This window comes from Papaver somniferum, chromosome 1 (genome assembly GCF_003573695.1).
Source record: "Papaver somniferum cultivar HN1 chromosome 1, ASM357369v1, whole genome shotgun sequence".
NCBI lineage: Eukaryota > Viridiplantae > Streptophyta > Magnoliopsida > Ranunculales > Papaveraceae > Papaver > Papaver somniferum.
The window spans coordinates 201721388-201793476 of NC_039358.1; the positions used below are offsets into that span (position 1 = coordinate 201721388).

At 37.1% G+C, this 72089-nt stretch overlaps 5 protein-coding genes across 6 annotated transcripts; 3 read left to right on the top strand and 2 right to left on the bottom strand.

Annotated features, from left to right (window-relative positions):
• Nucleotides 1–10322: 10322 nt before the first annotated feature.
• LOC113358140 lies at nucleotides 10323–10904 on the bottom strand. Its single transcript, XM_026601670.1, has one exon. It carries the CDS (start codon nucleotides 10902–10904, stop codon nucleotides 10323–10325), a length of 582 nt encoding a protein of 193 aa, XP_026457455.1.
• A 3428-nt stretch (nucleotides 10905–14332) lies between these two features.
• Nucleotides 14333–17262, top strand: LOC113312303 (E3 ubiquitin-protein ligase WAV3-like). The gene has a single exon (XM_026561069.1). It carries the CDS (start codon nucleotides 14630–14632, stop codon nucleotides 17060–17062), a length of 2433 nt encoding a protein of 810 aa, XP_026416854.1. The 5' UTR covers nucleotides 14333–14629; the 3' UTR covers nucleotides 17063–17262.
• A 3411-nt stretch (nucleotides 17263–20673) lies between these two features.
• On the bottom strand, nucleotides 20674–24344 carry LOC113335322 (tRNA-dihydrouridine(20) synthase [NAD(P)+]-like). Its single transcript, XM_026581413.1, has 9 exons — nucleotides 24195–24344; nucleotides 23950–24055; nucleotides 23719–23857; nucleotides 23451–23559; nucleotides 23212–23348; nucleotides 21895–22031; nucleotides 21654–21760; nucleotides 21420–21547; nucleotides 20674–21222 (listed from the first exon to the last, which is right to left on the bottom strand). The coding sequence occupies exons 1-9, from the start codon at nucleotides 24237–24239 to the stop codon at nucleotides 21201–21203; spliced, it is 930 nt and encodes a 309-aa protein (XP_026437198.1). The 5' UTR covers nucleotides 24240–24344; the 3' UTR covers nucleotides 20674–21200.
• A 4212-nt stretch (nucleotides 24345–28556) lies between these two features.
• On the top strand, nucleotides 28557–31779 carry LOC113312309 (phosphoenolpyruvate carboxykinase (ATP)-like). Its single transcript, XM_026561077.1, has 9 exons — nucleotides 28557–28875; nucleotides 29082–29272; nucleotides 29384–29537; nucleotides 29622–29807; nucleotides 29976–30274; nucleotides 30364–30537; nucleotides 30628–31042; nucleotides 31141–31309; nucleotides 31417–31779. The coding sequence occupies exons 1-9, from the start codon at nucleotides 28664–28666 to the stop codon at nucleotides 31558–31560; spliced, it is 1944 nt and encodes a 647-aa protein (XP_026416862.1). The 5' UTR covers nucleotides 28557–28663; the 3' UTR covers nucleotides 31561–31779.
• Nucleotides 31780–42348: 10569 nt separating this feature from the next.
• Nucleotides 42349–45072, top strand: LOC113312316 (pentatricopeptide repeat-containing protein At4g18840-like). Of its 2 annotated transcripts, XR_003341654.1 has the most exons (2): nucleotides 42349–44066; nucleotides 44831–45072. XR_003341654.1 is itself a non-coding variant. In XM_026561082.1 (1 exon), the coding sequence occupies exon 1, from the start codon at nucleotides 42403–42405 to the stop codon at nucleotides 44011–44013; it is 1611 nt and encodes a 536-aa protein (XP_026416867.1). In that variant the 5' UTR covers nucleotides 42349–42402; the 3' UTR covers nucleotides 44014–44225. The 2 variants fall into 2 exon arrangements, 1 of the variants encoding a protein (XP_026416867.1); XM_026561082.1 differs by lacking the exon at nucleotides 44831–45072 and having other exon boundaries at nucleotides 42349–44225.
• The last annotated feature ends 27017 nt before the right edge of the window (nucleotides 45073–72089 follow it).

Sequence of the window (72089 nt, forward strand, 5' to 3'; positions counted from 1 at the left end):
TATTAATGTTACCAATAGTAACAAGGAAAAAGGAGTAATATTATATGGATTTTACTTTTCCCCATCATTTGGGCATAGATAGATAGATTAGCACTAAACATAGAAGAAATCTACTCATCAAATCTCCTCTAATCCATACACATAATTGCCTCAATCTTGATTTTGATATTTTTTTACTAATTTGGAACCTTTTGACTTCTCTTTAGCATGTTGTTGTTAGTGAAAGATTAGGTGTTATTTTTCTTTGCTTTTCTCAATGGATTTACTATTATAAGTGGAGGAAATCAAGAACCCAAAGAAATGTCAAAAGGAGGAACAATCTACAAAAGATTCTTAACCCACCGGAAAAAAAAACTCACTAATTTGTTTGTCACTTTTGCTTGAAGAGTGGGAAGATTTGGGGATATTTCGAGAGGTTACAACATAAGATTAGTGCATGCTTCATAATGACCATCAAAACAATACACTAGTAGCTAATTGGTCACTAAAACTAAACCTAAACCATCCACTTTCACATGCATTTAGGATTATGAACAAGACAAGTTTGTTTGTTCATTCCACAACAAGTGTGTACATACCATGGTGGTGTTCTAGTTTTGATTCAAACATATCAAGCTATGTTGTTGTTTCATGTCTTTTATCATGCACTACTTGACTTTGTTTGGACCCTATCCACCATTTTGATGATGCAAAGACTCATTTTCTTATGCGTGTTGACATTTTTTTCAACTGCATATCATGGTGGGATCTCTTTGGGATGTTTTAAGTTTGACGAATAATTATCTTTATGAGACTCAAACTCGTCTATGTTCATGAATGATATCATATGATAGGACCTGGTTGACTATAAGAGAATCTAACATTGTCGTATGAGCAGTTAGGCGTATGTATTTAAAAGCGGCAGCTGCAGTTCTTTGGTTACATGGAAGGAAAAGAGTGCTCGAGTTTTTACTTCTGAAATGCAGAATATATATATATATATATATATAATTAAGCCTAAGCCTAGCTATATAATTAGATTAATATCATCATTAAAAAGGCAAATATATTGTTCATTAAGAGTCTAATGAGTAGTTCATTGCTGGAATAATTAACCTAATACCTAGGGATGTTAGCTAATCTGGTTGGAAACCATTTCATGTGGTAGCTAGGATATTGCTGCCTGATAAATTAACTGCAGAACCTTTTGGCTTAGTACAGTTTGGACTGTTGCACTTCCAAGCTGTTGTGCGACAAAATTACATTAATCTCAAATGTCACCTACATGCAAAAATATCGAGATAAACAGCTACGTGCACACAATTCCTCCCACAATTTTCCTCATTTTCACAGTTGTTGTATGTGGTGGTTATTGTGAATGCAGGGGTTGTGATTGTTTGAATTATTAGGTGATCAATCTTCATCATCAAACACAGACTGATCACGGAGAGCTACAGAGCAGCTAGTACATGCATGCATATACGGATGATACGCATTCTGTCTCGATTTTGGAATCATGCAATTCAATTCATTCATAACAAATGGAATTCTCTTGCATCCACCGTATATGTACCAAAACATCAGAACCCCCGTCCCTCGTACTGATGATGATGCAGACATTGTGATGGATATTATTCATTCAGACCTAAGGAAATTCAAATTCCTCTTTCATCAATAATTTTTGATTCACCTTGAGGTAACCCAAAGATTTACTTCTTATAGAACTAAAAGTTACAAGGTGGCTACCTGGGGTTACTGAAATTTCACGGAGGAATCGAAAAACTCTAAACTGACATAAGGTTAGGGTTTTATAATTCTTTCTGCAAGACGCAACTCAACGCGACCTGTCCAACCTATGAACTAGGCCTCCTACTGGTCCAGGGGAGGTCTTAAGTGCTTGTTTCTTGTGCCACGATTCATTGGACTAGTTCTCGGTCAATTTAACATTCTTCTATCGAACATATGGACTATGGAGTTTACCAAACCCTCCTAGGGATTTTAAAAAATTGAAGTAAAAGATTTTTATAACGAAAACGATTTAAATTCCTGAGTTTAATAATTTGTTCTCATAATTTTTCATGTTTAAGATTTTATGATTTTTACAATACAAGGAAAATAAATAATTTTCAAGAGGGAACTATACATGCAGAAGCCGAATGCATGTGCGTTGCCCGCATACACTCTAGAAGCATACTCAATTTCAGTTGCGCACAATGTACTTTTCTAATATTTTCTACAATGCAATGGCTGACTTTAAATTTGTGAATTCAACAACTTAAATAAAATTTATTTAATTTGAAAAAAAAAATCAGTGTTTTAAAGAGGTGGGAGATTATGACTAAATTCTAGCCGTTGAAACTACTGGTTTATATTTATTCCCTACAATTTTACAGTTTAACCAAAAAGCACAAAAGAATTACCTCAGACAAATTAAAACCACAGTTAAAAAAAAAACAATAAAGACATTCATTTATACTCTACTTTAATTATAAAAATAAATCCTTGGAAATTTATAAATGCCTGGAGTTGATAGTAGCAGGTAGTACTGCTAATCATGTTATGGGCCATGGTGTATATGCCCACACAATTATTGAAAATTAAACAATCTAAACCCACCTCTAAAATTAATAATGGGATATATCTAGCTAATTAATGTCAATAATTTAAATTCCAGTTTATATATATATATATATATATATATATATAAAGCCCATAATAAAGATATTACTTCAACTAACAAACTTAAATTCAGTTAATAATTTTTCATGTTACAACCACCAAACACTTAAATGCTAATATATGCCATCATTTTCAATCAAAATTTCCAACACCCATATAAAATTAGCCAAAGTCTGGAATAGTTGGGAGAGCATAGGGTATTTGTTTTAGCTAATTCATCTGTTATTGTTTATTAGCATCTAACAATTTTACCAATCTGACGTAGATACATTATACATTCGACAGATTTGTTTCATTTTTAGATGAGTCGCCTAAGAAACAGACAAGTTTGAAGTCCTCGTTCATTGTTGTCATTACATGAATATTTTTAGCTAAATTAACCATGTATCATGTCATGCTTAATCATTTCGACAGCAAATTACCAACCCCGGTCGAGCTTAACCGCTAAGCATACATGTTAGGTGAGCGAATGGCGTCTTCATATATATAATTAGCCGTTCGTTATCAAAATCTAATTTGTAATTAATGTCATTCATAATGTAATGATCAAGTGATTCGATTCTAATTAGAAATTTCTTAAAAAAACAAAGTAATCATCTTCGGTAACCATCGAGATCGGATTCGACATGAAGGAGGAAACGTGTAACCGCCCTGTACTTAGCTTCACCACACATGGTGTTTAATTATTTTAATTAATTGTTAAACCAAAATATTAATTAAATCTTGAATTGTTTAATCAAGGAGTTGATTCATGAATCAACCAAAAAAATATTAAGAACATCAACTTGGTGTTGATGAATTATGATCTAAGCATCTTGGACTTAATTTTTCCTCACCACGATATCATATGGTGTGTCCAATTTTGTCATGTGCAGTGTAGCCATTTTTGGAGTATAAACTCACTTTATATGGTCAGTCCCGATGTGGGCAAGTTTTAATGACGAATCAAGATTTTTAATTATGTGTGTTTTGTCAAAAGGGGTTTGTGGTAGGGTTTGGTCAAGATTAAACCTTCTTGATTATTTATTTATTGATTAGTGTTATTAAAATCTTATCTTTAGAAGATTATTTGTTTTCTCCAAATACCTTTTCCTTTCGACTATGTTGATCTACATGGAGTGTGTCCAACTCCATAGGCTTTTCATAAGCCTACTAAATCCCATTTCTTTAGCTAAACCAAATACTCAACTATTTCGATGAAAGAAAGAAAAATTACGACCAATATGCAGGAAAAAATAAACTTAAATATTTTTCGAAAATGCTAGATTAACCGAGCATTTTATCCCGATAAAACAAATGAAACAAATATTTGAATCCATTATATACCTTTACCATCCAAATGTCAGAGACAAATCTCTATTGGGAAATTTTGTGGGACAAAACGTGATCAGTCTATCACTTCTTAATATCTTTAGAATGTAAAATACAATGTTGTTTTTGTTTATCTATATGAATATATATCGTGTATCTTTTTTAGAGAACCGTTTACTAAATACTTGATACTGTTGGGAACCAGAGTCTCCATGACATGGACGGGATAAGCCCCCCCCCCCCCCACCCCCCAAAAAAAAATACGCAAAATGGATGTATATTGTAGGGACTCGCTAAAGAGAGCTTTTGAACGGGGTCACAGACCAAATCAGTGTGGATTTGGCTTTAACTAGTTACATCGTCATCATCTCGGGTTGGTCCACACCTAAACTATGAACCAGTGAGCTTATCATAAAGCATCGTTTTCAATGGATTACTTAAGTCTTGTTGGAGACCATATCATTAATACCTCAAAAATGAAAAAGCAAAAATGAAATTTAAATAATACAAAACAATTTTATTTTATTTTTGCTAATAAACAAAAAAAAAAAAAAAATTATCAATAGATTCTTCCGTTTCTAAACACTTACTAAAAATGACCGATCTGAAAACTCATTTTTAGGAGGTTTACAAATTCAATAAAGAAAGGCATGTTAGACAACGTCTTCCTCCTTTGTTGATCACAGACCGAATGGAAGAAAGACCTGAAAAAATTCTTCTCTCATTCCATTCCAGCGACTCGGCCAGTAATCAATGGCAAAAACTCAAAATTTATGGTTTCCCGATTTTTCAACTCAAATGCGGACCCAAACATGCTATGCACCTTCTTCGACCCCTCCCGAAAATCTTCATATCCAAGGTGCAATCCCATTGATACAAAATCATACTTACAATTAAGAAAAAAATAACATATTTTTTCCTTCTCAATGATGTATCTTTTTTCGTTTTATCGGTTCAAGTGAAATGGCATCGAAAGGATAATATTTCCCATCGTACAAGAACAAACTTTTATTTTTACTCATGAATACATTTCATTTTACTCAAGCATCGGCTCATGCAATCAAAGAAAATTCTTAAAGGTGGAATTATTTGGCGAATAATGATAAAGTACCCTTGTTTGAAAATCCAGCTTAATAAGTTATCTTGTTTTATAAACATTTTTAGAAGAATTATCACGGTTAAGTTTTATATATAAGTTAGCCAATACTAGCTTATTTTTCCAAATTTTACTCATTTACTCTTTATTTGTTATCACGGTAATCTTCTAATTATTTTTCGGGTTTGTCGTGCTCGGTTGAGGATCTTTTCATCGTTTTAGATTTGTTACATTGTTCCCAAAAAGGGTTTATCATTTTTAAGTGCTTCAGGGTTTTTGGTTGGTGGGGGACTGACCTTATACAACACTTTTCTGGTTCTTTGAGCCCGTTTCAGGATGGTAACACCGTTTTCAGGTTCTTCGAGCCCGATTCAGGATTGTTAAATGACTTTCAGGATCGTCGAATCATTTATCCTTCCCCACCAAAGAGGTGTAATTCAAGGATAAAAATGACACTCAATAGATGATATAACTACCACCTAACACTTAACTGGGTGGAATTCGTTATTTGGAAAGAGTCAGTCAAAATAGAAATACTCATGGAATGTTAAAAATAAAAACAAGTGATAGTTTAATGTAATATATTTCAAAAAACCTGTACTTTAATCTGGGAGATGTTACTCTGACCATGGGTTGAATATCACGGTCTGCCCCGACCAACATGGTTGGATGTGTCTTCTCTCCAACTCTATGGTTTAGGGGCGGGTGGATTTAAAATGCGACCCATCCTATTATTATCGGGACAAACAACGTGGTTTTATCCGCGATTATTTTATACTTTTTTATGGTTTGGAATAGTGGCCTTGGATTACATCCTTAACTCCTTAGAGCAATGAATATGGGTAATCGAGACTAACTCTTTCATATAGAGAAGGGCTCGCTCAAATTAACGAGTAAACCCACTGTGGACAATTAAGAAGAAGGCACTACACGGGTTACAGTCTCCTGTGTAGTAAAAAAAGTTTAAAGTAGACAGGGGACTCTCCCCCGTCCATAAAAGAAAGAAAAAGAATCTACCTAGACGGGGATAGCCCCGCGTCCAAAAAACTACTGTCACCCGTCTAACAAAAGAAAAAACTCATAAAAATAATTATCCGTCGTCTAATTTGAAAAAAAAAACAAATATGTTTGCTAACCGCTCCCCCTCCCCCCAGGTAGCTTCCTTTTTCTAGATTAGACACTGTCCGCCGTCTAGTGTTCCACTACCAACCACTCGTGCAGCTGAATGACTGTGCCAACGAGTTTGGGGGAAAGTGCGGTAAAAATCACCACTAACCGTCTCTAATATGCTCAAATTTGTAGTGCACTCCTTCAGAATGATACTAGGTGTAACCAAGGTAGTTAATTTCGGATTCCGGTTTATCTCGGTCCCGAGCGAGACACTGGTACAACGTTGTCTCGGGGAGATTCCGTTTTCAAATTTCGGTGTAATTTCGGTTCCAACTTTTATAATAAGAAGTGTTTGTTGCCAGGTTCAATTAATTCCAATCCTAGTTTGAGTCAGACTAGAAGATTGAGGGAGTATTGACCCACTTAAAAGAAACATAGTATTAGTAAATTTGGTTGTTCACCTTCCTCATCATCAACACCAAATGATAATTTTAGGTCAAGAAATTCAAACACAACAACAAGCAATAATACTAGTGAGTGAATTAATCTGTTTAATTTTTGTACTTGAGATTAATCCACTCAATTTAAAAAAAAAATTATATATATATATTCCGGCCGAAATTCCGACCGAAAAACGCGTTTCCGGCCGAAATTTTCGCAAAGATTTCGTCCGGCCGAAATTAACAAAATCTCGTCTTCTTGGACCGAAATCCGGAATTTCGCCGAAATTTCGGCCGAGATGGCCGAAATCGACTACACTGGGTGTAACCCTTGCTTTTATAAAGAATTATTTTCTACCTCTATAAAGGGGAGCATGCCAACCGACCACTCGATGGTTGTCAATCCGAGGTGTTTTTATCATTCTCTTTATCAAAATCCCCAACTTTTTACCCTAAAAGCACAAATATTTTTCTCAATCTCACAAAAGGAAAAACATTTTCAAGTTTAGTCAAACGGAATCAACATGTTCAAACTTCAAACAAACGTTTGCCAAACTGAACACACGTGGAGGTATCCTACGTAAGCAAGTAGGCTGACATGGAATTAGTCAAATGCCACGGAATCAAATACCGGCAAAATCAGTGAAAAGATACTCTGTTACCTCAGAAATTTATTACTCCTACTCAATAAATAAAATAAAGACAAAATCCTGACGTGCATTAAATTGTCCATCCTCTGATACAACTCCTTTTTGATTATTATCTAGGGCTTGTAAATGAAAATATGTCAGTGCTCCCTTCAAATCAAGAATTCAATAGGGGCACAACTAGCTAAGATATTCAACACGGCATATCTTAGATTTTCTTCACAAGTGTATCCCACTTTTCAAACAATCTTTACCCGAAGAAAGAAAAGGGAATCAATCCTTAATTAGATGATGAAACAAAACAAAATCAAATCATTTGATTGCTAATCAAGCAAAAACTTGGGATCCAGAACACTAACACGTGTTCATCAAACAAATCAAACTCATTTTTATTTTCATTTTCATTTCTAACAAAGAAAATAGCTGGATTGTGAGTAGTGACATAAACGGCTGGATTCAGTGTATTGCAATGAGTATGATGGGGATGCAATGACAATGATTCCCAGACCATAATTTGCTGGCTTTGCTAATGCGCAGAGATAATTATGCTAAGTGAGATTAGGAATATGGATTAGTGCGATTAGCCATTAAACAAAGGTAAGAATACAGTTGACTCTGTCAAGTTGGTTGATAGCACAAGTTACTAGGATTCAGCTGGGGGTTGAAAATAACGGTGTTAAGGAGTCACGTGATTACGTAGAAGTACTGTTAAATAACAATCAATAATGGAGTGGCCTAGTAGTACTACTAGTGTCAATCAACTCAAACGGTAGACTGAGATGCTGTTCTTTGACTGTGGATGTTTTTTTTACCTTGGGAAGGTACTAAATTACCTACTGATTAGTACGACTACCGTGATGAGAGAATGAATAGTGATTAGACCCTTCTCTGTTTCATCTGTGTTCGTGCAACTGCAATAGTATTTGTTTTCGCGTTAATTGAAACTTAATGAGTTCCCTAAATTCGAACTCTACCTTGTGGAAGGAGGCACGGTGATTTTATAGTTACCGTGACAAGTTCCCTGGTTTGTCCGACCATGGTTCGCCGTATCCGGTATAGATATCGTATCGGTCCTTACTGCTAAAGATACGACATTGCGATAGATATCAGTCCTCACTAATAATACAAATATGATACAACGGTATTAGTGATACCGGCCGAAATTGATTTCTTTTTCTTCTTTTTTGTAAACAAGGTATTTCATTCAACGCTAAGGCTAAGAAGGAGCTATATTGTTAAAAAAGAAGTAAAGCCATTTAAAGTGGAAGTACGAGCATTCACAAGATTAGATTTATCTAATGAAAGTTGCTTCAAAATACAAATAAGAGGAGAAGTTTCCCATTCTAGAAAAGAGTTTAAAGGCCTAACATACTTGGCCAAGATATCTGCTACCTGATTTCCTAGTCTTGAAACAAAATGAAAACCCAAAGGTTGCTACAGTTGTTAGCTATTCTATTTGCCTCATTCATACAGGCTTTAGCACGTGATAGGCGCATTTATGTGTCTAATATATCTCAATTGTATATAGTGTTAGTGTTCGATTCTATACTTATTTAGTTATTTTATTTATTTGTACGTGTTTTTAGAAGAATAAGGTTTTGCGGCGAAATTGGCTGAAAATGCGGCTTTTGGACCTCCGTTGATAGAGTACCGGAAGCACCTCAGAAATACCCCGGAGGAACCCCGAAAAAGTGCGGAAAATGTCCCATAAAACTCACTATACGGACCCCTCGATTTTGGATATGGGGTAACCTAATTACTAAGGGGTGACCCATTTCCAGGCAGCTGTTAAAGGGACACCGGAGCTGGATAGGGGGCATCTCTTCTTCACATTTCAAATGAAGTTTTGGCGGGAAAGTGAGTTTGTTAACTGGCAGTTTTTGATCGGAATTTTTGAAGGAGCTATAGTGCGATTAAAGGGCTGGAAATGTTTGGGCTTACTCTATGGACTTATAGGAAGCTAACAGGGGTGATCTTAAGGGCCAGAAGTGGCTGGAATGACCGGGAGAAGCAATCAAAATCCAAACAGGACACGTATGTTGCTGTTCACGTTCAAATATTTTGTGAGAAATTTTTGGGAGACTTTCACGTTGGATGTACATGTATTTAGTTTTGTTCAAGTCAGGAGAGAGTTTTGTGGCAATGGGATAGCTAACAGACGCGTACAGAAGAGAGAAGAATAGAGAAACCCGTAACTGGCAGAGAAGAAAAAAAGAGATTCTATCGGGATTTCTTTGAGCTGTGAAGTATATAAGAGATGGAGAGAAATTAGAGAAGGTTGATCAAGAGTTTGGGGTCGAGCCAGAGCCAGGAGGAGCGAAGAAGAAGGAAAAACAGCAATGTTCACCTGCTGCTGCTGCTGCCATTAAAAAGCTTCAAGAACACGAAGAACAGACTCTCCAGGACAGACTTATTTTCAGCAGCGTCAACAACATCAGCGAGTGTCGCAGTTAGCTGCAGTTATCTTTTGCCGTTCTTCTCTGGACGTCTTCTGTGAGTCTCAGAAACAATGTTTTATAATTTTTAACTCTTTTAATCATACTTTGAGCATCAAATATATTTTGAGAATATGATTATTATGATTAGCTAAACCCCAACACTGGGATGATGGAAGAAGCCATATTTCACACATATAATAATTTATTTAATTCTTTTATGACTTCTTTCACTTTTTATAAATAGTTTTATGATTTTTCTTAATTGATTGTCATTTCTTTTGATGGTTTATGCTTGGTCTTAGTACTTTTGATATGCCATGCTTTCTATTTACAGTTAATCTTCTAAAAATCTACCTTGGCAAGAATTAGAGTCCCTATTTTTATGTGAACTATAATTGTTTTGGGAATAAATATATTGATTGTTTCAATGATTATGGTGGAATCCTGAGTCCTAGTGTCTCTTGATCCTGTGACAAACGTTTGTATATATTTTTATGTTTTTAAATCTTTACAAGTCCGAGCAACGAACTCTTATTTACCGTACGAAAAATACTTCAACAGCACCCCAAGTAATATCTGAATTGTGTCCATTAGTATGGTTAAAAAGACTCTCACAGTCCCCTTATGTGCTGAAGTTTTTGATCTGTTTCTCTTTTGCCCAAGTAGCCGCCTGCAACACTCCTATAGCCTCTGCCTCTTGTGGGTCTGAACTTTCTAATGGTCCTGCTCGTCCCCCTTCACTATCTCCTGCATTATTTCTCAAGATTAATCCAAAGCTAGATGGTACTGAATCTGAGATCCAATCTGCATCAACATTGATCTTTATGGTATTTTGACATGGAGTCTTCCAGTTAGGAGTAGATTTCTTATGTTGTACCTGTTTATATTTAACATTTTTCTTTTTTCTTGTAGACCAAAAATCTACGTGTCTCTGTATTTCTAGAGCTAGACAATTAGTTGATTTAGCTTTATCTTCAAAGACTCTATCACATCTCTCTTTCCAGATGAACCACATCTTGGTTAGAAGTAATTCAATAGATATATCCGATGTAGGTTTATTAATCCAGTTTTTACAGAGATCTAATATTGTACTTGAGGTATTCAAAGATAAAGAGGTTGGGTTAGGAGATAAGTTCCAAACTTCCTTAGCATAAGGGCAATGGAAGAGAAGATGTTTAGTTGTTTCTAATTCTACTTTACACATAGTACAATGAGGTACCACATCTTTAACTTTACCATAGAGTTTCACATTAGTAGTCAGAGCATTCTATAAGCATTTCCATAAAAATAGCTTTATTCTCTCGATGTTGATCCGTTCATAATCTTTGGTGTGCGCAATATTTGTTTCGGGTAAAGAGGATCCAACTATATTTGGTTTATCCTTGTGGTAGATTGGATTGATTAGTTGAGTAGATCGACATCAATACAATTCTTTGTGATTAAAAGTATTGATTGCAAAATCTTGACAATTATTTTGGTAGTTATTAGACCTGACAAAGGAGTTTATTGGGAAAAACAGAAGAGCCTTTTGTCGAACTCATATCACTTGGTTGAAAAGAGTTGTTACCGAACAAATTTGTTGTTCATTTACTGTTTGGAATACGAACCAAAGGAATTGTTCCAAGTACGTGACTCACTACAAGTCGGAGGCGTGGGAATACAAACGGAACTAGGTGAACTATAGGTTTAGTTGCTTGGTCTCAACTATACGAAATTGGTTTGATTTTGTGTAGCGGCTTAATCCTGAGAGTATTCAATTCTGGACAAGGTCCCGGGGTTTTTCTGCATTTACGGTTTCCTCGTTAACAAAATCTTGTTGTGTCATTTACTTTTATTTTCCGCAATTAATTTTTTTTTGTCTAATTAAGGTATTGTGGTCCTTCTATAAGTACAATTAATAGGTCGAATATTGTAATTCAAATAATTATTATATTATATATGGCTGAGCATATTTTATTGTTTCCACCGGTCATAGAAAATAATGTGAAACTATATTAAAGTTCGAATTAACTTCTTCAAAATTTGAATAAGTAGTAGATAGTTGGCTTTGCTCTTCTAGTTAATACCCCATTCTTAGAGGTATGTGCAAGGATCCGATGAATCTTCGAAGGGTCCTTCACCTCGATCATGACACTCATACATTGAATATCGAGATTGTTGATTTAAATTTCACTGATGCTCCATTCTAAAAATTAATGATCACTAAATGATCATGGAATGTTCGCTTGATTAACCTATCGAATCTTGATTCATCACGTGAATACCTAAACCGTCTATTCTCTTGACTCAACTATTTCAGTGAATTATTTTCTCACTTTTCCGATGTTGTCATCAATCAATAAAAATAAATCATTCTCTCTTTATGAACGTTCATTACAATAACTATCAATTTGAGCATGCCTCAACGTTTGTACGTTTTTTTATATTCCATATTCGTTAGTTTCAGGCAGTATCCCTACGCATCAATGGATACAGATCAATAAAGTATTCCCAGAGTTCAAAAAAATAGAGTTTCTTGGATCAGTATCAATAGATAGATACGAGAACGACATGCGGACGTAAAAAAATGGGATCCTATCAAGCTCATGAGCTTGGTCTTACTTCACCGTCGAGAAACTAAAAGATACATACGTGTAATGACAGATACAACAAACCGTGGACCTAACGCTTGAATATTAAACATGAGAAGCCACATTGTGCACAATCTAATGACATTTATGTGAGATTAATGTCATTCGTCCAAAAGAACATAGTTGTTCTCATAATTTTTCATGATAAGTGTACTAGTGTTTGGTGATACCAATGTATTATATCTTGGAAGAGACGATCGAAATCTCATTGAGCTTCGTGGTCTCAATCTGTGACTCAGACGAGTCTTTTAATCTCGGCGAGATGAGATCTTGCCTAGACGGTTGAGAAGCTTCCAAAAATGATTTGCCGAGTGGAAGGTTAGTACGAGAATTTAATTATATATCATATATTAGATTCTTTTTTCTTTTCCATATTACGATGTGTGAGTTCAAGTTAGTCTAAAGTCCCAAAAATCTTCATCAATGACTTGATTAAGTGGTACAACATTTGAAAATAAGGACTGTGAGATTTTACCTAAGTTTAAGTTGTCTCGAGATCTTAGTCTCAACCGAATCGAAATATAAAATTAAAATTCACTACAGTGGGGAATACTGAACATGTTGATCAATTGCGGGGTGAGGCTAGGTCTTGTTGTCTTATCGACCAACAGAAGTTCACTTAAAACTAGAGCAAACTAGAAAAAGGAACTCCCGAGCACTGGGTGATCTTAAATGCACCCATATCAATGAAAAAGGTGAGTCACGCTTTCAAGGGTTATCTTTCGGACATAAAAAAGATTTGTGCAAACATTTACTCAAAATCTAATTTATCAGATCACATTATAGAATAACATCAATCGTAGATTTTAACCAGAAATTCTAAAATTACCTGGAATTATGTGATGTAATTTTTTTGCATCATTTACTGAAATTCACAATGTGTCGTAATTTGATTTTCTCTCAAACAACGTAAATGTGTAAAATATCAAAATGGATAATCAGAGATTACTAAAAATAAAAATATTTAAAGAAAATAATTGTTATCCGGAGGTGAAACAACTGGCTTTATTTAATGGGCTATCGACATCTCTTTAGCTATAAGATAGCACTAAATATATTAATTACTCGTGTAGTTTGGATATTAACTACTCTTTTTAAATTCGAATTTTAATGTTGGTAGAGATTAAATTGGAACAGTAATAGTGTTGGTTAAATATTTGTAGGTAGAGATATCATTCTCATAGTGATATTCTCTAGTAGTAGTAGTAGTTGGACCGATACACACATTGAAGTCCATCCAGAAATTTAATTTAATCTCATCTGATCAATCATAATGAAATTCTTCATCATCATCATGATTTTAATAATAACAATAAAGCCCTGTGTGTGCGGAAAATAATGAATTTCTACTTATCAAGCTAGCTATTATCGTACGTACGTGCTATATATCACCCTAATCATCATATCTCACCTATGATGAAAATGATCTCACACTGTCATTACCATTCTTGATTATTCATCATCAAAAATGATGGAAAATTTATGTGTCATCGTTATCAACAAGAAATCATATCAAAAGAATCACACACCCATTTAGACACCATGGTTGCAGGTGAGAACAAGATTACTACTCGTTTTGGATGGAGTAAGAAATACTAATAATCTAACAGTTGTGAACAGTGAACCTGACGGTGGTTGTGGGCGGAGACACCAATTTCTCACCGCATTATTTATTTAATCTCCTCGTGCTCGTGGAAGCACAAGAATAATACAATACATCCTCCCACACTAATCACAACTAGCTAAAAAAAAAGTGTCCTCCCCATAACGCGTAACGGCTTAACGAAGGGAAAATAATTATGGAGATATGTCCACATTTAGTGGGCGGTGGTCTTTTAACATGGCTCGGTGGAGATTATCACCACACCACCACCACCATCATTGTGACGAGACTTTCGATACCTACAGTTTCACAATATCGTTGACTGCCACGTGTCGCAAATATTAAATTCCCCTAGTTAACGAGAAAAACAGAGGAGGAGTAAGTAAGCTAAGATAAAGATTGAGATTGAGATTGAGATAGAAGATACTTGCTGTAGATTTATCACTCTCTCTCTTCAGGTACAGAGATTCAGAAAGCTCTTTTTGGGCTTATCAATTTTACTACTAAAACAAAAAGCAAAACAGAATGGAGGAGAAGCCAAAACCTCCATCTTCTTCTTCTACTTCTACTTCTTCTTTTTCAACCCAATAATTTCTTCTCTGTCTCTTTCTTCTTCCTCCTCCTATATAAAACTCCTCATTTGTCTCTCTGTGGAAACAAATTAACAAACTCAATTTTTGATTTTTGATAATAATAATGGGAACTGGATGGAGAAGAGCATTTTGTACATCAATCAAGAGAAATCCTGAATCACCAACATCAAACATCATCCCAATTACAACAACAGATAATAACAATAAACACCAGCAGAGAAGATCATCATCAGCAAAAGAATCTCAATCACAGTCCCCAACTCCGACCAGTAGTGCACCATCAACACCCAGAAGTTTCATTAGATTTGGATTTCGTTCTTCATCTTCAACACCTAAAACATCATCATCAACAACACCTAAAACAACATCATCAACACCAATTACTAATCTAAGATGCAGAACCACCGTTGGAAACACCACCACCACAGCGGCGTCAGCACCGTCTTCGCTTCATAACAGTCCAAGACTCCATTGCAAAACTTCACCAACATTCTCAACTTCAACAGTTTCAACACCAAATACTAATTCTACAATCAAAACTCAATCTTCATCGGTTAAGACTACTCCCAGGCTTTTCACATCTTCGTCTTCAGCTCCGTCGTCTCCGAAATCTCCGTCGAGATTCTCACTGTTTAAATCTAGTCTCCGATTAACGAAGAACAGCTGCGGAGTATGTTTACAGAGTATGAAATCAGGAGCAGGGACAGCAATTTTCACAGCTGAATGTTCACATTCGTTTCATTTCCCATGTATTGCTTCTCATGTCAAGAAACATGGGAGTCTTGTTTGTCCTGTTTGTAGTACGAATTGGCGGGAAGTCCCATTGTTAGCTCTGCACAAGAACCAGAAAAAACCAGAGGAGATCATCAAAACTGTTGATGATACCAAGAAACAATCACAGAAAGCGTCAATTTACGATGATGATGAGCCTCTATCATCTTCACCTGGTGGTGGGAGGTTCAATACGATCCCTGAAGTCGACGAAGAAGAAGAAGAAAACGATGAAGAAATCAAAGAATTTCAAGGCTTTTTCGTAGATCCGAATCTTACAGCTTCGTTCAAATCGGATTCAAGCTTCGAACAACAACAACAAAAACCATCATCATCTCCAAAGAAAATTTCTTGTCAGATTATCAGACATGTGGAAGTGAAATTGCTTCCTGTATCCGCCGTGATTTCAGTTGGAAGAAGCCACGAGACAATTGCAGTAGCAATCAAAGTCAAAGCGCCACCACCACCAGCAAGAACAAGCTCAGCAAGTTTATTAGATCCAACACGAAGAGCTCCAATCGATCTTGTCACTGTTCTTGATGTTAGTGGAAGTATGACCGGCGAGAAATTGTTAATGCTGAAAAGAGCAATGAGATTAGTCATCTCATCACTTGGATCTTGTGATCGTTTATCAATCATCGCATTCTCTTCGATTCCGAAGAGATTATTACCTCTGAGAAGAATGTCATCACAAGGACAGAAATGTGCTAGGAGGATTATTGATCGGTTGGTGATTGGTCAAGGTTCTAGTGTTGGTGATGCATTGAGGAAAGCTACCAAAGTACTCGAAGATCGCCGTGAGCGGAATCCGGTTGCTTCGATCATGCTTTTATCAGACGGGCACGATGAAGAACAAGATAATCAAAATCAGAATCAGAATCAAAATCAGCAGCAACATGGTTCGTCGAAGACTAGATTCTCGCATATGGAAATTCCAGTGGCGGAGAATCATCAAGAACCAACCGAAGATGCATTTGCGAAATGTGTTGGTGGCTTATTGAGTGTTGTAGTTCATGATTTGAGACTACAATTAGGATTCTACTCCGGTTCGGCACCGGCGGAAATTGCAGCGGTGTATTCATGTACTGGGAAACCAACATTATTAGGCTCAAATTCGATTCGACTCGGTGATTTATACGCCGAAGAAGAACGTGAATTACTGGTTGAACTGAAAGTTCCGATACTCAAACAACAACAATCTCCGTCTCAGTATATAATGTCGATTAGGAGTTGTTATAAAGATCCGGCGACACAGGAGGTGGTTTTCGGGAAAGATCAGCCGTTATTAGTCCCCGGAACTTCATCGATAAAGTCATCAGCTGTGTCGAAAATAGAACGGTTGCGGAATCTGTTCATAACGACTCGGGCAGTGGCTGAAGCGAGGAGATTGATTCAACATAACGATTTATCAAACGCGTTTCATCTGTTGAACTCGACGAAATCGTTGTTGCAACAGTCGAATTCTGATGACTCGGAGTATTTGGTGAGTTTGGAGAACGAGTTGATTGAGTTGCATTGGAGAAGACAAAATCTGTTACTCCAACAACAACAACAGCAACAGTTTCAATATCATTATCATCAGCAGCAGATCCAGCGGCGCGTGGTTAACGAGAGGGAACCGGTTTTTTCGGTTGATGAGAATGCGGAGCCATTGACGCCGACTTCGGCTTGGCGAGCTGCTGAGAAGTTGGCTAAGGTTGCTATTATGAGGAAGTCTATGAATCGTGTTAGTGACTTACATGGCTTTGAGAATGCTAGATTTTAGAGTTTGATACAGTAGTTTCTTTTAATTGAAAAAACAAAAAAGAAAAATATTGTAAAAGAAAAAAAATATTTAAATTTGAAGAAAACAAAGAAGGGGGTCTTGACATAATTGGGTTAGGGATGGTTTGTCATTTTGTTTCTTTTGTTTTGTAGAGAGGATTAAACAAAGAAATGTGATTTTAGAGATTAATAAAATGGAAAGATAATCTTATTTTATATTGCTTTTATCTTATGAATATTGTTAGTATGTAAATCATAGTGAATGTAATAGACTAGTTTGTCAATACTTCTGAATTTTTGAGGTTTCTCTGTGAATTTATTTTGATAATCGTCGATGATGACATTGACAGTTTAGATTAAGCCATGTTTTCAGAAAAGTTTTCAATCACAATACCTAAAATTTAGCAAATCACAATACCTAAAATTTAGCAGTCTAGATCAATCAATCTCTCCGTAAGGAAAATCCAGCCATATCTCTCATGAAGAGTATCCGGAAAAAAAAAAAAACTTTTGGATGTCTCTTCCGTGTATAGAATAAATTGTTTGAAATGTGAAAGTAAGACAAAATGATTCAAAGACAGCAAAATAAGGAAGAAAGGGATGAAGATAATGGATTGAATGATGATAAAAGATGAAAAAGATGAACATCCATAATATCTAGTATTTGTTTTACTTTTCGATTTTCTTAAGAATTCAAAAAAGAGCCACAACAACAACAACAGATGGTACCTACCACCACACTCGTATAAAAACTGAGAGATAATACTGATTTGTGGTTGGACTTTAGATGACTTTTTCTTCTTCAATCTTTCGTTCACTGAATAGTGATATAGATAGATATACTACTTTTTGTTTCTATAAGATATGTGTCTTGTAGTTAAACTAGGGTTCTTGTGAGGTTAAAGAAGACTGGTCATTTCATCTTCAATTTATCAATTCTTTTCATATCTTTGTCTCTATTTCTTGAATTATTAGTAGTGTAAGTGAGGTAAGGCTATAAAAACATTAGGGGATATGTCTAGTAAAGTAACACTAGACTTGGTATTTTCAAACATCTAACAAGGGGAATTCTAGTGTGTTTAATAGACTTTTGGTGTAGTTCAAAGTTCCAAAAAATCACACTTTAAATATAGGGTAGGCATTAGGCAAGTATAGTGTTGCAGCCTAACCAACCCTTCCATTAAGGGTAAGTAGTGAACTACTGGCATTTCAAATCACATGTTAAAACAGCAGCTAAAGTATCAAACACAGTAGTACAATGAATGAACCCATGCATAGTCAACATTGTGTTACAATATGATCAGGATGTGCAGTTCAGAGTCACCTACTGAAGAGATAGGGTTATATTTAGTCAACATTGTGTTACAATATGATCAGGATGTGCAGTTCAGAGTCACCTACTGAAGAGATAGGGTTATATTTGAATAGTGAAGGCATCTAGAGTTTGAGAAAATTTTGTTGAGGACCAAACTAGTACTGTACATCTTGTAGGGAGGTAACTATTGGGATAAAGCTGGAAGTCGGCATAACAAAAACAAATTAGAGAACAGAGAGATAATAGACGAACTCGGGTAACTTCACCACTGTACTATAATGACCTCGGGCAAAAAAAAATTCGCAGATAAAATTTTCCGCACAATAAATCCGTGAAAAACAACCGTGGTAACTATTTAATACCAACCATTGTGCTCAATTTTACAGGTCACGGATATATCGCATTTTCCCAAGTACCCAAAATTAAACATAGACCTTGATGAGCTGAAAATTGCCATCAGATTGCATACAGTTGTTGAATGCAACTTGGAGGGGAGCCAAGGGAATTAGGTCCCCTATGAAATCCAGAAGACAAATACATCCATGGGTTCAATGTTGATATACTACTAGTTACTAGTGTTCAAGAAATGAGACAGAAAGAGACCTAAAGGTTAAAGGGACCAGGACCACCCCTCATCAAATTATTGATGGTACCAAAAAAATAGTACAATCCCTATGAAGTAATATGCAAATCATATTCATGTGGGATTCAACACTTCCACGACTACATTACTTCAGTAACACGTTTTTGAACAGACAAAACAACTTGAAAAAAAGTTGGTTATTTGAGATATGGAGAAGAAGCTCTTTTTAAAAGTAGTAAAAGGTTTGATTGCTTTGTATGTTATATCATCCTCACCATGGACCATAGGAGAAAGAAACTAAAGATCCAAAGGAAAAGTTGGTAACTTATCTTTCACTTTATGAATTCAATGGGGTTCATTTTTCCTTAAAACTGCAGAGAGTTTTTAAGTTTCTGGATCCCCAATGGTACTCTCTTCTTCATCACAGATCTAAAAAGCTAAAGTAAAGGAACAATGTGACAAGGTTAACTATGTAATTTCGTATGTATACGTATAGATGTATCGTATATAGAAGAAATATACGATATACGTACGCATCAGCTATCATATCGTGCAACTGTGGAGCCAGTCCAATTATATAACGGCCCCATGTAATGATAAACAAAATAATTGTAAAAGTTTGGAAGTTTCTATAAAGGAAAATTGTAAAGTTATAAAGAGAAAACAGAAACATCTAAAGGTATATACAACACTATATGACAATAGCAAAATAATGGAGATAAGACATGCTAGACAAAGAAAGAGACGATCCCTTTCATTATAACAATAATTCTAGACTGACTCTTGTTTTGTATTTCTAGTTTCTTTCATCATCTTATCTGCAAAACTGCAATTCAGAGGGGAATGGGGGAGGCAGCAAGCGCTCTAAAGGGGATTCAGAGTGACATACAGGGAGCACATACAGGGAGCACATACAGGGAGGCAATTCAGTGGTCGACCAAACATTCGAAACTGGTAACTCACAAAAGAAGCTCGTAATAATTAAGCCAAGAAGCAAAATAATAGAAACTAACAGGGAAAGAAGATTTTGGTGGTCAGACACGGATGTTGATAACCAAGAAAACCCTAAAGCTGCAACTACTGATATGCAGGAAAACAAAATGATGCATATGACATGAGGGATTCTCACGTGAATCCAGAATGAATTTTCTATTCTCTAATAATAATGTATCTTTATAGAAAAAACCCAAAAATGAAATCTTCTAACCCTGCCATCACCAATCACCCTAACTTGGCTGGACCCACATTACTCCAACCAAAATGTTACCAGATCATTCATGAGACAGAGAGAGGAGGAATTGACTGAAAATGCTTCAACAACATGTGGGCACATGGCCATTCAACATGGCCTTTGAGTTTCCTTTAGTCATTCCACTGGTATACGGTCATTGGAAATTGGACATAACATAAAGATGGAGTGAAACTTAAAATTCTTACCCTAATCCTACTCCACTGGACCAGGCAATTTTTTTTCATGGTCCATTTTGTTAGACATCACATTTTCCAGATTCATTATAACCTGCCACGGCTCAAGTTCACTTCCTAGACAAGACAGCTTTCACAAATTACAACACGGTCAAGTGCATCTCTTCTAAAGGGAATGAACTCCAACAATGGTGTCAAATATCAAACATTGTGACCTACAAAAGTTCGCAACATACTGTACCAGATGAATTACCCATGAACCTAATTGAAACAATGGTAAGAGAACAAGTAACTCCGTGTAAGATACAAACTTGTGTTTAATATATTACTCTGTATGAATAATTAAATATAAATATCAACTCTCACATAATACAATGATTAGATCTACCCACTAGGGCCTATAAAATTCTACAAATGAGTTTGCGAAGTCGAAAGAAATGAAACACTATCTGAATTTTTGACTAGATTGAAGTAACCTCAATCGCTATTGTACACTTGGTAAGAGACTCGTATAAAAATATTGCCCTCCATAAAAGAAATGGATCAATGAAAATTGAAAAGGGATAAAAAAGAAACGGAGTGGCTTCCTAGTGTCAAAAATGCCTATTCCCCAACTTGGGATAGTTATCAAACACCCACGACACATATATATATCAATAGTGGGACTAGAATTATAGGTGGTAGATGACTTATCTCCATTTAAAGGCAAGCGGTTTCCTTGATATACAGGAGGTAGTTTTTCCTCCCAGCGGAGTTCTTTGATATACATATCCATACAGCAGCAACCAGTTGCAATTGCCAACATATGATTGAATGTTATCTAACCCCATAATATTCCCTGAAAAAGATAAATACAAGCTTTAAAATTACAAATAGAAATAGCTGGAAGTGGAAAATAACAACAACAACAAAAACAAAAGGTCTAGCTAATTTCATGGCGATAGTGTAGACGTGTCAAAAAAAAAATCGCATCCACAGAAATATAATAATCTAAACAGAAGAGCGAAAGCTCGACAATCTACAAAAAACGCTTACGCAAGATCCGCCAAAGTGTCTGATTTGATCACAGCTTTTCCCTCTGGAAGTTCGAGAGATGAATAATGGGATATCATTTCCCGTAGAGTGTGCTTTGTGCTTTTAATGCAATTATCCCATATGAAACTCTGCAAACGATATATAACAGTTGCTTAAGTTCTTTAAACTAATCCAAAACGATTTATGTAAACTGCAAAAATCGAAACATCATTTAATTGCCATGAGCCAACACACCTTTCTTACATATTCTCTCTTCACCTCCTCCCAAGGCAATTTGCCTTCAGGGGAAAAGATTGAGGCATTCCACAGAGCTCCTCTAGCAACCATCACAGATGAGGCACCTATGAAGAAACGATGGTTATGAGTATCATTCGGTATCAAATACAGATACTAAAGATATTATAGAGCTGAATGTACTTGTAAAAAGCTCTAAACAAAAGCAGTTCTTTAGATGATCAAAAAATGCAAATGCTACCTGTTGCCTCTTTAATACGCTGAAAATCCTCATACTCAAAGACATCACCATTCACTATAACTGGAATAGACAATGCCGCCACAACATCAGTAATCTCATTCCATCTAGCAGGATCCCTAGGCCTATCTTCAACTTTTCTGCAAGTCAAATAACATGATTAGCAGGCCATGTAAGCATAACTTCGTCCAGATTCATATAGACTACACTTAAGAAGCATACGCCTTAAAAGATAAATCAGTAATGACACCTGAGCGAGCACATGAAAAACTTGGACGTGAAAGCAACCACAACATTAACTTAAATGAATCTTATGTTTTTCTGTAAAGCCCGGAACAGAAATGACTGCCTAAGAGGCAAATATATTGGCCGGGAAAAGTTGTTTTTCTGTGAGCAAGTGACTGTCATGTTGATCACAGAACATATACATAACTACCAATCCATAGAAGGGTAAAAACAAATTGTAAAACTTCTGTCAGACAATAATTTTCTACTTAGTACTGTGTCATATCTCCTATCAGACTGAGATGTCTGGTTTCTCTTGTCCGTTAAGCGATACAAGAACTTTAATTTTTCAATTTCTCAACAGCAAGACTAAAAACAAGAAAGGAAAAAGTATTTATCCACAAATTGCAGCATAATAAACTAAACAATTACTTGGTCATAAGATGCGAACTTAATCAAAAGAAACAGCCCATTGAATCTTATAATAATAATGAAATAACATCAACTTCAATGCATTGCAGATTACCGTTATTTGTAAAGCATTGCAGATTACCAATTTTTGTAAAGCCGGAACAGAGTTGCAGATTATGTTTATGAGTTCAAATACATTGGTAACAGTTGACTACTTGTCACCAAGTAACTGTCTTGTTAAGTGCAGAACCAATACTTAACTACTAAACGATAAAAGAGTACAATCAAGTAGTAATATCTTGTCAGACAAACTAAGTTTTACTTAGTAATTTGTTCTCGTATCTCCTAGCAGATTGACATGTTAAGTTTTAGTTTTCACTTCTCCGTTACACGACACAGGATTTTGACCTTTCAATTTGTCAATGTAAAAACAAGAAGATCAACAAGTTGCACCATAATCAACGATTACTTAGTCATCCACAAATTGAGATGTTTGGGGTTTGTTCTCCGTTACACGATACAAAACTTTGAATTTTCAATTTGTCAATGTAAAAACAAGAAGAAAAAAAAGTCATCTACAAATTGCACCATAATCAACAAAACAATTACTCGGTCATCAGAAGTGAACTTAGCCAAAAGAAACAGCCTATTGAATCTTAATTAATAAATAAATAAACATATCACCTTCCATGGACAGCTAAAGCAGAAACACCAGTTTTCTCAATTCTCCGTGCTAGTTCCACAGTGTCACTAGGCGATTTTAGAAGTCGAATTTTACATGTCACTGGTGTGTTCAAGTTCCTCTTTAGCGTTGTTAAAATCTTCAAGAGGAAGAAAACAGAATAAGTTAGTGAGATATGAAACTGCAACTAGTAAAGAAATATAACAGACAATGACATTCCAAAACAAATTGACTTGATTACATCGTGAATTAGCTCCGGCTTAGACAATAATGCCGCACCCATGCCTCCGCTGATAGAGAACGCCTTGGGACAACCCATATTAATATCTATTGCCGCAACGTCATTGCACCTAAAAAAAGTAAGCATATCGTCACTAATTCATTCAAACCGACACATACAGATTACACTAAAGGAACACTAAAACACACAGAAATTACACAAACATCAGTAATTTGTAAGGATTTTTTAAAGCTCTTTCTCATAGTCAAAGAGGAAGTAGCATACATACACTATCTGAGCAGCAGTAAGTGCTCTGACAGCATCTGAAGTCCCAATTTGAAACACCACCCTATCCCGTTCCTCTTGACAAGTTCTAAACACAACACTCTCGGTTCCTTTGTCAACAAAATCAATCGACCCAATAGATTCTAGTAACAAACAAACAATCAATTTCAAAAACATCAATAATTTCACAAACAAAGGCAATACGGACTGATTCAGTAAGGAAGAATAGTATTACCATTGATTCTGCGGACACATTTGACAAATTTATGATCAATAATCTCTTCGCCGTAAGTAATATCAGCACCATAATCAGCAGAAAGCAGCCTAAATGGTAACGTGCCCTAAGAACCAAATTCAATTCCATTAAACTGAAACCAAATCAAAATACAGTAATCAAATCATCTTGCAGACCCTAAACCCTAACAAATTTGTGAAAGAATTGATAGAATTTGGGGAAAATAAGGGTTTTAGGGATTTTACCACACGGACCATTGGAGCGAGTATGAGCTTGTTTTGGTAATCCATACTCACCACCAATGATCAGAAACCGCTGGAACCGACTGCAATTCTTTGGAAGTTGCAAGCGAAAGTGAACTATTGTTGTTATTTGCCTGAGAGGTGTAAATATTGCCCGGCTCTCCTATTAGAGGGATAATAACCATCCTGACCCCTTATTTTATATTACCTCCGGACCACGATTGGATGACCTGTTTATTTTTAAATTTTGGTTATTGTTAGTAAAAGAAATATGTACAATTTGATAGTGATGATATTAGGTGCTTTAAAATATTTTTTAATGTGATAAAGTTTATGAATATTCATGGTATAGTTTGCCAGATAAATCAAATCTAAATTTTATTAGTTATTATCCATATAAGAATATAGTTTTAAAAAATACCGCTTTCTCTTCTTTGCCTTAAAAATTGTACGAACTTGAATTAGGTCACCTATTTATGGGACGAAGGGAGTATTCTTTTATTGGGATGACATGAGTTTAGGTCAAAGGAAGTCTTACCAGAAATGTATTGGATTGGGATTTCTGTGGATAATTAAGACTTCCCAAAATTCCATGGCATTCAACTTAAATCAATTCTCTAACAACGCGTTCGCTTCAGAGAGTTGGAAGATTAGGAATCCAATTACAATGGAATTAGACCGGTACTCCAAACAAAATAGTCTTATAAAATTCAAAATTGGATTCTTTTGGAATCCAGTACCTCCGAAACCTCCATTTCTATTGCACCGGTCGAGGAGTGGAATAGAGTCTAATAGATCTAAATTGAGTGTTAATTGTAAAAAATGACTTAAGTGCCCTTCCTTACAGAAACAAGATCGAAGGAAGAGAAAATAAACCAGTTCGAAATGGTGGTCGACCATGGAAATTCTGTATAGAAATTAATTGAGGATATGAATTACTATTCCCATCTTTAGTTTTTGCTAAGGGGTGTTTATCCTAGGCGATGTTACTAAACAAAAACATAAAATTAAAACCTAAAATCCATATTTATATCCACTTTTTTGTGGATGTTAAATCTAGAGAAATCAAAATCAAACCCCAACAAGTTCTTAAAGATAGGTTAAATTGAATTGTTGTTGAGCAAGAAGAAGAAGAGGAAATGGCTTATAGATGTTACTAAACTACCCTTTAAAAAACATAAAATTAAAACCTAAAATCCATATTTATATCCACTTTTCTGTGCATGTTAAGTCTAGAGAAATCAAAATCAAACCCCAACAAGTTCTTAAAGATAGGTTAAATTGAATTGTTGTTGAGCAAGAAGAAGAAGAGGAAATGGCTTCATTGAGAAGGTACGTGATACCTAATCTGATTTAAAGTGTTGTTGTTTTAAAACTTCGTTTAGGTTAGAATCATAAACTGGAACTTTTTAAGTTTCAGTTTCAATCCACTTGCGACATTGTGTTCATGATGCATACCCTGCCGATTTCTTGTGTCAGCATTGTTTTAGTTTGAATACCCTGCTGATTTCTTGTGCCAGCATTGTTTTTAGTTTGAATACAATGATGATATCTAGTGTCGGCATTGCTTTTAGGATGAATACCATGTCGGTTTGAATACCATACCGGGACCAAAATACCTCAGAAAGTCTTTCCCAAAGCTTGTTTGTGCCGCATGCTCGATTCCCAAGTGTACCATGCCGATTTGAGGACAAAAACATACACAAAATATATATCTGAAATAGTATAACTTCCGGCATGGTACCAACTGTGCCGATTTTGGTGTTGTAGATCACTTTTCTTCGCGTTGGCTGTTTTGCCCGTAGCTTCTTCGTCTAAAATCGGAATGACCTCATTTTTTTTTGCGTTCACTTCGTATTCTCGTTCTCTTCAATATGGTATCAAGAAATCATGGATTTGAATGAGTCAAATTTTATCTTTGGCTCTTCTTCTTCAATAATACTTCACTTCCTTGCTCATATAGTTGTCTAGATTGTCCATACATACGCCATAAAGAGTTCATAACAAGTTGGGAAAGGTACATATATTATTGGCGCATAATCCCTGCATGCTTGGTGGTTAACCTTCTATGCCGGCAAGCTCTATAGAAACTACCAATGTCGATAGCCAGGTGAAAAAACTCAAATTTCTGGAAAATTTGCATAATGTGCCGGCATAGAAAATTAAGCAATGTACCATGTCGACGCCACTATCGACATGCTCGATAATGAGTTTTTTATGCCGGCAGTGTACTTAAGGAGCACTCTTTATCTTAAAATTCCGACTACAATTTCATAATTGGGGGATATTGTGTATCGGCATGGTGAATTTCACAGGGGATCCAAATGCATCTACCTAGATGAATCAACTGGACCAGATCAAGCTGAATGTAAGGAATTATGGGAGGCATGTCAATGGGCCAAAGAATTAAATCTGGAGAAGGTGGAATTTGAGCTAGACTCGAAGATAGTTGTTGATGCTGTGAACAAAGCTTCATTCAGCATGGACTAGAGAATACGTAATTTAGTTGTAGCAATAAAGTCCTTATTTCGTTTGTTCATCTCTTGACAATGCTCTTATGTGCCAAAAGAGAAAAATAAAGTTGCAGATATCTTGTCTAAATCTGCTAGAGTTGATAAATTTTACGGTGTTTGGTTGTTATAGATCCTCCTAGTAACATTATTGTGCAGTTACATGAAGACAAAAACATTGTAATCACCTCTCCATATATAATCAATTCAATTTTCAGTTTTACTTGTTAAAGATTATACTTCTCTATTTTCTGTATGATTTTTAATACAACTAGTCTCTGCTAGAAACCTTGTTTTCATACTAGCATGTAAAGATAACGCTATCACTTTCACTTTTACAAGAAATTTTAACACTTTCATTTTAATACAACTAGTCTCTGCTAGAAACCTTGTACATCTCATCGATAAATTTGTGTGAAATTGACGAATTGCATTAACTCGGTGAGAATGTTAAATAGTTGGACCATCAACAAATTTTACCACTTCCATTAAGAACTGCATTTCCAGTAAACAATAAAACTTAGATGTAAACAGGGCGCTGTGGCCTGTGGGTACTGGGTATAGCCAGTGTATGGCACACCCAACCCAACTGGTTCCAAATCTTAAATTTGTCTAGAAGTTAGGCTTCCAAGCCCATTTTTACTTAGTTGCTCCCCCTAGCGAAATGTTGCTTCCCCAAAAAGGATTTCGGCTCCCGCCCCTGTCAACACCAGTGAATTTTCGAGTTGTTTGGCACTTTGGCTCATTCGTTTATGACCTGTAAGAATTTCATGTGCCAGGGGATGGATGGGACTTTGGGTAAGCAACCCAACATTAATCAATGTATATCATGCCAAAGGCAAAGAGAGAGATGTTTCCATGACCATTTCCTGTTAAGAGAATCTGATTCCCATCTTAATATTAACTGTTACTGTCTCCCTCTTCAGACATGTTTGTTTGCATCCCAAGATTCCCAACTTCCCATGCAATGCATGGTTACTTCTGACATTTACAGTTCTGGATTATGGTTTCAGATTCCAGATTATGAATCAGATACACCTACCTCAGGCCGCTCCTTTCTCTCAAATATTACCTTCTTCATGTTTTCCTTGGATTTAACTGTATTATGGATATATATGGCCTGAAATCAATCTTTGGCCTTGAAAAATGGGAGTCATCGTTAAGTAATAAGAAGATTAAAATAAAGTACGGCCGCTATTTTCCTGGATGTCCCCATAAAGCGTGTCCGGTGGCGATTTTAATATTTGTTTGACCACCGTACCGATGTGCTGGTGGTGGTGGTGGCAGTGACGATGCAGCGATGATAAGTACTGACCTTATACTACGTGGGTGTGAGTTAGATATACATGTTACTTTCCCTTTTTAAATACACCAAAGTCAATTTTGTGAATCCACCTAACTTATTAAGCAAAACGTGATAAACATAATTTCCAGGCAATGGGAGCCTGAGCTAAGCGTATCCGATTATTACACGTAATGTATCAATATTATGAATCCAATTCGGGACGGAGCCACACAAGAGCAAGTGGAATTGCAGCAGAGAACAGAATCCCATGTCCTTATCTTCAAATCTAGCAGTAATAATTAGCAATGGCCCCTGACTAAAATTAGGAGTTACGATTGCAATTAGTTGGCAGCGTTTACTAAATTAGCAACAGCTAGCTAGAACTCTGTCAACAGCATTATCCAAAACTTAATTAATCCTCCACTAATTAAGCAAAGATAATTCATTTATTGATGAAATCAAAAACAGTAAATAATGATTATCTACGAAATTATTCAAACTTGTTGGCCCGATCAGAAGATATAAAAGGGTCTTTGTTCTTCTCATATCCAACACAATCCATTCATTTATTCATTTCCTCAGCATTTCTCTGGAAACTGTGTATTGCTGAGTTTCTTCATTTTTTCATTCTTTCTTTCACATTTCTCATTGTAGAGTAATTTTTCAGCAGTCGTATAATGGCGGCAAACGGGAATGCTAGCGTTAAAGTAGAGGTATGCCACGACGACAGTGCACCACCGGTTAAGGCTCAAACAATTGATCAATTACATTCACTTCAGAAGAAAAAACCATCAGCACCAACTACACCTAGAAAACAGCAGGGAGCCGACTTATTTACAGCTGCCATCTCTGATCAAGAACGTCAACAGCAACAGCTTCAATCAATCAGGTATTACACATTGAACAAAACAAAGCTGCAAATTTTAGCCAACGATAGGTGCTTAATCACCAAGGGTGACAATTCAGGCAAAACGAAGTCTTACCAAATTAAAATGTTTTTTTCTTTTATCGATATGTTTAATATCTCATCTTAGAAATCAAATATTACTATATTGTCAAATTTGTATTAATTTCTTTTTTGTTGACTTATTGTAGTGCCTCATTGGCATCACTCACGAGAGAAACCGGACCAAAGGTGGTGAAAGGCGACCCATCAGCAAGAAAATCTGCAGAAGCCCCAAAGGCTCAAATTACTCACCATCATCACCATCTCACCGCTCCGGTAGTTCCCATCAGTGACAGTGCCCTGAAGTTCACCCATATCCTGTACAATCTCTCCCCATCAGGTAACTTTAACTATTAAATTACCGGTATGTCCAAAAATAAAAATTAGCCATCAGAAATTGGCAATGGTGGTGGATACTCATAGATATTTTCTCTATTTTGTATTTGGACAGAGCTATATGAGCAGGCCATAAAGTATGAGCACGGTTCCTTCATATCATCTAGCGGTGCGTTGGCGACGCTTTCGGGTGCAAAAACTGGTCGTTCCCCAAGAGATAAGCGTGTGGTTAGAGACGGGTCAAATGAGGATGATCTTTGGTGGGGAAAGTAAGTAACATTCTACAATCATAATCTCAAATTTTGTACGCTTGGATCTGGTTTTTTATTTGAGCCTGTTTTTGCTTCCTGCAGAGGGTCACCCAACATTGAAATGGATGAGCACACCTTCATGGTTAACAGAGAAAGAGCTGTTGATTACTTGAATTCTTTGGATAAGGTGTACGTGAATGATCAGTTCTTGAACTGGGATCCAGAACATCAAATCAAAGTCAGGATAGTATCAGCCAGAGCATATCACTCCTTGTTCATGCACAATATGTAAGTAAAATTTTCACCGCTCCTAGTTTTCCCGGTGACAATTTCTGCACCAATTTGAGCAGATGTAGAATGCACTAGAAATTTTTTGGCAACAAAAACTGAAATGTGTAGTAAAGAATGCGATTATACGAGAAAACTGATAAAAAATGTTTTCGTTAAAATTTTCAGGTGCATAAGACCTACAGAGGAAGAGCTAGAGAATTTCGGCACTCCAGATTTTACCATTTATAATGCAGGACAGTTCCCATGTAATCGTTACACCCATTACATGACTTCTTCGACTAGCATAGACCTTAACCTTGCTAGAAGAGAGATGGTCATCCTTGGTACACAATATGCTGGAGAAATGAAAAAGGGATTGTTTAGCGTAATGCATTACCTCATGCCTAAGCGCGGGATCCTCTCTTTACACTCTGGCTGTAATATGGGCAAAGGTGGTGATGTTGCCCTCTTTTTCGGATTATCAGGTAAAGAAATGATCAGTAAATTGTTTGAATTCGCCTGGTGGGAATATGTTCCATAGAATTCTAACAAGCTCTTGGTGAACATAATCTAGGTACTGGGAAGACAACTCTGTCAACGGATCAGAACCGGTACTTAATTGGAGATGATGAACACTGCTGGAGTGATAATGGTGTCTCCAACATTGAGGGTGGTTGTTATGCTAAGTGTATTGATCTCTCCGGAGAGAAAGAACCGGAGATTTGGAATGCCATCAAGTTTGGAACTGGTAAGTGGTAACTATGTTTACTTTGTCTTCTGTCATGTTGGTATCCATGTTTTTCATTAGTTTTGCTTACATTAACATGTCTTTTGGCAGTGTTGGAAAATGTTGTTTTCGATGAGCATACTCGTGAAGTGGATTACACAGATAAATCTGTTACAGAGAACACTCGAGCGGCCTATCCAATTGAGTACATACCAAATGCAAAGATACCATGCGTCGGTCCACACCCGAAGAACGTTATCCTTTTGTCTTGTGATGCTTTCGGAGTGCTCCCTCCTGTGAGCAAGCTGAACCTAGCACAGACCATGTACCATTTCATCAGCGGCTACACCGCTTTGGTTGCTGGAACAGTGGAAGGTGTGAAGGAGCCGACAGCAACATTTTCAGCCTGCTTTGGAGCAGCATTTATAATGTTGCATCCTACAAAATATGCAGCAATGCTTGCTGAGAAAATGCAAAAGCACGGGGCCACAGCTTGGCTCGTCAACACTGGCTGGTCTGGTGGAAGGTACTAACTAATACATTAACTAGTCATGGTTTCGATTAGATCTTTCTGCGTTCTTTTCCATTTTCTCAACCTACTTGTTTCCTGACTAATTTCTGCAGCTATGGTTCCGGTAACCGTATTAAGCTAGCGTACACTCGTAAGATCATTGATGCCATTCACTCAGGCAGTCTTTTAGAGGCAACCTACACTAAGACTGGAGTATTTGGTCTAGAAATTCCCACTGCAGTTGAAGGCGTTCCTTCAGAAATCTTGGATCCAATCAATTTGGTTAGTCAGACCTTTCTTGCATTTCACGATTCTTTTCGAGCTTTCAAAGTTACGTTGACAACTTCATAAACTGTTTTCTCATCTCTATTTTGGTGATTGTATTGCAGTGGGCAGATAAACAAGCGTATAAGGATACCCTATTGAAGCTGGCAGGTTTATTTAGGAACAATTTTGATGGATTTACTAACTACAACATCGGCAAAGACAGTACACTGACTGAGGAGATTCTCGCAGCTGGACCAGTTTTTTGATATTAGTGGTCTGGTGGTGGATTAGAGGAGACAAACCCTTCCGCGGTGGTCTTAATTGAACCCGACGTCGCACTGTTTACATCTAAGTTTGATTGTTCCCGGAAAAGCAATTCTTTTTCTTCATTTTATTTCTTGTAAAAATAAAAATATTCAAATTTGTTGATGACTCAACTATTCTTAGAATATTTCAGTTCAGTTCTCTCATTAATATGAAAATCTTGGCGGGTCACAATTGAGTTGTCATGAATAAGTGTCCTTCAGCGAAGTACTTCTTCATTCTAAGACCGTTTGGCATTAGTCTTGCTCCATATTTCCTTGCTTACACCTGCAGCATACGTGTAAGAATAGCAAAATGATGCAAAAACCAATTTAAATGGACTGAAGGGAAATGCTACGGTAACCTCTTGATATTAGTTGGAGATTGCTATGGTACTACTGCTCTGGGACTGGGGTTTTAAAGCTCAACTGTTAAGTGAAGAAAAGGGTGAGAAAAGGTTGGGATTTATAAGGGCCGTGCCAACAAGTTAGCGATTGGTGGCAATTTTCAGCAGTGTAGAGTTTACAGGGGAATCCATTTTCCTTCAAAAACTATAAACTTGCATAGTACATTACCAAGGGTGTTCACGCTCCACGGATTATGGATCGCATTTGTGTATAGCAGCAATACGGTGATCCAAAATCCGTGGATGTGAACTCCCGTTGTAGGTACATATTTCATCTTTCGCCACGTGTCCATAAAGACGCACGTGGAGGACATGCGGCTGAGAGCATCAAGATATGATATTACACGTGGACAACCAAGAGTCACTTTATCCTATCCCAGAAAGATCTAAGATCTACGGCTGGGGATAGTCCGACTGACGCAGACAAGATAGGGGCAGAAGACAGCTGTCTACCGCGGACAGACATCTCAACTATCCGCATTAAATACCCTCAAACAGCATATGTGTCAGTCAGCCTGTGGAGGAAGCGCAAATAACACTGCATACTCAGACAGAACACGCAGACAGAGCCGAGAACACGAAGACTTCTGCATAAGCGGCACAAGACACAAGAGGATAAGGTTATAACGGGCTTCAGAAGTGGACCCCACATAACCACCCTATAAATACCCCTCTCTCCCAAGTGAAGAGGGGGATACGAGAACATTGAGAGGAGAATAGGAGAGAGACAGAGAGATAGAGAAAGTGTAAGTGAAGTTCCTCCTGCTACGCAGGCTTATGTTGATCTCAAAGTCATTCGACTATTTCTGTAACCATCATACATATAATGAAAAACCCAAACCCGCAGACAGAGATCTGAGTGATGAATCATATAAGTTAATCGTTTCATCTATATTCATGCATTTATACTTTACATGTTCGATTCGATATTTATGATACATCATGTTCGTACGTTTTATACTTCATCCATTTTTTATCTTATTATGCGATCTGAGAACAATGATTGTAGTTGATGAGACGAGGAAGAGTTTTAGGAATCTGAGTCAAGGATTCGACATAACCAATTCATCCCCTCAGGCGCAGCCTATTTACTATATTGTCATGAATCTGCGCGCATTATTTGTGAACATTCAGGTGACAATGATCTTTGTGTTCACACCCGTGATAGTGTTTTTTGAATTCCTCCTATTTGAATTCTTCTTCTTCTGGTGAATGGAATTTGAGACGATACTGCTGCAACAGTAGTAAATGGTGCAATTTCATTGTAGGCATGCAGAAAAGTTATACAGCTCCATGAATGCATTTTTCAAAGTACCTAGTATTTTTCAAGTTTCGCTTCACTTCTCCTTTCCTACAAGAAAAAAGTTTTAATTTGTAGGAAGAAAATTCAGTCGTTGTGCATGTTCCACCTAATAGGATTACTCACCAAAATTTTACCAAGTGATAATGCATGTTCCACCTTCAATTCAACTAATGCATTCACGAGTTAAAAGGGAAATTTTCATGGTGATCTGGTGTGGATTTGGTAGGTATAGATTACTGTATTAAGAACAACAAAATTTAGACGAATAAATAATCCGGTGAATTGGAAAATTATAAAAAAAAAAGTGCATGCATTTGTAGGAATTATGTTTTCTTCACTAATCATCCAATCGTTGATGTCGTACTATGGGCCATTTCGTTTTGGGGACGCGTTTTACTGAAATTTGAAGAAGAAACAACGAACATCAACAATCGTGATTCGATAATGTTGAGTGACCGGTTCTCCATAATTTCTAAGAATATTACCAAGTATATTGGTATGATAAGGGAAGCGGGTCGAAAAATGAGAAGTGGTGAAACCCTGCTGGAGATTGATCAGAGGTGTCGTACAAAGTGGCTTCGCGACAACGGAAAGGAGTTCCGATATGAAAGTTGTTATGAAATCTTAAAAGTGTTGCCCAAATTTAATTTATAGTATGTTTTAAAGTTCTCAATTTTAACCTAAATATAAAACTTTAAAATTAGATTATTATTTATCAAATAAAAGTGCAATTACATTAACGATTCAAACCACGATTCAAATTAACGATTAACATCTATCAAACTAACGGTTACCAAATATACAACTAACGATCACCAAATAGATATTCCCCTAAGCCTGTTTGATCCTATGAAAACTCACTATTTTGAGTCGTCTGAGATGGTGGTTGGGTAGCATCAGGCGATTCATAACCTGGATATGGTACCGAAGATGGTTGAAATTGAGGTGCTTGGAATCGGTGAAATGCTGAAGTTGGGGTATAAATTGTGGATTGCCTAAATGCATCCATATTTACGCCACCACCAGGAGTAATTACAGGAACTGGGGCATGAAACCAATAGGAGACTGGAACTCTGTTATCTCCATATGAGTGTAATTGTCTAGATCATGGCTTTCCTTCAGTATCATTTGAGTATAAGGGGAAGTAGTTGTTTCCATCTTCCTTCTGATATCCACTTGTTTGGTTAAATTGTACTATTTGACCCTCACATTTTATTCCCGTCAACATATACAAATTTAACGGTGTGAACCCTAAAAACAACATGGTCATAAAATTAAAGTTTGTATGTGGAACTAAAATTTAAATAAAACTAAAAAATTGAATCTTTATAAATTAAAATTTGTTTTTGAACTATTGAATGGAAAAATAGAAATATTGAATAGAAAAATAGAACTTACCACACTTGAAATCTTTGAAAAAGAACGTATTTGTAGTGTTCCACCAACTTTCTATTATAACTCGCACAACTTGAGTCATGTGGTTTTTGCCTTTCTTGAAATATAAACGCTTCCAATGATATCTTCGCAAGGATTCTTGAACAACTTTGGGGAGGAACCCAAACACTTCAGTTAGCCAGACCACCCACCTCTTAGTTTAGGTAAACCAACTCGCTCGGGATGGTTAGATAAATGCGTAGGTAATTGTTTGTACCCATAATTACTTTTGGGCACGAAACACGATTGAATCGATGATTTGATACGTTGTTAAGCTTAGGAAACGAATTAGCGAATAATAACGAGATATAGATTTAACGTGGTTCGGCAAGATGTGCCTACGTCCACGGATGAATCCCCTTGGGGAGTGATGTTTTCCATTGATGTGATTACAATTGGTTTTTCATCCCTTTTAGGGATTTCTCTTTCCCCTTTAGGATTACATTTTCCTCTATTTATACAATTTGTGAATTAGGGTCTTACCCTCGTTGTGAGGTAAACATAAATGGTATTTAGTTCCCTTGCATACCCCCTGGCCTTGCCCTGCATGCCTCCAGGTATTAAGTTTCCCTGCATGCCTCCAGGCCATAAACTGTATTAATTTGCCCTGCATGCCTCCTTGAATATTCCAGAATATTCCCTATAGGAATTGGTCATCAAACCTTCCAGGCTCTTCCAAAATCTTCTTCCAGGGTCCTTGAACCGGATCGACGGAAATGGGCTTAATTGACATGGGAAAACTTCCCTGACTAGAGACTTGATGGAGGCTGGAAGGCAATAAAAATGACAGTATGGATAGAGGTTGGCTTGCAGTGCGGCATAGTACTTAGCTGGAATTTTATTGGCAGCACCGCTGGCGACATGACTGGAAATTGGCTAGAGGCGCGACTTGCAACTTGACTTCGACAGTTGACCGACGGTTGACTTTGGCCATTGACCGGGCATTGACTTCATGGATCACTGGATTAGCTGGTAGCTACTTCAGTCAGTAGGCTAGTGGCAGGTTTGGGTGAGGGCCAAAAGGTGATTTAAGTAGCAATTTGGCCCATTATGTGGCATTTTTACTCATGGTACAAACGGTAAAATACCAGGTCCTATTAGTTGCCTAACATTTGCCAACTCTTTCTCTTTATCCTGGACTCATACGATATCACAATCTACAACAGATTTTCCTTTGTCTTTCCTGTTTCTTTTTCTTTGTCTATTTGTTTTGGAACTACTCATTTCTAAGCAAAAAATCCCTCTGGTTTGTTCTCTAGAGAAGGAAAGATTTTTTTTTTCTGAATGAAAACCGAATGTAACGGTGGTACTTATAGACGGTAGAGCACCGACCGAAATAGGTCGAGTTTAGATTGCTAACGGTGCAAATTAGACCGGGCGGTCGAGTCAATTCTGTGCACGTTTTTTAGAAATTTCACAACGAAACAAGACAAACCGAGGAAAAATATGAAATTGAAGGTGGTTTATGTCTCATGTTTTTTTATCTCTCGAACTTTCCATTTCTAAGAAGATCCCAATTTTGAAATCCTCTTAGACCCGCTTCCATTCTCCTCCACCTTCATCTTTCATCCTTGTCAATTCTGTACATGAAAACATTAGATACCTTATTCCAAAATTAAATTAAGATTTAACAGCATTCAACTATTAAAGGGCACTTATATTTGCAATCAGAGGATAGGCATCAATCAACAAATAACATTGAGAAACAATTGACTGCATTTAATATTTATTTTTGATTCTCCCAGTTGACTTGATCTCAAGTGCATCTGCTCTCCGTAAAAGAGGTGGAGTTTTTTATTTTTTAGGGAAGAGAAAAAAATACATGGCTAAATCGGGGCTCATAGAAATTAATTGGGTCTATATATTTCCACATCTACCCAATGGAGAAGGATATGGGATGTCTAAATTTACTGAAACTACCAATTTACTCTCTAAAAATATTAATACTATAAATTTATCTCCATTAACTCTTAATAATAAAACCTAAAACTAAAAATCAATTTCAATTCCTAACTTATAAACTGATTCTTCTTCTTTTCTTTTTTCATTTTTTTGAAACCAAAATATCGTCGATTATCGACGATCCAAATATGATTCATCGTTTTCTTCTATAAAATGTCGCCGAAACAAGCAAGAGCGAAGCATCCTACTAACAAGAAATTTCCTAGTGTGGATACTCCCGGAATTGTTGAAGCAATTCGAAATAAAACGAAGAAAACGGTTGAGGAAGACGAAGGATCTTTTATCTCACAAGAGGAGGAAATGGGTCGAATCAGGTACTTTTCTAACAACCCAATCCTCTAAACTAGGTTTTAGTAACATGCAATCACTCAAAAATCGATAATTTTGATTTCAAATATATCCGGGTTTACCAGAACCGGTAGTGTACATGTGAATCGATTGTATTAGGAATCAGTTGTTGTTCATGCCCACATACCCTGATTGTGCTGCATGTGTTTTCTGGTTCGAGAAATTTGAACCATAATCGGTCGATGTTAATACCAACATAGCCCAATTATGTAACCGCATGGATAACCGTTTTCCTGTAATTTTTTTTCGTTAGAATCGGAAACATATGTGTCCGCATAGATCGATTGTATAGCCACTGCTTAGTCATAATCGGATTTCATTTGCGTATATATAAACCGATTGCTGATGTGTAATGTTACAATCGAATTTTGTAACAGTATCGAGTAAACCGATTGTTATAAGAAAGAATGCCCAATGTTTCTGTAACTTTTTCTTGTTAGAATCGGATTACATTAACACTTATACAAACCGATTGTCGATGTGTTATGTTAGGAACCGGTCTTTATATGTATATCGAGTAAACCGATTGTATACCTTGAACTCAAAAATATGCATTGAATTCCATTGTTGTTTGTTGCTTATCTCCATATTTTACAGGCCAAACAAGGGAAAGCAACAACGTCAAGCCGAAAAGAAATATAAGAGGAAAAATGATTTGGATACTCCTCAGAGTTTATGACCTCGTCGCGAGAGTGGTCAAAATTTAAATGCTTCCCACCGAAGGGTCTCGGGGGAGTAAATCTAAAGCGATCCACATCAATGATCCACCACCTCAAGCGGAGCATCCAGCACAAGAAGAATCTGATTCTGATACACCTACTGAAGAAGGAAGTGGTGACAGAGAAGTTGCTGAAGAAGAAAGTGTCGGGGAGGAGATCAATGAAGAAGAAACTAGTGGCAAGGAAGGTAATGAAGAAGAAAGTTAGGATGAGGATGATGGAGAAGAAAGTGAGGATGAAGGTGATGGAGAAGAAAGTGCGGATGAAGGTGATGGAGAGATAGGAGAAGTTTAAAAACAAGTCCAAGGAAGAGACGCACAAAACCAAGTCCAAGGAGAAGGAGTTCAACAACAAGTCCAAGGAGGAGACACTCAAGAACAAGGTAAGACAAATGGCAAGAAAGATAGTCCAAAGAAGAAGAAAGGGGACCACATGCCAGACCCAGAGAAGATGTTTCCTCACGGACCTAATGATCGTGTTTACGGGTTACCCGGTGATGGAGGACGGGTTACCCGGTGATGGAGGACGGGTGTTATGGGGGTACAAATAGAGTTTGGTTGCGGTCGTTTGCCATACCATAGTAACTACCTAAACCTTATGCTATGTAACATAAAACTTATTATCCGTGTAGTGTTTTGATTAGTGTCCATCAGATTTGTTTTGTTTTACAGGATCACAAGGATGTCGTTCGCCGTATGAAGCCAGGAACGTCAGGGACTATAATGAAGAGATGGCCACTGCAAGGAATAGAATCAACCGTTGGAGAAGTTGATGAAGTAATCGATCTAGTCAAATCTACAAGGCTGTTGCATGCGGTCGAGAATTCGGATCTTGGTTACGACAAACCTCTTTGTTCCGCATTTTCCGAGAGATATTACGGGGAAATGGTACTTTGCATTTTCCGTTTGGCGAAATGATGATAACTCCAAATGATGCGAAGCTAATTACCGGTCTAAGCATAGATGGTAAAGCCGTCAAACACAAAGAGTACGCGCAAGAGCTTGAGTGGGACAAGATTTACGCGTTCACCAAAGAAATGTTCCAATGGGATGAGGAGATGACTAAGTCACAAATGCTAGTAGGCAAATAAAAGCATAGGATATTCCATCTCTCGAAGTTTAGGGAACTCTTTGGTGGAACAAAGAAACTTCGTTTTGATAGAAAAGAGGTGACTAAGTAACGTATCTTCGCCACGGCCAATGCGTACGTCCTCTACATCCTGGGATCTGTTATCTTTCCCGACATTTCCGGTGCCCGTGTGAACGCCAACTTAATTCAGCTTTTGCAACCATTTGAAAACATCTCCAAATACTCTTGGGGCACCGCCATCCTTGCACACTCGTTGAACGAGTTAAGAAGGGATTCTAGGGATGACTGGAACCAAATCAGAGGGAATATGTCTTTTCTGTATGCGTGGACATACTTGCACTTCCGAATATTTGCTTCAAGCACTTTTGAGAACAAATAATGGGACAATAACTCTTATGGAGACATGTACATCTATAAGAGCAAGGAAAAGTCCCAAGATGCGGTTTATCTGAAGTTGAGACGCCAGTTGGACAACTTGACAAAGAAAGATGTTGTCTTTGACCCTTACAAGGGGTTTTGGCCAAAGGAAAAGGAAAGATGGTTGGGTGCGAAGAGCAAGCTCATTATTCAACAGATATGTTATGGATGGTCGATTGAGAACAGATAATGAGGCAATTCCGGGTTACATGCCGTGGTAACTCAATATTTCGCATACTCGAGTGATACAAGTAGATGAGAGACCCCAGATAGAGGACAAAGATACATCTCTCAAATTCCTGGTGCGTATTATTTCTCAATTACGGTTTTGTTAATTGTTTTAGCATTATTTGTTTAATGTTTGTTGCTTAAAATGGAAACAGAGAAGATGAGTCGGGCACTTGATAACCCAAGCAGAACTAGAAATCAGGGGAGGGAAAAATGTTAAGGCCAATGAAAAGTTGATTGATTATTTGAACAGTCTCAAATATGTAGAAGCGGGTGCAAAGTTTGGGGAAGCGGTGGAGGAGGAGGATCCAAAGAAAAAGAGGAAGAGAGCGGCCACAAAAAGTAAGTCTAAAGGTGCATCGAGCAGTGCCCAACCTCCTAAACGAGGACGAGGTGGTCTTGGACGTGGTCGTGGTGGGGATGTTCATGAATGAATGGTTTCAAACTTATGTCTTTAACTATGCATGGATTCAAAACTTATGTCTTAAAGTTATTGTCGAATTATGTTTGTTTATGTTCATAGTTTATGAATGACTGATGGGGTTTCTTTTGAAATTTGTTTGTGTTTGTCTAAGACGCGACAAAAGAACCAAATACAATGTGTGTGTGCAAAAAATGCATGACTCTGAAAGTTTTTCTGTCACAATCGGTTTACATTTACCTTTACAAAATCTGATTCTGATAATTCTCCAGGGGCACAATTTCAGAATCGGGTTTTGAAGGTGCACCACATAGACCGATTCTGGAAATATTGTTCACTTGGTTTTTTAGTTTTCAGAATCGGTTTATAAGGATACTTTTAATGTACGATTCTGACAAAAAATCAAATCCAGAGTTTAAGAATCGGTTTATGTGGGCATCCAATGTAATCCGATTCTAGTGAGAAAAAGTGACAGTGTTCATGTATCTTTTTTTTTTTCCAAGAATTGGATTACAAGGGACATATTAAAAAACCGATTATTGAGAGGCTGAATTTGACAACCTTTATATTCGGTCTACGTTGGCATCACATGTAATCCGATTCTTGGCAAAGAAAAGTGGCAGTTCTTCTATAATTTTTTTTGCCAAGAATCAGATTACATGTGCAATATTAAAATCCGATTATTGAGAGACACATTTTATATGGTTTTGCAAGGACACAATTAGACTATGTGGACATACCTAAACTCCGATTGTTTGAATTGAATTTGAAAAAAATAGCCGTTGAGTCTTTATCTATATACAAACAACCTCTTTAAGCCACTCCCACATCACACACTTAGGCTAGAAAATGGAGTGAGATCCGAAAGTAAACGTGAAATCGGAACCGTATGAAGATTTGTGTCTTGTTAAATCGTTTGCTAATACGTTCCATGAACGTCCAAATGAAATCTATTTAATGTTTTGGAAGAGAGTTAAAGAGTTCTTTTACGGGCGTACCGGGAATCCCAATAACCGCAAATGCAGAGACTTGGCATTTCGATTCAACTACATAAAAAGTGCAATGCGAGAGTATATTAAAGTTAGAAATATGGTGTACCAACATCATCCACAAGCTCTTCTTAGAAAAAAGGTGAGCAATCCGATAATATTTATACTTATGTCATCTTTAAAAGTTCGCATACTAACATTGAAGAATTCACTGAATTTCAGCTGGAACGTTATCTATGGGCTATGGAGACTTCGTAATGTGGAAACTAAGTTCATTCACCATAAAGAATATACAACGTTGTACCGACGTGCTCGGAGGTTCATTGACAAACATTTGATGTGTCTAATTATAGAATACCCATACTGAATCCTATATATGTAATGCGCTAATTTCCTAAACTATGTACTGAATATTTTGTTTCTGAAAGTAAGGTATACGGATTATTTGGGCATATATAAACACTGATTCCTACAATCGGTTTATTTGGGTATTAAAAAAAACCGATTCTGGGTTTACTTCATCCTTTGAAAAAACTCAACCCAGAATCGGTTTACAACTGCCCTAACATAAACCGATTCTGGATCGAGTTTCGAAAAAAAATATTAATTTTTTTCAAGTTTTAATAATGAATTAATGGTAGTTGATTTCAGGGTTCACTTGATTAAACATCATTTAATCAACCAAATTAGCACTAATCAAACATGGGTAGTTTTGCCATTTAGTAAAATAATTGGATAATGAGTTATCCATTTTACTTCAAATTATTCTTTTTTATCTTGTAATCATAGGCCCAATTTAGCCAGAAAAAAATAAAAGAGGAGGAAATTTTAGGGAACAAAAGAAAATAAAAAGATACCTAGGACAGAGAATTTGCTTTCAGGTGATTTTTGACACATCACCAGGCCACATCAGCTTGGGCGCACACTATGGCGGAGACTAGGGCTTAGAATAGCATCGTCGATCTTGTATTTCCTCCCTTATTGGCTTTAAGAGGTTCATTTTGATCCTACTATGGACTCAACAAATTTGTTGGTTTGTACACTGAGATGAAAGAAGAAGCGCACGCGTGATGGAAGACCGGGCGAGCCTGGAACAAGCACTGGCGTTTGAGCCAGAAACACACGCTCCATCATCAATCGCTGACGAATTTTCTTCCAACGCCCGCGGCTATTCCTGACACGCCCAATACAAAACCTGATTCCCAACAATTACTTTAATTACTGTTTTATTCAATTTATCCTATTTTATCTCAACCTAAATATTATATTTTATATTTTATTTTATCCTACAAAATATTTTATATTAAAAAAATATATTAGTGGGCTCCTTAAAAACCAAATCGGCTGGCTCAACAAAAAAACAAAATTTGTACATTAAAAAGATACTTATAAAGTGTACTTTTTAGTATTCGGTACTATTCCCAGTGTAGTAAAAGATTGTAATAACAATCACTGAATTTTTGTTGTGAACGATACATTATCCATAACAATGGCGTTTTCCATATCTCAGCCTTCAATAATTTCATTCACAGAGCTAGCAAATTCTCTGTCTGAAATCAACCAAGCTCATGCACACATGCTCAAAACTGGTCTCTTTCATGACTCTTATGCAGCTAGTCGTTTAATTTCTTTCTCTACAATTTCGACCTCCATTTCTAATCCTAAAACGTTAACTCATGCTTCCTCTGTATTCAGTAGAATTCCTAACCCTAGTTCTTATCTGTGGAACACCATGATTCGGTCTTATGCTAACAGTTGTAACCCTGAAGAATCACTTCTTCTCTTTCATCAAATGCTTTATGATTCATTCTACCCTGATAAGTTTACTTACACTTTTGCTCTTAAAGCTTGCTCTTTCCTACTTGGTATTGAAGAAGGACGACAAATTCATGGTCAAATTCTTAAAACTGGAAATGGGTTTGATTGTTACATTCAGAATTCCTTGATTAATCTTTATGCCAGAACTGGGTATTTCGACAATGCATACCTTTTGCTCGATAGAATGATTCAAAAGGATGCCATTTCGTGGAATGCAATTTTAAGTGCTTATACAGAAAGAGGTTTAATGGAGAATGCCAGGAACCTGTTTGAAGAAATGCCCGACAAGAATGTTGAATCTTGGAATTTTATGATTTCTGGGTATGTGGGTGTTGAATTGGTTGAAGAAGCGAGAATTCTCTTTGATGAAATGCCATTGAAAGATGTTGTTTCTTGGAACGCTTTGATTACAGGATATGCACATTCAAATCAATTCGGACAAGTTTTGAAGCTTTTTGAAGATATGCAATTTGCAAACGTGAAACCGGATAATTACACACTTGTAAATGCGTTGTCTGCTTGCGCCCAGTTTGGAGCTTTGAAGCAAGGAGAATGGATTCATGCTTATGTTGATAAAAACGGCATCAACATTCATGGATTCTTAGCTACTGCTTTCGTTGATATGTATTCAAAATGTGGGTGCATAGATAAGGCTTTAAGAGTGTTTAATGGCACTACTAAAGAAAGAGATATTAGTACATGGAATTCGGTAATTGCGGGTTTAAGCATTCATGGATATGGTAAAGAGGCAGTAGAGAAGTTCTATGAAATGATGAATGATGGATGTAAACCAAATGAAATCACATTTGTTAGTGTTCTCTCTGCTTGCAGCCGTTCTGGTCTATTGGAAGAAGGGCATCGGATTTACGAACTCATGGTTCGTGTTCATGGACTTAAACCATCTATTGAACACTATGGTTGTATAGTCGATTTACTAGGTCGGGCTGGTCATCTAAAGGAGGCCCTGACGCTTGTTCAGACGATGCCTTTAAAGGAAGATTCTGTAGGTGTTTGGGAGTCATTATTGAGTGCTTGTAGAAGTCATGGCAATGTTGAAGTAGCGGAGATTATAGCAGAGAAGATCTTAAAATTAAACCCTATGGATAGTTACAGTTATGTTCAATTATCAAATATATATGCAGCTAAGGAGAGGTGGGGTGATGTTAGGGAAGTGCGGAGGAAAATGCGAATACAGAAAGTAAGAAAGGAACCAGGTGGTAGTATGATAGAGGTAGATGGAGTAGTTCATGAGTTCTTGGCTGGGGATGGGTTGCATGCTTAAAAATCAGCTAATATATTGACGAGATGCAGTCATAGATGACCGAATTCCACAAGGTATTTCATTGCTCATGTTAAAGTAGTTTATGTACTGTAACATGCTTGCTTACCAACAAATTACATTAACGCAAGCATCTCATCGTTAGCTTGATTGTATTATTAATATATATATATATATATACACTGGAGATCACAACTCACTATGTTTAATCTGAATACCTATGTTTCATGACTCCTAATTCAGGACTTAATTGAGATAGACTCAAATCGAACCATATATACCTGCTTGAAAACATTGATGATCACAGCATGGTATTCTTCAGATTTCAATGATAAATAACAAGCCAGGAGTTCTTCAAGTTCTGCTGGCTGTCGGATTTTATTGTCTACAATCATCTCCAGCATTGAATCTCTGAAATCCTTTTGAGGACTGTATGAACACGTCACCACTGCAAAACTCTCTAAATCTTGTTTGTTTTCTAGTCTTACCCTAAGCTTCATTTTCTTCAATTTTGCCTTCTTCATGTCCTCAAGAGATCTAATTTTACAGATTTCAATCTTTGAAGCCGTCCATGGTGAACATGCTCTTGCTTTACTAGTCTGTTTGGTTCGTTGCATTTGTTCTTTTCTGTTTTGATGAGTTAATTTTCTCTGCTTCTCACTTTTAGACATGATATCCTTAATCTTTGATTCTTTAGCTGATTTTCTATCCGAATCTTCAAAGTTTTCTACATTTAGCCCTTGTATCTTAGAACTTATAGAATTCAAAGCTGTAAATTCCTCTGCTCCTTCCTCAATTCTTTTTCCTCGCCCTTGTGCAGAGTTCAAAGGTGAAATGTAGAGAGATTTCCTTGAACCTGAAGCTGCATAACTGCCGTACCCGTTCTCAGTGTCTTCTATCGTTTTAATTGGCTCTAAATCCTTGGGTTTCTTCTCTGCTTGTTCCAGTTCTGTACTAGTTGTAGTTCTTTTTGGACTCAGTTTATTTGATTCTCGGCCAGAATGAGAATATTTCTGATATGTTCTTCTTGATTTCCTGACAATAACTTTTCGACCTTTTCGAATTTTGTTCCATGATGGCGTTTCTAGCATAATACCTTGTTCTTGATTTTCCTTTCTAAATTGTCTCATCTTTCTAATATCAGATACCATATTAGTGAACTTCTGATTGTCTTCTTCGGCTTTTCTACAACTTCCATAGTTTGACAATGGTGGTTCATCATCAGAATTATACATCGCACTTGTATAAGTCTCGCCATCAAAGTTTTCATCCCCGCCTAAAGAAATCTCCAGAAAAGCGTCGCTGTCATGGACAATATCTCCTTGACAAAGTTTCGCCGGATTGAATAGTTCAGGCTTTTCCTTTGTCTTTCCAGTTTGGGTTTTGGATTTAACGCTCAATTGCTTGAGTTTAGAAAACCAAGAAACTGGGAAAGCTTGAGAGATTGTAGAAAAAGCAGGTGATGAGAAGCTAACATGAGTCTCACCTAGCTAATAAGTTGTTCTTTTTCTGATTCCTCTATGAGCTTTTGTTTTCTTTCCGCCTCTTTTCTCAGTAATCGCTTTCAACGAAACAAGGCTATTCACGTGAGGAGTTGCTCGAGTGGTGGTATATACCGCCTCTTCATCCTTCAATTTTTTCAAAGTCTCCTCTAGGAGAGAATCACATTGCATTGTGTTAGTAAAGTTGAGTCAAACCAGCTGTAGTCTTCCCATGCTATCGTAAACTTTCCTACGCCAATAGGGTCCATATTTGACAATCTTCATTTGCCTCAACTCCCATATGATGATATGTTTACTTGGGATTGAAAGTAGAACACACAAATTCCCTCCCAATTCCATGAGTTAAACGGAAAGCAACGTTAGAGTCACAGACATCATCAGGTGGTATTGACGGGAGCAATTCAAACGTCTCATGTTCCAAATCAAAAGCTAGAATATTTGCTATTAAATTGGATTCATTCACGTATAAAAACACCTGGTGATGATGAGAAATCATTAAATTGGGACATATGACCTTTTCTAATCGTACTACTTATGTCTCTCCACCCAGTACCACCACCACCACCCTGGAGGACGGTATACACCTGAACCACCTTTCGATCCCGGTTATAATAGCCGCACTGAATACTAACAACCTTGTACTCTTTATTTGTAGGAACGTAACCGAAACCAATCGTTCTGCTTGGCCAATGAGCATTGATCCATTTCATAGTCGGAAGTTGAATGTGCTCTCCATTGACTGGATTGCAAACATGGAGTTCCGTACCATATTGATCTGTTGTTAACTTTCTGTAACCGGCATAACAAACTAAACCGTTGCAAGAACCAACCATGAAACTTTCGCGGACTTGCATAATCTTGAAACTGTGGTCTAACTTTGTAATATTAAATACTAGTTTTTCTGAAAAGTAGAATTCTATGTCTGATTCACTTGCCTTGATATTATTACGGCATGAAACCCCGGTGGGGTGGTTCTTGCAAAAATAAAAAATGTTAATATTCGTTGATTAACCAACTGGGTAACATTTTCAGTGAGTGGATGCATTTCTTTGATTTCACACAATTTCATTGCTTAGATGTTTACAGGAACTCTATTAAAAACCATATAGAGAAAAAGGAAAAGTAAACTCTCAACGAGGATTATGTTGTAAGGATTTTGTTAGGGAATAATCACTGACAACCGCGAAATAACGGATCTTGAGATATTATGATGAATAATAAGTAAACCAAGCACAAGCAACTATAATAATACGAGAAAGATAAATCAATTCATAAGACACAAGATTTATAGTGGTTCGACCAATACATACAACTTGTATATATTGTCTACGTCCACTTCGAGCCGCACCAACTCAAATCCACTATGAAGAAAAACGATTACAACGTCGTGTGAATCCCAGCAAACCCTTGGTTACACCGCAATAATTACCCGAGACGATAACCTTGTCTCTTGTTCCTCACCAATATGCTCTCACAACAAAACCCTAGCTTTAGCCCTAAAAGCTATACAAGAAATCTCTCACCGATCTCTTAATCGTTTTCTACACAATGCACAAATTCTACAAGGCCTAACTACCTATTTATATAGGTTACAAACTTGGCCACCAAGAATTCTAACCGGTTTAGGAAACCCCTTCCCTAAATAACCACGACTAACTTTAGGAAATAATTAATTAGTCTTGAATAACTAACAATCTCCCTCTTTGAAGACTTATTGATTGTCTTCCATTCTTCAACTTTGGATTGACGGTGCTAACGCGTCTTCCTTGTGTGTGGTTGTGAATGATCATCTTTATGCATGTTTTGAAGCGGTGTACGTATTGGTGCACCTCTATCATTCCCATGTAAAAGTAGGTTTGTTTGTGTTTATGAATGATCGTTTTTCTGCATGTTTTACAGGTTAGTACACATTGCTGCACATGTATAATTCCCATGAAAAAGTGTGCCCGAGTGTGAATATGAATGATCGATTTTATGCATGTTTTGCAGGGGTGTACACATTGGTGCACCAGTGTATTTTCAATGAAAAATAGGTTTATTTGTGGCCACGAAGGATTGGTTTTAGGAATGTTTCACATGGATGAATATATTGATGCACCAATATACTCCCATAAGGTTTATCTTGTCTGATGTAACTCTCTTGGTAAACATATCCGCCGGATTTTTCGAACCAAGAATCTTCTCGAGCTTCAACTCTCCTTCTTCTAAGAGATCCCGAAGGAAATAATAATGGATATCTATATGCTTCGTCCTAGCATGATAGGCTGAGTTCTTGGCTAAATGTATAACACTTTTACTGTCGCTAGACAGAACATTATCTCCTTGTTCCTTGCCCAACTCAGCTAATAATCCTTGTAACCAAATCATCTCCTTGCTCTCTTCCGTCACCGCTACGTACTCCGCTTCCGTAGTAGACAATGTCACCAACTTCTGTAACCTTGAGTTCCAACTCACTGCAGCTGACCCCATAGTATAAACATAATCGGTCGTACTTCGCCTTTTATCTACATCACCTGCGAAGTATCTCAAATACCTGAGAATCCACTTCACAGCTTCCCAATGTTGTTTTCCTGGGTTGCTTGCATATCTACTCACTACTCCCACTGCATGTGCAATATCCGGTCTCGTGCACACCATAACATACATTAGACTCCCAATAGCCGAATAATATGGTACGTTAGACATGTACTCATTTTCTTCATCTGTCTTCGCACACTGCATACTTGAAAGATGAATTTGACTTCCAAGTGGAGAACTAACTGGTTTAATGATGAGTGCCAAATATTGTATATATTTATCCCTTTTTGCTGGCAATTTAACTCATCTTTTGTGCATTAATTCTACATTTTATCCCATATTCTGTATTTTCATTGTTTTCAAGAATAAATATTTTTATTGATTAATTTTGCATTTTTAGGTAGTAAATAAAGTTCGGATGAGTTGCGGAGCGAAAAGAGCAGAAAAGTAGTGAAAAGCCGGGAGAAATTACGCAAGGAAGCCGCGAAGAATGGTGCGCACAACCTCATTTTCTACACACAAAAGCGCCTCCGCTCTCAGCCTTCAGATCATTTCTCAGAAGCATCCGACGGTCGCTCCTTGCTGAGCATCAAAATCTGATGTCTCTGCCAAGCACCACAGCGCTGAAATTTCAAGCCTTCAGATTAGATGGTAGTTGAATCCAATGGTCGCTCCCTTGCTGCGCATCGAAGTTTGATATACCCGTCTAACACTACAGTACCTAACTCCATCAAGTACCATTCATTTTGTTGTATCATACAATCTAACGGTCGCTCCAAGCTTCACTCCACATCACCGTCCGATCTACCTACCAGTTTCGCATCCAATGACTCAGCCTCACAGAACATCAAAATTAGACACACCTGCCTTACACCCTAGTGACCGAGCCACTACACCCCAACCAAACGGACCCTTCTCCCACTCTATCGCACCCATCACCACCATCACGCCCCTCTCTGCAACCACCTCCTGCAACTGCCGCACCACCATCATCACCACCACTCCCTGATGCCACCAAACACCACCAGCTATCCACAACAACCCTAACCCCTATAATCATTTCCACTCTCATCAATTCTACATCTTCCTAATCACTCAATTTCACACCTCTCCCATGTCAGGAACCCTAGAGGTGAAATTGACAAATTAGGTGGAGTAGAGTTGAAATTGAAGGCATGGAGGGCATGAGAAGAATCAGAGGAAGAATGGGTCGTCACAGAAGGGAAGAATTATGCCATGAAATTAGGTAATTGACAAAACCTAATTTCACTGACTTTGAACAATTTGGGGGAAAATGTTAATTGGGTGTAAGAAGTATAAATTGATGTCTTGTAGAGCATGAGAAGAACACTATTTACCTCTCTGGACTAGCCAGTAGAGAAATTGCAACAAAATTTTACTGCACTTCAAATTGCAATTCTTATCAGTGAACAAGTAGAATTTGGCTTATGTGTTTTGTTATTTCAAATGTTAATTATGCTTGAATGTTTATATATGTTGAATGTGATAGTTTTAAACATGGTTAGCATGAGCTAATCATCTTCAGGCCAAGGCTCAGTGAAGCCTTGTGCACTGTCATGTATGTTGGAATGAGTTAGTTGCTTCCTGTTGCTGTTTTGTGAGTGTGCATTTGAGAGACACCAATGCTTGTAGAGCCTGTGATTGGCTGTACTGTCAAAAGACAGCCAATGCTAGGGGTAGCCTAGCAAGCAAGTTGGTATTCACTCATTTCTAATTGTGTGCTTAGGAAAGAACTTAACTTAGCCCATGTTACTTGATTAGGATGCAAGGTGGATCATATGCTTTGGCTTGCCCATTACTTATCTTTCAATCAATCTTATTTTCAATCTTGTATGCTTATTTCACATGTTACTCTCCCTGTTTTTCATTTTCTTGCATTTTATAACTGTTTTGCACTGAGGTCAGTGCATTGAGCACAATCCTGCCCCCTGCCCTTGGCTGCCAAGCCTTGGTTGTTATTGCTTTTTCTTGAACTACTCCTCTGTTGCCTTACCCTGCACTTTTTGTTCTTGCTTACCTTTCTTTGCTTTGGTCCTTAACCTGCTACTCTTTTGCCCTACTTCATGCTCTTGTTTATTTGCCTGCAACCCTGCCTGCCCTTAGCTTATTACACATTTTAGTTAGGAAAACTTCTCATAAGCTCCTCTCCCTGTGGACAAACCCCTACTCATCACTATATTGTAAATTTTGACCTTGTATACTTGCAAGCATATTGTGTGCACTCTAGAATTCACACCAAGTTTTTGGCGCCGCTGCCGGGGAGGCTGGCTGCCTTATCTGTGAAGTTTTCAAAGCTGCTGTTGGTGCTGTTGGCTCTGCTGTGAAGCTGCTGTTGCCAACTTGTTGCAGTGCTGCTAGTGCTGGTGCTGGTGTGCAACTGCTGCTGCTGCTGGTGCTGTTGGTGTGCTGCTGCCAATTTTCTGCAGTTCCTGGTGCTGCCAACTTGCAACTGCTGCTGCTGATCTGCTGGTGCTGCCAACTTGCAAGCCGCTGCAACTTGCAGCCTGCTTGCCAACTTGTGCCAACTGCTGCCAGGCCTGCTGCCAACCTTCTGCTGGGCTTGTGCAGTTCTGAACTGGGCTTGCCACTGAGCTGGGCTCAGTAATCTGCTCTGGGCTTGCAACTTCTGTGGGCTTGCAAGCTGCTGGCTCGTTGCTGCTGCGGCTGGGCTCTGCTACACTTGTGCTGCTGGGCTTGGACGTGAGCTGCTAGGACGATCCTAAAGCCCAACTGGGCCTTGCAACTAAAAGGGGACTAAAAGCCTATTTTTGGGCTTCCCTCCAAAAACAAGTAAGCCTAACCCATGAGTTAACCCACTTGGGCCTCATTTAAATTCAAATTTGGGCTTGTAATAATTTTTATTTATTTGGGATTGTAATAATTTTTATTTTCTTTTTCTTTTTTTTTTTTTATTTGGGATTGTAATAATTTTTTATTTTCTTTTTGTTTTCTTTATTTTCTTTTATTTTCTTTTTCTTTTATGGGTTGTTTAATTATTATTATTGTTTTTATGAGTTGTGATAATTTATGCTAGGTTTAGTTCAAAAAAAAAAATTTTAAACCCAAAATTTTTAAACCAAAAACAAAACCCCTTCTTTAAACCAAAACCCATTCAAAACCAAATCTTCATAACCCTTGGGCCAAATTGTTTCCGATTGCTCTGTCTGACCAACATGTTAGTTAAGGTACCTACTAGGACATGATTGTGACCTACAGAGACCAGACAAACAGACTTGTTAGAATTAACCCAGACGAACCTATCGAAATTCTAAGTTCTGAGGGAGACAGTCCAGATCAACCAGAAACAATGGGAGAACCACGTACCCTCAAGGATTATGTACCCAACTAGAGCCAGTCAACCTCCTGTATTTTGCTGCCCGAGGCTAATGGCCATTATGAGCTGAAATCTAGCACAATACAGATGCTTCCTATTTTTAGAGGTGTTGAGAATGAAAACCCTACCACCACGTGAGAGAATTCGAGGAAATTTGTGGAACTCTGCGTTTCACTCAAATGACCGACGAAACCCTGAAGTTAAGGCTTTTTCCTTTTCCCTGAAAGATAAGGCAAAGGCCTGGCTCTATGCTTTACAGCCTCAATCCATCATGACATGGGATGACCTCACAAAGGAGTTTTTCAAAAAGTTTTTCCCGAACCACAAGACTGCGACAATTCGTCAAAGTCTGAATAGCTTTGTGCAATTAGAAGGTGAGACCTTAGCTAGATACCTGGAGAGATTCAATGAATTATTGCTCCAATGTCCCCATCATGGTTTTGAAAAATGGAGACTTGTGCAAATTTTGTATGAAGGTCTAGATGTGTCCACCCGAACAACGGTTGAGTCGATGTGTAATGGTCTATTCGTAGATAAAACTGCTGACGCGTCTTGGGACTTCTTGATTGAAGTAGCTGAAAAGACGCAACAGTGGGAATCCATCCGTGAAACCAGAAAGACTACATCCGAAGCAAAGGCTTTTAGGATTGAAGCGGATTTTGAGGGTAGAGCAAACATGGCATCAATAGTTAGGAGATTAGAAGAGTTAGAACTACATAAAAATTCAAAACCTTCCACCACTACTCTCCGAGAACATGTCGCTTCATCTATTTGTGCTGCTTGTAACGACCCCAACCATCAATTCCAAAATTGTCCAGATTTGCTTGCAGTCCAGGAGTCTAGGCTTGAACAGGCACATGCCATGTTTCAGAAACCAGAGCATAACCCTTATTCAGACCTACAATCCAGGATGGAGAAACCACCCTAACTTTTCATGGTCAAAAGGACCCACTCAAGGAGGACCATCTCAACCCAATCAGAGCTATCAAACAATCAGGGATATCAGAACAATCAAGGTTATCAACACCCGAGAAACCCTCAACAACAATCAAACTCTCAACAACAATCATATCCTCACACAATACAGACAAGAGATTATCCACCTTAGAGGAAATGTTCCAGAGTTTGATGCAAAGTCAGAAAAATCTAGATCAAAAGATGGATCAAATATGTGAGAGAGAAAAGGGTAAACTTCCGAGCCAACCCCAACAAAATCCAAAGAGGATATTTCAAACAGGCACAACATCCTGCACTGAAACCTCACCTGATCAAATCCATGCCATTACCACCCTCCGAAGTGGTAAAGTCATCGAGAACAACGTAGGCGAACCTAATGAGTCTGATACAATTCCACGTTGTCTCCACAACCCCAGAAAACCAAAGAATCTGAGCAAGTTGGAAAATCTGACAATTCTACTGCTGTGAATGTCCCTTTGCCAACTCATCTTCCTGTTGCTCCATTTCCTCAAGATTGATCTATCAACAGAAAAGTACCCATTACAATGAGATGTTAGATCTGTTCAAGAGAGTCAACATCAACATTCCTTTTCTTGAAGCAATCAAGCAAATCCCTGCTTATGCCAAATTCCTCAAAGACTTGTGCACTCAAAAGCGCAAGCTCAATGTGCAAAAACGTGCTTTCTTAGCTGAGCAGGTGAGTTCCATCATTCTGAACAAAACTCCACCCAAGTTTAGGGATCCAGGATGTCCAACAATTTCTTGCACTATAGGAGAACACACGGTCAATAAAGCGTTATTAGACCTAGGTGCAAGTGTTAACCTACTGCCATATTCTGTTTATGAGCAGTTAGGTCTTGGGGAGTTGAAACCAACATCTATCACTCTACAACTGGCAGACCGATCTGTCAAGATTCCTCGTGGAGTGGTGAAGATGTTTTGATCAAGGTTGACAAATTCTATTTTCCCGTAGACTTCATTGTCTTAGACACTCAACCTGTACAAAACCCAGACTGTCACATTCCTGTCATCTTAGGACGTCCTTTCTTGGCTACGTCCAACGCGATCATCAACTGTCGGAATGGAGTGTTAAAACTGTCTTTTGGTAACATGACGGTAGAATTGAATGTGTTCGATATTAGTCAACAACCTGTGAATCTTGATGATGATGATGTACATGAAGTTAATATGATTGAAGGATTAATGCAAGATTCGTTGACTAACATTCTATCCGTTGACCCCTTTCAAGCATGTATGGAGAACTTTAACCCTGATTTCTATGATGATGCATACTGTAGTGACGTCCTATCTCTGCTCGAATCTGTACCTCAAATGGACGTCACTGAAAGGAAATATGAAGTGGAACAACCCCTATTCTCTGATTCCAAGCTTTCCATCCATTGTTGAGCCACCCAAGCTTGAATTGAAAACATTGCCTAGTACGTTGAAGTACGCATTCCTAGGTTCTTCTGATACTTTACCTGTCATTATTTCATGTTTAGACACGGAACAGGAAAGTAAGCTTTTAGAAGTACTTAAGGAACACAAAGAGGCCTTAGGATGGACCATCTCAGATCTCAAAGGAATTAGTCCCACCATTTGCATGCACCACATTAACCTTGAAGAGAATGCCAAACCATCGAGGGAAATGCAAAGGAGACTTAATCCTAACATGAGAGATGTAGTCAAAGGAGAGATCCTGAAACTACTTGATGCGGGTATCATATACCCAATTCCCGATAGCAAATGGGTTAGTCCCATTCAAGTTGTGCCTAAGAAGTCAGGCATTACTGTTGTTCAGAACGACAAGAATGAATTAGTCCCTACTCGTACAACACAGGATGGCGAGTATGCATCGACTACAGGAAGTTGAACACAGTAACAAGGAAGGATCACTTCCCGCTCCCTTTCATTGACCAAATGCTAGAACGTGTGTCTGGACACAGTCACTACTGTTTTCTAGATGGCTTTTCCGGTTATAACCAAATTCACATTGCTCCGGAAGATCAGGAAAAAACTACATTCACGTGTCCATTTGGGACGTTTGCTTATAGACGTATGCCCTTCGGGTTGTGTAATGCACCTGCTACTTTTCAGCGTTGCATGATGAGCATTTTTTCTGACATGATAGATAGTTTTCTCGAGATCTTTATGGATGATTTCTCTGTTTTTGGTTCCTCGTTTGACGAGTGTTTGAAGCATCTTGCCCTCGTGATATCCAGATGTAAAGAAAAGAACCTTGTTCTAAATTGGGAAAAATGCCATTTTATGGTGAATTCAGGAATAGTTCTAGGACACATCATCTCAGAAAAAGGAATTGAAGTGGATAAAGCTAAAGTTGACCTCATTCAACATCTACCACAACCTTGCTCTGTGAAGGAGATCAGATCATTTCTAGGTCATGCTGGTTTTTACCGGCGATTCATCAAAGATTTCAGCAAAATCTCCAGACCTCTGTGCAGTCTTCTCTCCAAAGATGTTGCCTTCAATTTCGATGCTGCCTGTGTAAGGCATGGGAGGAATTAAAAACCCTTCTCACCACCGCTCCTATAGTCCGACCACCCGATTGGAAGCTTCCGTTCGAACTTATGTGTGATGCCTCTGATTATGCTGTTGGTGCTGTTTTAGGACAGCGAGTTGATAGACTACCATATGTGATATACTATGCTAGCAAAACCCTTAATGATGCCCAACTCAATTATTCAACTACCGAGAAGGAATTGCTTGCCGTCGTTTTCGCATTAGACAAGTTTAGATCTTATCTGATAGGGTCTAAGATCATCATACACAGACCATGCGGCTTTGAAGTATCTTCTTTCCAAGAAGGATGCTAAAGCTCGCCTTATTCGATGGATACTCTTATTACAGGAATTCGATCTCGAAATCCGTGATAAGAAAGGTTGTGAGAATGTGGTTGCTGATCATTTGTCTAGATTAACTTTAGAGTCTATTGATGATTGAGCTGATTAGAGAATCATTCCCAGATGAACAGCTGATGTCTATCTCAGACCTTCCTTGGTTTGCTGATATTGTTAACTACCTCGCTACAGGTAGGATGCCCTCACGTTGGTCAGACAAGACCGCTCTAAATTCCTGGCTGAAGTCAAACATTTCCTTTGGGATGACCCATATTTGTTTAAGTACTGTCCAGACCAAATCATTAGGAGATGTGTCCCCAACACTGAACAGAAAGATGTGATATCTTTCTGTCATGACCAAGCATGTGGAGGCCATTTCAGTGCCAAGAAAACTGCTGCAAAGATCTTGCAGTGTGGATTCTATTGGCCATCATTGTTCAAGGATTGCCATGATTATTGTGTTGCTTGTGAACGCTGTCAAAAGCTAGGAAGCATTTCGAGGAGAAACATGATGCCATTGAACCCCATTTTGATTGTGGAGATTTTTGATGTTTGGGGGATAGACTTCATGGGTCCATTTCCCATGTCTGACAGCAAGTTGTACATCCTAGTCGCAGTTGATTACGTTTCTAAGTGGGTAGAAGCCATAGCAACCAGAACAAATGACCACAAGGTGGTACTTTCATTTCTAAAAGAAACATATTTGCACGTTTTGGTACCCCTAGAGCTATCATCAGTGACGGCGGTTCACATTTTCGTAACAAGTACTTTGAGTCTTTAGTACGCAAGTATGGCATAACTCACAAGGTTGCTACTCCGTACCACCCTCAGACTAGTGGACAAGTGGAAGTGTCTAATAGGGAAATTAAGCACATTCTGGAGAAGACGGTCAACCCGTCCAGGAAAGATTGGTCATTGAGATTGAATGATGCTTTGGGCCTATAGAACAGCTTATAAGACACCAATTGGCATGTCCCCCTATCGTCTAGTGTATGGAAAGCCGTGCCATCTACCTGTGGAATTAGAACATCGTGCCTACTGGGCAATCAAAGAGATGAACTTTTCTCTGGACGAAGAAGAAAACAATGCAAAACAAAAAACGAAGCTGGAATTCAAAACTCAACGAATGAGTTGGAAGAATTGAGAAATGAGGCTTATGACAGTGCCAAGCTGTACAAGCAGAAGATGAAAATGTTTCATGACAAGCGTATTCGCGCAAATCCTTCACTCCTGGTCAGAAAGTCTTGCTGTATGACTCCCGATTACATCTTTTCAGGAAAAACTGCGTTCCAGATGGAAGGGTCCGTACCTAGTACGCACAGTCTTCCTCATGGAGCTGTAGAGTTGGAGGATGTCTCCAACAAAAACGTTTTCAAAGTCAACGGGCAGAGACTAAAGCCATTCCTTGAGCCATTTCCACCCGACATTGAAACAACCGACCTGGAGGACCCAGTCTATGTGGACTAAGCTGGTCCACTCTTTCCCTAAATAACCAAACAGTTTTTCAAATGTTTCCCTAAAAACCAAAATTTTTCATTTTCCCAACAAAACCAAAAATTTTCCAAAAAGTCCAATCCCATTAAAAACCAAAATTTTCTTGTAGATAATGTGTTAGTTAAATTTCCTTTTGTGTATATTTTGTGCTCATCCATTGTGACTGCTAATATGATGGATTTTTGCCTTGAATAACGGAGTTTTAATTCTGCTTTCGCCGAAATCGGGTATTCTCTCTCCTTTTACTCTACTCAGCATGTCCCTTTCCATATGTTGCATTTTAATTCTTTCCATATTTTGAAACATTGAGGACAATGTTTAGTTTAGGTTTGGGGGTATAGAGTAGATACCTTGATAAGTTGCCATAATTGAAATTTGCCATAATTGAAAACAAAACTCCTTCATCTTTTTGAAAAAAATTGAAAAATTCAAAAAAATTAAAAATTAAAAAAAAAAAAAAAAAAAAAAAAATCATAAAAAATAGCTCATTTACCTTGAAATGTTGACTCTTGTGCAAATATGTATTTTTATTAGGAGTCTTAGTCTAGATATTTAGGCACCCTGATTCTAGCACAATTCCATAGTGATAAGAAATTTGCACGCGCACGATCTACCAATACATGTATGGCCTCGATCTTCAAGGTGGGATAGGAAGTCACGATTGCCAATCACTTTAGAATACTGAACGAAACTGGACTAGCTTGTTCTTTGGTTGGTTGGGATAGAAGATGGAGGTTACATTAAGAAAAACAACCATCGAATTTAACTGGGTGCATCAAAAAGGGCTACCTCTTGCAAAGTGTCATGTAATTTTTATTTCCTTTTGTATGTATCAAAAAGGCTTTCAAAAAAAAAAAAAAAAAAAAAAAAAAAAAAAATATATATATATATATCAGAAAAATACAAAAAAAATCAAGTATTTATCAATTCCATCATCTCTTGTTCCAAAAATAAAAAGAGATTTGTCAATGTAAATAAGAGTCATGTAAATAGTCATCTTTTGTTGTTTCGTTGTAATAAGCAAGGAGGGTGTAAGCCATTGATGTACAACGCGAGAAATTGTGAAATACCTCCAACTCATTCACAATTCTCGTAAAGTCCGGACAGCTAGCTAGATTTCGACCTCAGTTCTTAGCCTGAGAAACTATCTCTTGGTGATTAGTAGTCATGACTTCAGGTCTTTCTTTACACATGTGTAGATACACTTTACACTCTTATCACATGTCCTTATTTGTTAGCAGTGCTAGGATTGTGCCTTGATAGCTAGATTGACATCTCCATTTTGCTGTGAGCTTAACTGTTTTGCACATGTCACGTTTGATGGAATCTGAGCTTATATTTTGACCTAGAACTTTGTAGGTACGTTCTAAGCAAACCTTCACGAGACTTCAACTCGTCCACTAAGGACACTTAGTGGTTTAAAAGGCTTAGTGCATACGCTAAATGCATTCGAGAAACCAGCGACAGTGGTATAGTTAGGATTTCCTTAGTTTTGTTTTACTTGAGGACAAGTAAAATTCAGGTTTGGGGGTATTTGATGAGTGCCAAATATTGTATATATTTATCCCTTTTTGCTGGCAATTTAACTCATCTTTTGTGCATTAATTCTACATTTTATCCCATATTCTGTATTTTCATTGTTTTCAAGAATAAATATTTTTATTGATTAATTTTGCATTTTTAGGTAGTAAATAAAGTTCGGATGAGTCGCGGAGCGAAAAGAGCAGAAAAGTAGTGAAAAGCCGGGAGAAATTACGCAAGGAAGCCGCGAAGAATGGTGCGCACAACCTCATTTTCTACACACAAAAGCGCCTCCGCTCTCAGCCTTCAGATCATTTCTCAGAAGCATCCGACGGTCGCTCCTTGCTGAGCATCAAAATCTGATGTCTCTGCCAAGCACCACAGCGCTGAAATTTCAAGCCTTCAGATTAGATGGTAGTTGAATCCAATGGTCGCTCCCTTGCTGCGCATCGAAGTTTGATATACCCGTCTAACACTACAGTACCTAACTCCATCAAGTACCATTCATTTTGTTGTATCATACAATCTAACGGTCGCTCCAAGCTTCACTCCACATCACCGTCCGATCTACCTACCAGTTTCGCATCCAATGACTCAGCCTCACAGAACATCAAAATTAGACACACCTGCCTTACACCCTAGTGACCGAGCCACTACACCCCAACCAAACGGACCCTTCTCCCACTCTATCGCACCCATCACCACCATCACCCCCCTCTCTGCAACCACCTCCTGCAACTGCCGCACCACCATCATCACCACCACTCCCTGATGCCACCAAACACCACCAGCTATCCACAACAACCCTAACCCCTATAATCATTTCCACTCTCATCAATTCTACATCTTCCTAATCACTCAATTTCACACCTCTCCCATGTCAGGAACCCTAGAGGTGAAATTGACAAATTAGGTGGAGTAGAGTTGAAATTGAAGGCATGGAGGGCATGAGAAGAATCAGAGGAAGAATGGGTCGTCACAGAAGGGAAGAATTATGCCATGAAATTAGGTAATTGACAAAACCTAATTTCACTGACTTTGAACAATTTGGGGGAAAATGTTAATTGGGTGTAAGAAGTATAAATTGATGTCTTGTAGAGCATGAGAAGAACACTATTTACCTCTCTGGACTAGCCAGTAGAGAAATTGCAACAAAATTTTACTGCACTTCAAATTGCAATTCTTATCAGTGAACAAGTAGAATTTGGCTTATGTGTTTTGTTATTTCAAATGTTAATTATGCTTGAATGTTTATATATGTTGAATGTGATAGTTTTAAACATGGTTAGCATGAGCTAATCATCTTCAGGCCAAGGCTCAGTGAAGCCTTGTGCACTGTCATGTATGTTGGAATGAGTTAGTTGCTTCCTGTTGCTGTTTTGTGAGTGTGCATTTGAGAGACACCAATGCTTGTAGAGCCTGTGATTGGCTGTACTGTCAAAAGACAGCCAATGCTAGGGGTAGCCTAGCAAGCAAGTTGGTATTCACTCATTTCTAATTGTGTGCTTAGGAAAGAACTTAACTTAGCCCATGTTACTTGATTAGGATGCAAGGTGGATCATATGCTTTGGCTTGCCCATTACTTATCTTTCAATCAATCTTATTTTCAATCTTGTATGCTTATTTCACATGTTACTCTCCCTGTTTTTCATTTTCTTGCATTTTATAACTGTTTTGCACTGAGGTCAGTGCATTGAGCACAATCCTGCCCCCTGCCCTTGGCTGCCAAGCCTTGGTTGTTATTGCTTTTTCTTGAACTACTCCTCTGTTGCCTTACCCTGCACTTTTTGTTCTTGCTTACCTTTCTTTGCTTTGGTCCTTAACCTGCTACTCTTTTGCCCTACTTCATGCTCTTGTTTATTTGCCTGCAACCCTGCCTGCCCTTAGCTTATTACACATTTTAGTTAGGAAAACTTCTCATAAGCTCCTCTCCCTGTGGACAAACCCCTACTCATCACTATATTGTAAATTTTGACCTTGTATACTTGCAAGCATATTGTGTGCACTCTAGAATTCACACCATTTAACATTCTCCATATTGAACCTTTTCAATACTCGTTCAATATATTCATTCTGACTAAGCATAAGTACACCCTTATCTCTGTATCTTATGATCCTCATACAAAGAATCTGCTTTGCTTCACCAAGATCTTTCATATCAAAATCACTTGCTAATTGTTTCTTCAAATTCTCAACTTCTTGTAGAGATGTTCCGGCAACCAACATATCATCCACATACAGTAGTAATATGATGTAGTGAGAACCACTTCCTTTTGAAGTAACAACAATGATCTGCATTACACCGTGAGTAACCACTTCTATGCATGAAGTTATCAAACTTCTTGTACCACTGTCTCGGGGATTGTTTTAAACCATACAAACTCTTCTTTAGCTTGCACACCATATCTTCCTTTCCTTTTACTATGAATCCTTCTAGCTGCTTCATGTAAATTTCTTCATATAGGTCACCATGAAGAAAAGCTGTCTTTACATCCAACTGTTCAAGGTAGAGATCTTCAGAAGCCACTAGACTTAACACTACTCGAATAGTAGTCATCTTCACAACTGGAGAAAATTTCTCGTTGTAATCAACACCAGGTTTTTGCTGGAAACCTTTCACAACCAACCTCGCCTTGTAGCGAATTTCTCCATTTGCTTCATATTTCATCCGATAAACCCACTTGTTATGCAACGCCTTCTTACCTCTTTGTAATTTTACTAACACCCAAGTGTCATTCTCATCATGTGAATTTATCTCATCCCCATAGCAAGTTTCCACTTGCCTGAATCATCAGCCGCTAGTGCTTCCTTAATATCTTCAGGGTCGCCTTCATCCATAAGTAATAGATAATTCAAAGCATACCTTGGGTTTGGTTTAAGAGTTCTTGACGATCTTCGTACTTCTTATGAAACTGTAGGAATAACTCCCACTGCAGTAGAAGTCTCTTCAACTTGTACTTCTCTGCCATCAGCAACATCATGATCATCTTGTTACACACTTCTTCCAGAAACATCATCAGTATCGATATACAACTCCTTATCGACGTTGCTTGACCTGACATCTTCAACTTGTGTTGTATTCCTATCCTTGTACAACTCATTCTCATTAAAAGTGACATCTCTACTTCTAATAACTTTGTGACCCTCATAGTCCCAAAGTTTATACCCAAAAGCGTCAATTCCATAACCAAGGAATATACACTTCTTTGCTTGAGAACCTATCTTATACCTCTCACCGGGACTAAGATGAACATAACCAACACAACCAAAAACTTTCAAATAGGAAAGATTTACCTTTTTTCCAGTCCAAACCTCCTCTGGTATCTTCATATATAATGGACTACTAGGTGTCCTGTTAATTAGATAAGCATCCGTCTTTGTTGCATGTGCCCAGAAGGTCTCAGGCAAACCAGACTGCTACCTCATGCACCTAGAACGTGCATTCAACTTCCAATTCATACGTTCTGCTACTCCATTCTCCTGTGGTGTACTTGGAACTGTCTTCTCCAAACGAATTCCATTTGTAGCACATAACTGTAAGAATTATGTTTTGTCATACTCACCACCGTTGTCGGACCTTAGACACTTCAACTTCAGACCATTTTCTGTTTCAACCAAAGCTTTCCACTTTTTAAACACTTCATACACCTCGAACTTATTCTTCATGAAGTAAAGCCACACCTTCCTTGAGTGATCATCAATAAAGATGACATAATACTGGAACCCTCTGTGAGATGCAACATCAATTGGTCCCCATACATCCATGTGAACCAAATCAAGTTTTGCACTTCTCAAGTCTCTTCCTCCTCTGCTGAAACTAACTCGTTTTTTCTTTCCAAGACCACAGTCTTCACAAAAACTCATATCAACAGATTCACCTTAGGTAGATATCCTCCCGAAAATAGAATCTTCATGTTCTTCTCACTCATGTGCCCTAATCTTTTATGCCATAAGTTAGTGTCTTCACCACTACTAGCCACTGCTAAACTAGTTCCATCTGAAGTCCGGTATAGAGTACCGACTCTAACTCCACGAGCTAACACCATAGCCCCTTTCTTTACTTTCCAATTGTGTTTCGTTAACACAACTTCACAGTCATCATCACAAACTTGGCCCACATACACCAAGTTCTTCTTCAAATTTGGAACGTGTCGTACATCCTTCAATTTCCATGTTGAACCATTGACTTTCAAGATCACATCACCCAAACCGATGATGTCGCATGCTTCACCGTCACCCAAGAATACTTGGCCATAGTATCCTTATTTATAAGAGATCATAATACTCTTATCACCCGTTGCATGAAAAAAAACTCCCGAGTCTATAATCCAAGACTCATCTTGCTTGTCCTCAGAGAGTAGTAGAAAACCTTCTGTAATCATCTTCTTGTTATCAACAAGGACCTTCACCAGTTCCGCAGTTGCAACTACGTTGACCTCTTCTTGATTACCTTTGTTTCCCCCATTATTAACACCTTTGTTTTCCGGACAATCACGCTTGAAGTGTCCTACTTTCTTACACGCCCAACACTCAACAACACCTCTAGGTCGAGATTGAGATACCGTCCTAGACTTCCCTCTAGACTTCCATATAGATTTGTTGTTGTTGTTCCTATTTGAACTCCTGCCTCTATCTTCATCATGCATACTTAAGTCCGAGCTTGAAGAACTAGAAACATAACCTTGTTCTATTCTTCTCTCGTCTTCAACGATCAACCTTTGCTGCACATCATCAAGCTTCAACTTCTCGCTCCCTGCAGAATTGCTAATGGTTGTCATTGCAGTTTCTCAACTCTTTGGTAATGACGACAACAACCGTAAAGCTTGAACTTCATCATCAAAAGTAATACTAACTTTTGAAAGCTGAGAAATAATTGATTTAAACTTCCCAAGATGTGCTGAAATCGCTTCGCGTTCTTGCATCTTCAGATTAAATAATTGTTCACACAACATAATCTTCCCCGATCTTGATGACTTTTGATACAACTTTTCAAGTTTATCCATAAGATTCTTCGTACTAGTTTCCTCTTATACGTTATTATATACTTCCTCCGTTAGGCATCTAAGGATCACGGCTAAAAACTTGCGATCAAGAGTATTCCATTCATCGTCTTTGCGTGCTCCCTTTTTCGCAACTCCACCCAATGGATCAGCAAGGTCTTTCTCATATAGGTAGTCTTCCATCTGAGACTTCCAGAACGCAAAGTTCTTCCCATTAAAAACTTTAACCCTAGCTACCGTACTTTCGTTATTATCACCCATAACTCCCACTCCAATCTTACTACGATAAACCCTAAAGCTCTAACCCGAGCTCTGATACCAGTTGTCAGGATTTTCTTAGGGAATAATCACTGACAACCGCGGAATAACGGATCTTGAGATATTACGATGAATAATAAGTAAACCAAGCACAAGCAACTATAATAATACGAGAAAGATAAATCAACTCACAAGACACAAGATTTATAGTGGTTTGACCAATACATACAACTTGTATATATTGTCTACGTCCACTTCGAGCCGCACCAACTCAAATCCACTATGAAGTAAAACGATTACAACATCGTGTGAATCCCAGCAAACCCTTGGTTACACCGCAACAATTACCCGAGACGATAACCTTGTCTCTTGTTCCTCACCAATATGCTCTCACAACAAAACCCTAGCTTTAGCCCTAAAAGCTATACAAGAAATCTCTCACCGATCTCTTAATCGTTTTCTACACAATGCACAAATTCTACAAGGCCTAATTACCTATTTATATAGGTTACAAACTTGGCCACCAAGAATTCTAACCGGTTTAGAAAACCCCTTCCCTAAATAATCACGGCTAACTTTAAGAAATAATTAATTAGTCTTGAATAACTAACATATGTTTCTCATTAATACTAATTAATAATATGAGTATCTTGGTAATGCTAATTTAATAACTCGAAATGTTTTTTCTTTTTTTTTTTGTTTCCGCCGGAGCTTTCCTTTTCTTTCCGTCTCTTTTCTTAGTAATCCCTTTCAAAGAAACAACGCTATTCACGTGAGGAGTTACTCGATCTGTAACATATACCTCTTTCTCCTTGAGTTTCTTCAAAGTCTCTTCTAGCTTTATCAAAGTTTTAGTGTCAGGGTCATGACAAGAGAGAATAACATTGCACCAAAACAAACATTTGTCCTGTACTGTTAGTAGAACAGGTGGCTCAAACCAGCTATCGTCTTTCCATACTATAGTAAACTTGGTATGCCAGTACGGTCCATGTTTGGAAATCTTCCTCTGCCTTAACTCATATATAGGGATTTCTCTTCCTGGATATGCGTGTATCACACTCAAAGTCCTTCCCAATTCCATGAGTCCAACACTGTCAGTGACATTCTTGCCAAAAGGTAGTGATGGGAGCAATTCAAACGTCTCATGTTCCAAATCGAAAGATATTGGGTTTAGTTTAAAACTGTTGAGATCCATCCAGTGAAGAGCTCCACCGGTAAAAACACCCGCAGATGGTAAAACAGTGAAGTCGGGCATAATGCCTCTTTTAACCGTAATGTTTCTCCACCCAAAATCAACACCATCCCGGAGGTTATACACCTGAACATAGCCACGCTCAATACTAACAACTTTGTACTCCTTACTTGAATGAACATAACCGAAACCAACCGACGCTGTTTCTGGCCAACCAACACCGTTCCATTTAGTTCTCGGAAGTTAATGTTCTCCCTATAAGATTTAATATTATAGATACTTAATTTAGGATCGTTGAACTTCATGATAATCATACGATAATTATATACAAGAATAGTTTATACGGAATACCTGTTAGCGTTAATCCGTAGTACATTCCCTATGATCTCAGTAGCAGCGGTAATACCTTGTGGAGGTCATGGTTTCTTCTTCTTCACCTCTTACGTTATGAATAATTAATTCTCCGAACCCAATACTGATGGTTATTGTGTTCTTCTTATAGGTAGAAGGAGGACCAAGTTCCTAGGATTTAATTAATAGCATTAGATCTCGACCGTCCAACAAAGAAGAGATATTAGGAAATAATCCCAGAAATGGTAACCGACATAAGTTAGCAATATTCTATAATTAACCAAAATTATTACGTGGCCCATGGGAATATTTCTATGTGTAGAAATATTCTTACATTCTCCCACTGGTCCATGTGATAATTTATTTAACGGTTAATCGTAAAAAAAAAACATAAGGCGCGCGTAATTGCTAACAAAATTTAAAGGTTAACGTAATACCTTGGCCAACTAAGCTAATCATGTGAGTCATAGCGGTTGCACGTTGTCTTGTTATCAACATGTTCCCTTCCATGTACCACAACACAAATAACTTACTTAACTAGGCCTTAAATTGGGATATCATAATGGTCCAGTGATGTCTTCAAAAGAAAGACAATTTCTGTTAACATTCATCCGTTTACATAAGTGTATACTAAACATGGATACAGAAATAATTCAAAACGACATTAATAAGAGCTCATAAAGTGTTCAAAAACAGGCACATAAATTAGCTGAATTTAATAATCAATTACTCCCACAGACCTAAGATTTTATTCTTTTCTTAAGAGGTCTTAAAATGCAATTGTTCAATAAGTACACCTCTCAATGCAATTGTGCTTAACTGATACATGAACAACTATTGTTTCTGAATTTCTTGATTCACGCATATATACTCAAGGTTCATGTGTTTTGTTCCTTTTGTATCATATCGTGCTTTAATGCTGCGAAACTAAGATGATAAATTTCAGCAATGTCGAGAAAAACCTTAAGTCTCTAAGTATCGCAGTCATAAATATTCAAACTCAATTGTGGGACTAGTATTAATGAATTCTTCCTTTATAGAATCCATACATCCATAAAAATTGAAGTTTGAAAAACCCAATAAACTCTTGTTGGGTTTGCTAACTAATTATAAGACAGAAGCTAAAATAGTATCTCAAAATTCTTGATAGCTTTCCTGTAATTTGTTCTTCGATTATTTAACATATCAACAACTTGTTATAAGTTTCATATCAGAATTAAGACGTAATGAAGATTAAATTTATATCTTCTATCCAACATGAAATAAAATATGTTATTATCTCAAAATTTCTTGAATATTCATTATATGCCTTATATGAGAGCTTTATTAATCCATATGATATTACTATCACATGGTAAGCTTCATTCATATCCTTTACTTCAAAAAACTATAGAGATATGCATAAAGTCAAGATCACTACTCGTAGGTAGTACGTCTTACACAAGACTAAGAGTATGAATTTCTCCCACTGATCTTGAGGTATATGCATAAATCTGTAATAATTCATCCAAAACTTGAAACATTTATAGTTTTGTTGAATTTCATATACCATTATGGGAGGATGCTTAAATTTCATACTTTGATTTCTAAATTTTGTAGACTAAAATTTATCATTAATAAAGGCTATTTTCACATTTAATTAATGCAACTCTTAGGTCATACTGAGCTACTAATAATACTATGACAATTCTGAATAAGTCTTTCTTTGACACGAGAGAAAAACTTATTTATAATCAATGCATCGTTTCGGAGTAAAATCTTTGGCACTAAGTCTTTCTTTATACCGTTTAAAATTGCTATTACAGTCGTATTAGGTAAGAAAGACCCACTTTCATACAACTGATTTGTGTCTTTCGAGCAATTAAACAATATCCGAGACTTGACTTTCAACCAATGATTTTTGCTCACATAGCATCAATCCATTAATCAAAATTATTACACATAATATTTGTGATCCTAAATACGAGTCTTTGCCATTCCATATCAAAATGTAATAAATTCTTTTAAGAAAATCACTGAAACAACATGAATAACTTTCTTTCAATCTTTGTTGAGACCTTCTTAATGTTGGTTCATGTTGTTATCAAAAAAAAAATATTCTTTATTGGCATATTATGGAGTATTGGATTAGTAATTTGTGGGCTTTCATTATCTAACATTCTGATAATGAGAAGATTCACAATAACTGTAGAAATCTTAAATAAATGGATCATTATCAAGATTTCTTGAACAGATATATCCACGTACTCCCACTGATTATGCCATCATTAATAAATTTATATTTTTCGATTTCAATAAATCTCATACTACAGTTAGAACATTAAATAATACCATTTGGACTATTTAGGAAAACCAATGAAACAATAATAGTTTTCAAATCCAATTTTCATTCTTGGAAATGTAAGCCTCACCTCCAACTGAACAACCATAACTTAAATGTGATCTAAACTAGGTTTCCAACCTTTCTAGTCCAAAGTGTGTCTTTGAAACTGCTTTATTTGGAAATCTATTTAAATCACACAGTTGTAGGAAGAATATACATTCACAGATGTGTGGCAGTTTTGCATAAATCATTCTGTTTCTAACTATTTTCATAAAAGTATGATTTTGTCTTTTGTTATACACCATTATGCCAAGGATAAGTTGGCCTTGTGTATTGAATCAACAATTCCAAACTTTTGGAAATATTACGTGAAAGATTTAGGATATTATCCTGTTTTCTCATACCTTTCACAATATTCATCACTTTTGTCAGACTTTATGATTTTCACTTTCTCTATAATTGCCTCTCAATTTCAATAATGAATGTTCGAGAAAACATCCACAGATTGAGATTCATAATGTAATTTATAAATGTACACAATAACGTGAAAAACAACATCATGTGATAAACAATTTTATCTTCCAAAAATTGGACCATTAATTAAAAGTCTACAAAATAATAGTAATCAACAATTAATAAGAACAAAAAACTGAAAGTTATAATATAGATCAATGACAATTAAGCTTAAAATAGTTTCATACCTTCAATAGGATTCTCCTGTGGGTAAAACCTTATCAAGGAACAAAGTAAGACATGAAAAATATCTGTGGATATTTTACATTCTCATAATTCAACATTATGTCTGTCAAATACTTCAACTAGAATCACCTGTGGGCAATTCACGTCCTAAAATGTATTAACAAACTCCTATAATTCTAAATATGTTCAACCTAATATAATGTGAATTGTAGTCACCTGTGGGTGGCTATTATTTCACATGTATGTGAAACATTTAGATAACCTTAATGCTTGTTCAACTTGTGAATAAAAACTACTTGTGAGCATTGTTATAATCGTTAATTAAATCAAACTAAGAGGACTCAAAATATACAACACTTACCAGATAATAGAATAGCATCACTGTGGTGATAGTTAAACTATCCAACAAACAAGTACAATTGCAAATATCACACTAACTTTTCTTGTGATATTGCACAGTCCCACTCAATGATATGGACATACTTGATCTGATCATAAATTTAGTCGCTTATAAACAATAATGAGTAACCTTAAAACATCAATCACAAAGATTTATTCAAAAGCATGCCATACATAAATTGTGAAAATAAATAAATATCAACACCCTATAATTGAAAAATATCCAAACATAATGAACTTTTTCTTAAACCAAAATCGAGCATGGAGAAAGTCTAAATATAATTCAATAATGAAATTTCGTTGAAGAAAAATTCTTTGAGGCATCTCTCATTTAAATATGATGCAAGCTTAAAGATCATGATAAATAGCGGATATATTATGAATTAATATGAAAGGTGTAAAATAGTCACTGAATATTATTTTCAGAAATATGGAGAAATTTATCAAAAAATAAAACCTCAATTTCATAGAGGATGCAATAAGTTTTGGACAACATAAGAAAAATTCGTATTAGGTTACTCAACTCGATAATGAGTTAATTTATGTAAATTTTCTTTTATGCACTTTTAAGAAATAACGTAAAATCATGTGCCAATTATCTAATTACCATAATGTATGATCAGATATTGTACACTTCAATTTTATCTTAAACATGTGAACTCAAATTACCTGTGGGTAATTGTTGTTCTAATACATTTAAGAAAAATAATATTATAAGCACTTGACATGATAACGATTATGACTGGGAAAATTATTTGACATCACTGTGGTGATAGCCAAACAACTCAAAAAATAATGCCATAATAACTACTAAACCTTGCCTTTACGGCTTGGTGTATTCGTGCTTACAATAAAATTATTATTATTGCTAAGATAAAACACTCTAGTATCACTGTGGTGATAACTAAAGAATTATGTCCTAAGAATCTTAAGCACAATAATTTTATACGTACAACTGAAATTATCATTAACATTGGAAGAAAAGTGAAACATAATGACACTAGACACCCTCAAGATTCAAATCAGTTCATATCCATATGATCAACAATCATATCAATCAGTGTTTTCTTAAATATTTGAACTCCAATTTCCTGTGGGTAAATTTTGTTCTAATATATTTAAGAAAAAACAATATTACAAGCAATAGAAAAATTGTGATCATGGCCAAAAGTGATTTGACATCACTGTGGTGATAGCCAATCAATTAAAATAATGCCATTATCACATGATATTGATAACTGCAAAACCTACATTTTACGGTTTGCAAATTCATGCTTATAATAACATTATGATTAATGCTATGATAAAACACTCTAGTATCACTGTGGTGATAGCTAAAGAGTCTCGACATAATATCATAAGAACATAATCTTATTGTCAAACAATCAACATCGAGAGAGAACAAACTCAAATCATTTCATAATGTACACACAACTTTAATGGTGTAAAAATAATTTGGATCATAAAATTTATCAAAAAGTCATTTGATAAAATCGGCTTATATTGTGCATTAATGTTTTCAATAAAGCGAAAGCATATTAATAATTGGTTTCACTTGTGATAATGTGTTTTTATAATAACCTAGTCCAAGGTTAACTCAATTGAGCAAAAACAGATGAAAATTGAATCAATAAAAAAAAATTCGATCAACTAATGGGTCAACGGTTGACTTGTCAGACTTAATCGGTCCTAGTTAATGGACCTAGAACATTATTGGGCTATCTATTGGGCTATCTGTAATTAGAGTCTTAAGCTCCAACTATCTTAAACTTAATCAGTATATAATATATATGGTTAACTAGATAACCAAACATTTTTTTTTTGGCCCTTAGATAAAAGTTAATTTTAATTAATTCCTTTGAAATTGTGTTCATGTGTTAAGGCCAATGCCAACACCACCACTGAAATATAAGTTGAAAGATGAATGGTGGGCAACAAAAAATAGTTACAATCAGATCAAGGTTGTGAATGGAAACAAAACGTTTACGGACCCTCATTATTTATGGAACGGACATTCATGACCATATTAACTACTTATTACCATTAATAGTTTTATGGGAAGATTTTTATATCCCATTAATAATTAAATCCGTATTTTAATTTCCAGCATATTATCATTATTAGCCCACACTCATTATGAATAAAAATTGCCTAACCTAAATCCACATGTCCACTAGGTGATGATATCTTTTTCCCTTCCAAATTTGGGGAAGAGACAAATCCTAAGTATTAATGCGCATATTTTCTTTGTATTTTCAATTTTGATTTAAGTTTTACGGATTGATCAATTATGAAAAACATTGTCACGATGAAATGTATATAACTTGATGCAAAATTTGAAACCATAGCAGCAGGCAAAAAATAACATGTTATTGCATTTTATCAACAGACGATCATGAGTTCTAAACACTAGCTCTAGATGCCAACTATAAGATTTAATTTAATAGATACTTAATTTAGGATCGTTGAACTTCATGATAATCACACGATAATTATATACAAGAATAGTTTATACGGAATACCTGTTAGCGTTAATCCGTAGTACATTCCCTATGATCTCAGTAGCAGCGGTAATACCTTGTGGAGGTCATGGTTTCTCCTTCTTCACCTCTTACGTTATGAATAATTAATTCTCCGAACCCAATACTGATGGCTATTGTGTTCTTCTTATAAGTAGAAGGAGGACCAAGTTCCTAGGATTTAATTAATAGCATTAGATCTCGACCGTCCATCAAAGAAGGGGTATTAGAAAATAATCCCAGAAATGGTAACCGACATAAGTTAGCAATATTCTATAATTAACCAAAATTATTACGTGGCCCAAGGGAATATTTCTATGTGTAGAAATATTCTTACACTCCCCAGTGACGGGATTGCAAACATAAACATCTGTGTGATATTGATTATCGCTTGCTGTTGTTATACTTGCGTAACAAACTAAACCGTTGCGAGAACCAACCATGAAACAATCGGTGATGGATGTTGGCATGAATAAGCTGTGGTCTAATCTTGTGGTTTTAACTACTTTATCACTTCTACCTTCTGAAAAGTAGAATTCTACTTCAACTTCATCACTTTCCTTATTATGGCATGGATCCCCGTAAAGTAAACCTTTTTTGAGGTTGGGCAACAAAGTTCTCCATGCGCTGCATACTTCTCCGCAAAGTAATTGTGAGGCCATGGGTAAGCTAAAAAGTATGTCTTCTGTGATTTCTAGAGGTAATTTCTCCATTGACTTGAATCTCTTGAAGCAGTTTTTCTTTTTTACTTCTTCTTAATTATTCTTGCATGACGAGTTTCTGACGATAAATACAGGTTTATTATATATTACTTGTTTTAGGGTTGGAGATGGAGGCCGGTTGTGGCGTGTTATCCAAGTAATTGAGGTTTGTACGATCCAAGACTGCCTCTAACCCCTACCTAACCGCCCGGCCTAATCTCAGTTGGTTAATCGGTTGAACATATATATATATGCTGGGTTTCATTGTAATTTGTAATTTACATGTCACTCATTTTCTCGAAAAACCATCTGGTGGAGGGAAACTTTGACAAGGGACCAATTCCAGGGATGTTTGACAGTACGTTTGAAGTTGCTGACAATCTCGACTGACAATGAATCTAGGCCAACACTTAAGTATGCTAAAGTTCCACTG

Bases quoted from the DNA above. Each gene is read 5' to 3' on its own strand.
- LOC113312316 (XM_026561082.1), top strand. From the start codon at position 42,403: ATGGCGTTTTCCATATCTCAGCCTTCAATAATTTCATTCACAGAGCTA.
- LOC113358140 (XM_026601670.1), bottom strand. From the start codon at position 10,904: ATGTGTAAAGTAGAATTAGAAACAACTAAACATCTTCTCTTCCATTGC.
- LOC113335322 (XM_026581413.1), bottom strand. From the start codon at position 24,239: ATGGATTACCAAAACAAGCTCATACTCGCTCCAATGGTCCGTGTG. The intron at 23,349-23,450 runs GTAATCAAGTCA...TTCCTCTTGAAG, and splicing joins AGCCGGAGCTAATTCACGAT to ATTTTAACAACGCTAAAGAG. The intron at 22,032-23,211 runs GTGATATGTTTA...TTTGACTTGCAG, and splicing joins GCTTTAGCTGTCCATGGAAG to AAAAGTTGAAGATAGGCCTA.
- LOC113312309 (XM_026561077.1), top strand. From the start codon at position 28,664: ATGGCGGCAAACGGGAATGCTAGCGTTAAAGTAGAGGTATGCCACGAC. The intron at 29,273-29,383 runs GTAACTTTAACT...GTATTTGGACAG, and splicing joins GTACAATCTCTCCCCATCAG to AGCTATATGAGCAGGCCATA. The intron at 29,808-29,975 runs GTAAGTAAAATT...TAAAATTTTCAG, and splicing joins TCCTTGTTCATGCACAATAT to GTGCATAAGACCTACAGAGG.
- LOC113312303 (XM_026561069.1), top strand. From the start codon at position 14,630: ATGGGAACTGGATGGAGAAGAGCATTTTGTACATCAATCAAGAGAAAT.